The sequence below is a fragment of the Culex pipiens genome, chromosome 2 (assembly GCF_016801865.2).
Source record: "Culex pipiens pallens isolate TS chromosome 2, TS_CPP_V2, whole genome shotgun sequence".
Lineage (NCBI taxonomy): Eukaryota > Metazoa > Arthropoda > Insecta > Diptera > Culicidae > Culex > Culex pipiens.
The window spans coordinates 208,812,070-208,876,782 of record NC_068938.1 but is presented as its reverse complement, the minus strand read 5'-3'; the positions used below and the strand labels follow the sequence as shown (position 1 = coordinate 208,876,782).

Below are 64,713 nucleotides of genomic sequence, written 5' to 3'. Positions count from 1 at the left end.
TTTGATTGTCGAGTTTAAGCGTGACCCCTTAACTACACTAAAGTGGTTTAGAATTTTTAAAATCTAAGATGGCGGCCAATATGGCGGTGACGAAATATTGAAAAAATGATTTTTTTTATTTAATATGCAATCAACTATTCAAATTTGACTAAAATGGTGTCGCAGAACTCGAATTTGATGTTAAAAACAAGAAAAAGAAAAAAAAGTTTTTTTTGTGTTCGTGATTTGATTATCCGAAGTCCCATACAAACCTTCGGATAATCGAAACTTCGGATATTCGAGGCTTCGGATAATCGAGTCTGGACTGTATTTTCCAATCTGTGGTCCTGTGAGTTAAATGCTTTAAAGTGTCCCATTAGATTAATTTTTTTTAATAATTTTTTTCTGTGCATTCTCAACAGTAACTGTCAATCTAAAAAAAAAAATCTGCAAAAAAAATTATCTGTCTCCCATATATATTGTCAATACTTAGTTCAAGAAAAATTGCAATTGAAATTTGGATTATTTTCTTTATAAATATGTTTTTTTTTCATGCTAACAATCTCTGAACTATATTTTTCAAAAATTAAATTTGACTTTAATTTTTTTATTAAGTTTTTTAAAACTCTTTTCTTTATCTAAAATATTTGTTTAAAAAAAATTTGTTTTGAAAATTTGTTTTTTTGCCCTAAAATGAAAAATATGTGATCAGAAATCTGTGAATTTATTTCGTGAAAATATTGACGGCTCTGTTCTAGAATAGTTCATTGATGTTGTTTTACCAAAAAAGTTGAGAATTGGGTCCTAAAATGAAGCTTAGATTGCTGATATTATTGTTTACAGCGATAAAACTTATTTTTCTGAGTACAATGACCTTTTGTACGACCACAAAGAGTTTAAAATGGATTTTTAAATCAATTTTGAAAAATTAACCTCGCGGTTCTTCTTGACAGAAAAGCTCCTACTTGACAGCTCGTTCCAAGGGGACCATAGTTGATCCATCGAAAAAATGTTGTCTTGTGAAAAAAAAATTGCATTAAAATGAAAAAAAAAAAATGATCAGAAATGGTTTTAAATCGTGTTTTTTACCGTTGTACATAAAAATTGACATAGGGCTTTAGTACCCAATTTGTTTGGGAAGAATGTAACTCATAGAGATTTCCTTTTCTTTTTGGTACATTCAATTCCAAAAATCTTCAAATCGTCAGATCTTTAAATTCTAAATCCTCAAATCTTTAAATATTATAGAAAAGAAGGATGAAAATTATTGTAATTATAGCAATTATTGTAATAACTCAAATTATTGTTTTACTTTAAATGTTATTAAAGAAGGGTGAATGTCACAATTCCCCTCCAAATTTACCCTTCTTTTTGGAATCTTCAAATATCATAAACAAGAAGAGTGAATCTTTATGAGTTTTCTAAAATGTATTACAAAAAAAATCAGTTCACAAACAGAAAAACAACTCATAAAAAGGGAATTCGGATTCGTCAACCAGTAAAAACAACCACATTGTTTTTTCGTCTTTATATTTCAATAGTTTATACCTTCATTCTCCATTCTCCTTACTCTGCTGCGTTTAGACGTGTCCTATTCTTCTGTTTCTTCTTCTTCTTCTGTTTGCCCAATTTGGCTTTCATCTCCTTTCAACCGTCCTTCCTTTCTATATGCTACTTTACTTCTTTTGCTGTGTTGTTTATGCTGTCATTTCTTCTTTTCACTGTTACTGCTGTTTTTCTGCTGCTGTTTTTGTTGTTCGCCAGTACTCTTTCGCTCGTTTGCTAATTGATATCTTGTTGTAATTTTATTATTCTTATTAGTTTTTTTTTGTTCGTACGTAGGTTCTGTTTTCTTTTCCTTTTTTTTGTTGCTGCTGATTTGTTTTATCGTATATGATAAAATATATATATATGTTTTGCTTAGTTCTTATACCATACACACACGGACAATGTTACAATGATTTTTTTTGTGATGCTCTTTTTTCGGTTTTTACTTTAGTTTTCTTGGTTTTTTTTTATTTCCTATAGGTTTGCTTGATAGAGTTTTACTTTAAATTCTTCCACACTTGTAGGTGTGTGTTTTTTTTGTTTTCCTGTCTCCTTGATATATTTTTTTAGTGACGATATTACTTAATGGATCGCGTTCGATCGACGTTCATGTTTCAACGGGTTTCAATAAAAATATGTACAGCTTGTGTGCTTTTTTTTTTAAAAAAAAGGCTGAAACTCAAACGGAAATGTCTGCTAGTTTACTGGTTTCGCTACAATGATTTATCTGTAATTTCTTTCATTCGCTACAATATACTGTTTGAATTGGGTTTTTATTTATGGTTTGACGATAAAAGTTGTCGTTACCTTAGGTACACGCGCCGACGCTGCAATTTTGGGCGCTCAGAAAGAAGATGTGTTTACTTTGCTAATATATCTATTGTTTATATTTCTGTTCTCCTGTTTATTCGGCTCAATATACATGTATATAGATTGTGTGGGATTGTGAGGAAGGAGGGGGGAGCGAGTTTGGGAAAGTTTAGCATCCTATAATCAAAAGATTGTATTTGTAAAACACTTGTCGTCGATATTTGGTTCGCTAGACTAGGCTCTCGAAGGAGGGAAAATACATCAGAAGCACCGGGATAACACTTTTTTTTATTCTTGTCTGTCAAAGTTTTTCTTCTACCTTATGGAAAGCGATCTGTTTGGAGTGTTTGTGGCTTTTTTATGTTTCTATTGTTTTTCTTTCATGTTAAGGGTGATTTTCGCTAGTAGATGTGTTATATTTACATCAGAAAACAACGCAAATATTTTCTCGCGCAAGGTGACTACAAAAAGGTGGGAACACATTTTGACAGATCAGCCAAATTGACAACAATTTTGCTTCAGTATGGATAAAAAAAAGTGTTGTTGAGAGTATCTGAGAAGTTTGGCAACACTGGATGTTTGGTTAAAGTGGCAGTTTTGAAAATGTTATTTGAAATTAATTTCATATTTTTGAATTCCCACCTTTTTGTATTCCCACCAATATGTTTAAGCATCATCATTTTAAATGCAACGGCGTCAAAATAAAAACTTTTACTACCCTAGAATCGCCCGACGAGAACTGTCAAAGTGACAGCACGCCACTTCGAACGAGCTGTCAGTTTGACAGATTGCGTTGGTAAATCAGAAGAGGGGTAGGACAGTGCCGATTAAATTATCAAGCTTGGAAGTTTCCGACGAGCAGCTAGGTTAAGGTACCGATATGGGAGTTTTTTTCTTCGATGAACACTATTAGAGTTAATTTGTCAATATTTAATTGTTGTTATACTGATGAACGGAAGATTTCGGAGAAACGAAGGCTCAGTTTGTTGGTTTGTTTTGTTTGTTCTTCAGCTGATGTGAAACGCATTTTCCTATAAGATCGTGATATAGGTATTATTTTTTATAACTATTTAATCACTTGAAGCTATAAGGTGTAAAACCGAAAACTATATGGAAATTATTACGAACAATCGAAGCTGGTTTGATCCGATCGTGTAATTGGACTAGTTTTTTTTTTTTGTTAGTTTTTTCCTCAGTCCTACCTGCGGGAGTCTTGCTTGTTTAAAATCTAACTCGATATGTGACTAAAATTTCTCTTATTTGCTTTTTCTCGTTTTGTGGGACCATGTTTCGCTTGATATTACAATTCTTTTAGAGAGTTTTTTTTCGTCTATTTTTGGGGATATGTAGGAGAATTTTGAATATTTTTTCCGTTTCTTTTTATTTTCCTGGAGTGTGTATACTGATGCTGATCTAGTGTTTAAATAAAGTTACTTTTCAATCGTTTCTCCGATGCATAATTTTTTTCTCTGGATTGATAGTTATATTTATTCTAACATGAGTATTGTAATTGTTATCTGTTACTGTCAAGAGGGGGACAAAAGTTGTTCAGTTCAAAATTGATCCTTCTTGGTTGCCAATTTCGAGACACTTCAAAAAGACTCGTGTACTTGGAATATGTTTAGTTCTTTTTCAGTGTGTGCTCCTTATCCGTTTACTATTGTCACAGTAAATTGATGATGATGGTGTGTGCTTTGGAAATGAGTTTTTTTGTTTGTTTCATAGATGTGATCGCGCGTCCTTCTTGTGCGTCTTTGAGTGTGGATGAACGAGATTTATTCTTTCTATTTTTTTTATTCTCTTCAACTAGACCGACTTAATTGTTCGTTTTGGTTGCTCTTCCCGAAATGTGATGATTTTTGCTACGAATTTTGCAAGATTTTTTCAATTTATTTACAGCGATGACTTTTGATGGCGGTGAATTTCACATTACATTCAAGTTGGCAACACTGATTTGTTTTTCTTTTTGTGTGAGTTCTCTCCCGAACTGACAGAGAGCGCGGAATTCCTCTCGTCTGATTCCAAACGCTCCTTTTCGTCATTCTCTTTTGTGTCGTCGCTTCGCTCTCCGGTTTCGCCAAAAGAGAGCGAGAGCGCTCTCTGCAAGTTCGGAAAGCTGTTTAAAATAAACACGTCAAAACACGGTACATCGCGTTCGGTTACATTCTTTTCCACGTAATTTTGCTGGTAAGCGAATTCCACGTTACACGGTTAGCAGGTTTTTGCACAATCATACATGTAAACATGATTCCATTTCGGGTTTAAACTCTTAATGCATGTGATTTTCTCTACAATTATTCTGTCGTGCGATTTACTCTAGTTCTACGCGCTCGTGATAATTTGAATGATGTTGTAGCATTCGTTTGACCGATCTAATTAGCTAGTGTGAAGATTCCTTTCAACTACTGCTCAGCCTGAATTGAGTGTGTTAATTTGTCTGTGTGTGAGTGTGTGTGTTTCGGTGAATACATTATTGTTTCGTTTTCTTTACTATGTAAGCTTCAAGCGGATAACCGTAATAAAATTTCTACTATAATTTGCATTTCATTTTGTGTTTCAGTGTGTAAGTGTATTTTCATTTCGTCCTTTCTTGCTTCAATGTAGAGACAGATTTTTTTTCTGTTGTAAAAATTCTAAAAATTCAAAATGCTCAGCCTTTTTCTAATCAAGGGAATCATGGAAAAGCGAAAACGAAACGGTTCAACCTTCATCCACTGCACTCTTCTTCATTTTTTTTTCATCTGATAAGTACTTAGTAGATTAGTTTTCAGTATAAATTATCAGCAAAAAACATTATTTGTCCTATTTTTCTGAGATACTTGTTTTACGATAATGCTGACCATATTGTGAGAATGTGAGTTTTTTTCTTTCCTATTAAGTAGCGAAGTTTTACGTTTTTTTAACGTCTGTTTCAAAGCCTACACACGATGCCGGAAAGTGATTTTTTGTTTTGTTTTGTTTACTAGTGGTGATGGTGATGGGATGATTCGCGCATTTCATTGTTGCCGCACTTGTCAACGCTGTAGTCTGCGTGATTTTTGTTTACTCAGTTAATTTCGATTGTACTTTTCTGTGATCGCTGCTCTATTGATTGGTTTTTAGGGGGTACTTCCTTAGTTTTTTTTAGTTTGCTTATCGGTTGGTTAGTTTTCTTGTTTTTCTTTTCGTTTAATTTGGTTTGTTTCTTTGAACATCACACTGATTTTTGTTTTTTTTTTCTTAACTGGATTATCATTATGGGATATACTGCTTAAAGTTTGCGTGTTGTTTTGTGTGAGTGTACACCGTGAATTGCACCATGGTTTAGGTTATTTTTGGAGGCGCTGCCATTTTAGATGTCTTTGATATTTTTTTAAAACAATTTTCATTTCAACATTCTCATATTTTACTTTGCTTTTCATGCAAAAAATATGCAAAAAATTTCATTACAGAGTTGAACCTAAAAAGTAACAACATCCTTAGTTTTTGGTCTTGTAAACAACAAATTCTCATTAGAAAGTTGCCAGATTATCAATCTTTATGATTCATTGGAAAATTATTTTGAAAATATAGCCAACGTCATGATTTCGGAAAAATGTTCTAGCAAAATTTACAAATCTTGCATTGAAAAGTTGTGAATGGTCTTCTTTAGCCACGGTTTATAGAACAGTGTTGCCAAATCATGAATATTTATCACTCATTGAAAAGTTTTTTTTTCCAATTTGCTACGAATGGTGGTATTTTTCAACAAAATTTATAAAAAATGATGCATTTCAACACTGTGAATTTAATCTATGAGCGCATTACTTCTAACAGTGTTGCCAGAACATTGAATCCTATTATTTCATTAAAAGTTTGACAAAATTCTTTTTCAACAATTGAAAAAAATGTGTTTTATTTGTGAAATTCATCAAAATTTACAACATCTGCCCTTGAAATCTCAAAACCGTGTTGCCAAATTATCAAAAAATATTAATTATAATAAATATAGGAAAAGTTCTTCAAAGTCCCATAGAAAACTGGTCCTTTCCACCAAAAATTAAAATTTTTCGGTCATGAAAATTTCCTTTTTCCTTAACATAAAATACTTAACATAGAAATAAGTTTTACAGTGGTGCCAAATTATCAACTTTTTGACTTTTAAGGGGGTTTCAAAATATTCATAGAAAGGTGGTTATTTTTAACCCCATTTACAATTTTCGGCATGAAAATTTCCATAAGTTTAACTTTGAAAAAGTTAAACAATGTTGTCAGATATTAATAAATTATTATTCAACCAAGCAAAACAAATTGTTGCTGAAAGTTTTTTTCATCAAAATTCTCAACATTTGGCTTTGGTACTGTAATGTCCACATAGGTAACGATATCTTAAAGCAGTGTTGCCAAATTATCAAACGTTATGACTTATAGGAAAGTTTTTCAAATTCCCACGAAAACTAGACATTTAAAAAAAAATTACAGCATTCGGTCTTGAAATTTACTTCAAATTTATCATAAGTGCCCATTACTTTTATCAGTGGTGCCAAATAATCTACTTTTTGACTTGTTGAACCCCTCCTCTCCTTTCAAAACTCTCAGAGAGGTGTTCATTTTAATCAACAATCACAAATTTCAAGCTTGAAAAGTTCCATAAATTTCACTTAGGTACGCAAAACTTTAAACAGTGATGCCAGATCATTAAAATTGATTACTAATCGGAAAAGGTTTTCAAAGGCCTTTATGGCATTGAAGAGAAAACTGTATCAATAGGAATTATCATTTAATTTTCCAACATCCAACACTGAACAGTATTTAAATTTTTGCTTAAGTGCACATAACATTAGACAGTGTTGCCGGATCATTGAAATTTATGATTTATCGGGAAGGTGTTTCAAGTAAATGCAGAAAGGTATTCATTTCCCACCGAGTGTATAATTTCAGGTTATAAGTGATAAGTTTTTTAAATTTAACTTAAGTACGCATAACATTTAACAGTGCTGCCAGATTGTTTTTAATCATCAAGATTGAAAACGCTTATACAACCTGTGGTTCAGTAGGTTATTTTGATTGAAATTTAAAATATTGTAGTTTTTCAATTTTCTTGTTTTGAAGTGTTGGCAGAATTTTAATATAATAATTTGGAGAGCTTATTGATATTATTTTTTTAAACAAGCATTTCCAGAGTTATTTTAAGGCATTTCCCTCATAAAGACACAGCAACAAACTACAACTTTTCATTAAAGCCACCAGGTGGCAGTCTGGGCAAAATTCGCCGGAAAGTTTTCTATTTACGCCGAGAAACAAGTACTCAGAAGCCAACTTAATTTGATTGATTTTGCTCGCATGAGTAAATTTGCGAGATGAAAAGTATTTCAAAGTTTGCTGTTTAGCTGCTCCGAGGTACCTTCCCAGGAGGAAAATACACTTGCCTCTCTCTCTGTTTACATGTTTGCACGGAGGGAAAAAAACTTTTGCGAAACATTTCCTCGAATAAATGCGATATCTCACTGGGGGGAGGGGAAAATTGATACGAAACTTGGTCTACCACAGAGTAGCATCCATCAACCAACTATTTCCCAGGCCCGCATCTCATCTCGTGATCTGCACCCGTGATAACCACAATAATAACTGTGCCAAGCCCGTCGGGGCGCCGACAGGGGAGATAATTTCATTTCACAATATTGTTAAAGTTTTCAGCTTAAAATTTCCGCATTTATCCCTTTCTCGGGAAAAACTTACAGCTCTTCCATCATTATCGTTTCCAGTTTGCTTTTGCTGGTGCAGTTTTTCCATCAAATCATGTGGGAAATGTGCTGAGGTGTAATCAGAGTGACTTTTGCAACCTCTCTTCATGCTTAAACCCCTTTGAGAGTGGCATAAATTTTGGGCGGATAAACTTTTTAATGCCACTGTACAACTCAATCAGATCAATTGTGACGCCGGAAATCTCATAAGTTGCTCAACGGCTGATGAGAATAATATTTATTTTTGTCGCCATTTATTTTTGGTGAAACTGGCAACACTGATGGCTTTTCTGTTCAAAGTGTTTTGATGAAGAATTTGATTTGAAAAGTTTGTTTGTGTTATTCAAATACAAAAACGATAACTTTTCCATGAATTTTCGATTTTTTTCAAGGTTGGCAACACTGCTGAACAAGTTGTCATGAAACCAACTTTAGATGGTCACCACTGACCATATTCAACAAGTTCCTTTCTGTACTTATTTGCGGTTGCTCTAGACTGTAAATTTAATTAAAAGTGCCAACTGTAGAACCCTGAGGTCCAGTCCAGAATCTAAAGACAAATTTAGTAGATAGATGCAAAATCGGTACCTTACATGTAACGAGATCTCATTTCCAGCATCAATTCAAAGAGCCAAATGTGAAAAGGAAAAATTGTGCTTCTCTCAATAAGATTACCGAGCTTCATTCTCATGTAAATCAATGCGCTGCACTCGTTAGGAAAATCGAAAAGACTCTGTTAGTAGCTTTCCATTCGTGGAAATTTCTGCTACACTTCATTACGGATTTATGTTTCGTCCGCTCTCTCTTTAACTTGACCTAATTTTCATATCCATTCTCTCTATTGTGGCAGCACCTCCATTTGTGGACAGTTCCAAAAATAAACCATGTGCCAGCTGCATAATTTTCCAACCGTTATCTAACAAAACATCGATAAAACTGCGCCAATGTCCGATTGTTTAAGAAAAACTGATGCTTTTTTTGTTCCAAGGAAATTGTTAAACTCGTTCTACTCGTTCGCTCCGGATCGGCCTCTGTACACATTATAAACTCCTCAAACTTTCGATCGCTCTCGTGCACACCTTCATTCGCTACGTTAGATTAGCATTTTTAAAATTGTTTAGTTTTTTAGGTTTTTTTTTCTGCATTTTCCCGTCACAATTCACTTAACATTTGTTGTGTTTGTGTATGCTTACCAATAAATAGCTACTTAAATAAAAGCCCACTGTCTTCGCAAACCACTCCTCGTCTCGTACGCTCCTCCAATCATAAACCCATTCCCCGATCAAACAACTCGAAACTCAAACAATCTATCTCAACTAGTTTTTTTTTGTTATAGTTTACTTCTTCTCCCTTTGCTATGTCCACTATGTACAAGTATAATTGCTAGATGTTGGGTACACTGTTTAACTCCCTTTTGAATATACACCCTGCGCGGTTTTTGATGACCAACCAGACAGTCCTGTGAGGGAGAAGAAAAAAAGGGTTGTGTTAGTTGCAATCGCTTGAAAATTGTTTTAGAAAATTGATTCTAAAATTTGTCAAAATGTTTCGAATCAAATAAATTGTTCAAGAATATTTCCAAAATGAAATGAAAAAAAAATAAGAATTTGAAATATAATTTGGGTTTATGGAATCTTCTTGAAAAATCTATTTTTGCATAAGGTTTAATGTTAGCATAACAAAATTTGTTATTGGTCTGATATTGGTTGAAAGCCAAAACAACTTTGGAATAACATTTTTTGATATGGAAGAAAACCTCCAACTGTTATTAGGATGATCGGATTATTTGTAAAAAAAAACACATCATCATTATCATTATAACACATTAACATTATCGAGGTTCGATAACGAAAACGAATAATTACCGTTATTTCGATAATTCTATCAACGATAACGGAAGATAACTCATTTTTTAAAGTCTTTCTAAAATTGAAATTCAATTCTAAAATAATTATGGGATTTTGGCTATATGGGAGCGATTGGCTATAACCCTATGAAAATCTTCCAAACATTAAAAAATTATAATGTTTTAGAATCGGGATTATGTCAGTTATTCATTGCTGTTATAATTACATGATTTTTGTTTACAAAAATACGTATTTTTCCTGTATTTGAAAATGCTATGTTTCTCGAAAATATAGTCAAAATTATTGTTATTGCAATATGGGTATCAAATGATCGGGATTTTTTCATACATTTTGAAAGTAAAAACATTTTTTTTAAATACTTAAAAAATTTCCAAAATTACGTTTTTTTGAAAAAGTACTAAACATTTCAGTTATTTACAATATGGGTATCAAATGATCAGGATTTTTCCATACATTTCGAAAGTTATTACACAATTTAAAAAAAAATCAAAATTCTCATAAAACTACGTATTTTCGAAAAATACTCTAAATTTCAGTTTTTTACAATATGGGTATAAGATGATCGGGATTTTTTAATGTATTTCGAAAATAATAACACAAATTTATGAAAATACTCAAAATTTTCACAAAACTACGAATTTTTGAAAAAAAACTCAAAATTTCAGTATGGGTATCAAATAATCGGGATTTTTTCATATATTTTTTTCAAAATTAAAATTCTCATTTTTTTTCCGAAACCAAGTATTCTCGAAAAAAATACTCAAAATTTAAGTTTTTTTCATTAGGTACTTTTGAATATTTTCATAAATTTTTGTTATTACTTTCGAAATGTATGAAAAGATCCCGATTGTAAAAACTGAAATTGTGCTACTATTTTCGAAAATAAGTAGTTTTGGGAAAATTTTGAGTATTTTCAAGAATTTGTGTTATTATTTTCAAAATGTATGAAAAAATCCCGATCATTTGATACCCATATTGCAAAAACAATGAATTTTCTACAAATAAAACAGCATTTTGGAAATACAGGAAAAATACGTATTTTTGTGAAAATTTTCATGTAATTATAATTGAAATGGATAGCTAACATCATCCCGGTTATAAAACATTGTAATTTTTTAGAGTTTTGATGATTTTTCATATTATTAAAGCCAATGTTTCCCATATAGCCATAAACCCATAAGCTCTGTGCTTGAGTTATGCATGCCTCGGTTTTGCATCCCCACATGCGGTGCTAAACCGAGGCACGACTGTTTAGTGAGTTTCAAAGCATAAATAGTAAAAAAAATCACAAGGTACCGTATTTTTTTTTAAATCAAAATTTTCATAATTTGCAATATGGGTATCAAACGATTTGAATTTTTGGATGCAATTTCACTGTTTTAGAGTTTTTCAATAGCAATACTAAAATTTTCACAAAATAACGTATTTTTTGAAAATACTCAAATTTTCATAATTGGCTGTATGGTTTTCAATCGATTCAAAATTTTGCTTGCATTTTCACTGTTTTTTAAGGAATCGTTTAATACAGTCCTGACACGATGATCCGAATCCCATTGGCAAAATTTCACTTCGGACAATCGAATCACAAAAAAATATTTTCTTTGTCTTATTTTTGATTTTCAATCTTAACCCCTAAACTAAACTAAAGTGATTTAGAATTTTTAGATCCAAGATGGCGGCCAAAATGGCGGTGATGAAATATTGTAAATTGCATTTTAATTATTTAACTGGTTATCAACCATCCAAATTTGACTAAAATGAGGTCGCAGAATTTGATATGCTGTTAAAAATAAGAAAATGAAAAAATCGAAAAAAAATTATGTTCATGATTTGCTTATCCTAAGTCCCATAAGCGAACTTCGGATAATCGAAACTTCGGAAAATCCAGGCTTCGGATATTCGAGTTTGGATTGTACCTTTATTGCAAGCAATTAATAGTTTGAGATTGTGTTTTCGAAAAAAAAAACTTGTGTTCATTGGAAAATTAAATTCAAAAACCTCGAAAACATTTAAAATGCACACACAAATTTGACTATTTCTAAAAAAACAGTATTTTATGAAAATTCTAGATTTCATTGAAAAAAACTTTTAAACAGTTGAAATACATGAAAAATTTCGAATCGTTTGATATTGAAAATTATTAAAATTTGATTATTTTAAAAAATACAGTATTTTGTGTAAATACTAGTATGCATTTTAATCAAAATGCTCTAAAACAGTTGGAATGAATGCAAAATTTTTAACCGTTTTATACTCATTTTGCAAATTATGAAAATTTGAGTATTTTTAAAAAAATACGGACTGTTAAATTTCAGAAATGATATTTGGCTACAAATAGAATAAATAAAATCGAAAACAAAGTGAGTTCCTCTGATAAAAAGTTTTGAGACAACAAAAAAAAACAGACTTACTTCATATAGTGCCAAAAATAGTTCTCCAATTGTTGTGATTTTCATGTTCGTTCGGAATGGATGATTTTGCTTTGATTTCCTCGTTAGATTTTGTTTTGTTTGCTGGTAAAATTTTGCTGATCCTTCTTGCCTCCTTTCATCTTTCGTAGCTGTTTTTTTCTGCATCTTCTTCAACTTAATTCTTCTTTTGCGCCAATGTCAATGCCTTCCCCCCCGTTTCACGTTCCTTCCGGCGGCTTGTTCACTCGCTAATTTCGCCTTGGTTTTTTTCCTTCTTTTCGTCGATTGCGTTTTGAATTTCCGTGAAAAAGAAAGGTTGCATTGTTTTCGCGGTGGTGTTTTGCGTGTTGTTGTTGCTCTTTTGCTGTTAAAGAAGATTAATTTCACAAGCATTTCGCGTGATGGTCGTGATTTTTCGATTTGCTGTGCTTTTTTGTTGTTCTTTCTGCCATTTTTTTTCAGTTGGTTTTTGATGTTCAGCCGTGCTAGTTTTTTTTTTCCTTTAGATGTTGTTTCCGCCGCATGATCTTGTTGTTCATCTTTTCTGCTGTGGTTGCTGTTGTTGTTGCTTAGCTGCTAGCATTGTGTCTTCACTCTTCGTTGGTCTTTGTTAAGATGTTGTTGTTCTTTTTTTCTGCAAGATTTTGTTCCTTTTTTGTTGTTTTTAATTTTTGGTGATTCTCATTTCTGTTGCTCTATGTGTTTCCTGTCTAGCTCTAGACAAACCACTCGTCTTTCTGTGAGGTTTGCTGCGATAAATCCGGACCTAATTGTCTTAATTTGCCAGGCACCAAATGGGACGGACTTTGGCCATCAATTTGTGTGGAATGCGGAGGTACCCTGTGGAGAGCGAGTGGACGGAAATTGGGAGACTCATTAGGACATGATGTTATGTGGTCAGAAAGGTAAAACAACCATAGACAAACAGACCAAGTAACCATTGAAAATATTCTTAAAGCAAGTCTCTGCATTTTGTTAATTCTGTTTAAACATCTGTTTGTCTATGTCATTCGAGGGGTGAAAAGGTCCAACCGGAACCGGAACTGGGAACTTACCTAATGGTCCCGCAGGGTGATGCAAGTTTCCCGAAGCAGGTAGCGTTGTTGTTTCCCGCGGCAGTGTTGCATGCAGATGCTTCGATGAACCGTTCGATTCTATCATCTGATTCACTGATTGTCGGTTATTTGTGAAATTTCGATTGTGTGTGTTGAATTGTGGTGCGTGTGTGTCAGTGTGGGATGTTGTAAAAGAGTATCAAAAGAAGCACATGTTGCATTGTTGGTTTGATTATTGTCAATTTTGGGGACGGCAGGGATGACAAATATGTTGGCAGTATTGTTTTCGAGTGTTTATATGTGTGTGTGAGAGTTTTTTTTCGCATTGAATCATAATAGATGATGGATGGGTTGAATCGAAACAAAACCGCGAACCAAAAAAAGAAACGAGAAAAAGAAAAAAATGTTTAAGTAAAATCAAGTTGTTACATGATTGATCGCTTATCGGTAATATATTGGTGGTGGTGGTGGGGAAGAGAAGAAAAAAGCGCTGTGGGTTTTCTCTTGCTATTATCAGGTCTGAGTGAGAGGCTACGTTTACTCTAGCGGAAGCGATTGGAGGGAGAGGTCCAGATACGAGAAGAAGGATTTTTTTTTTTAATTTTATTCGATAATGTTTTAATTGTCAATTTTAATCTTTTAACTTTCGTCTTACAAGCTTCTTAAAGTTTTTTTTTTGAAGTTTTATTAAATTTGACAAACGGAATGTAACAAATCATTTGTTGAAAACGATATGATTTTTTTTACCAATAATGGCTTAATTTAAATTTTCAGCAGGTTTTTGGCTTCACGAAATTTTCCTAAAATTCAGGACATTTCCGCTTACTCAAAAATCAAAAATTGTTATTTTCAGTAAAGTTAAATGAAATGCAGTGAATTGCATTTGTTGTATAGATAAGTGCTCACAGCGCCACCAAGAGCAGTTTTCTATAAACTTTTAAGATAACCATCGACAAGTCGACAAGTCTGATTATCAATGCAGTCCAGACTCGATTATCCGAAATTTCATTTATCTGAAGTTCGATTATCCGAAGGTATGTATTGGACTTCGGATTATCGAATATTTTTTTTCGTTAAAAAAAATAATTCTCTTACTTTTAACATCAAATTTGAGTTCTACGACACAATTTTAGTCAAATTTGAATGGTTGATTGCCTTATAAATAAAAAAAATATGCTTTTTGGTAAATCACTTAAGAGTAGTTTAGAGGCCTTACATTCAAAAATAAGACAGTGAAAAAAAAATGTGATTCGATTATCCGAAATAAAACTATGCAAAGGCCTTCGGATAATCGAGTCTGGACTGTATGTGTTTCAAGAATAACAAATTTTTAACATTCAATATTACGCACTTTTGAAATGTTCGCTTTGATTTAAAAAAAAAATGAAAATATTGTTTTCGAAAAGATTGAAAATTTTCCGAATTTTTCATATTTTACCATTGAAAATCGGACCATTAGTTGCTGAGATATCGACATTAGAAAATGGTGGTATGTTTGGGTGAGAATTAGAAAACAAAATTTTCATGTTTTTAATCCTTTGCATGATTCTTTGAATCTCAGCAACATCGAAAAACCGATCAATATTTCGATTTAAAAAAAAAACAGTATTGATTAAAAAATTCATAACTCAGTCAAAGATTTTTTGCTCGTTCTGGAAATTTCTGAAAAGTTGGCATTTCATGTCCCCTTAAACATATCAGAAAATAAAAAAAATAGTGTTTTTTTGAAAATCAAGTTTTGGTGACAAAAAGTGAAATTTAAAATCACCAACCTTTTTTTTACCATGTATATTTTTTTTCAGTGTAGTCCTTATCCATACCTACAACTTTGCCAAAGACATCAAATCGATCAAAAAATTCCTTCAAAAGAGACAGATTTTTTAATTTTTATATATAATTTTTGTATGGACAGCTGCCAAATTTGTATGGAAAACTATATGGACAAACTTATGATGCAAAATGGCTTCTTTGGGCATACCGAAAGCACCAAAAAAGTTTCAGCCGGATTAAAAAATACAAAAAAGACCAATTTCGTAGAGAATTGCACAATAATCGAGTTTTCTCTAAACTTCTAAAACAGAAAATTTCAAAAGTTGAATTTTTCAGCATTGTAATTTGAGGTGGGCAAACAAAGATCGGCTGCTCAAAAGAGCTGGTTCACAATAATCTACGGTTTTTTTTAAACTCCGTCTTTTTGGAAGAACGGTTCCAAGATGGAAAGATTTTTAAGCTTGTGTCATTTTTAAGTTTAAAAATATAATAATTAAATTTCCAACAAATTGTAGTTCTTTTTTTTCAAACTCACATATAACATTTTCTAGTTTGATTCTCGAAACAAAATAAAAAAACTTTTAATTGTACAACTGATCGTAAAGATACATCAAAGGATTACCCGAATACTAATTTTAGCATTTCAAAATGCCTAACTTGAAAAATTTTACCAAAAAACTATCAAATAGCCGGTTGAACTTAGGAAATTATAGAATTTATCGATAAAATCCGAATGTACACACTTAGATTTTTGTTACCGAATTCGGTAAAGTTTACCGAATTTTCAACTGCTGAACAGTTCGGTAAACGGAAAATTACTGAACTCGGCAAAATATTATTGTTCATCGTAAAACCGATGTTCGGTAATATTTTATCGATTTTTCAACTACCGAATTCGGTAAATAAACCTAAGAGTGTTCTACACATGTTCGCAGAATATTTCTCAAATTAAAATATCCGCATTTGCTTAATCTTCGCAAAAATATTTTGTAAAATTAACAGCAACTTTCTCCAAAACCCTATAAGGTTCTCTCCCAACCCAAGCACGTTTACAAACTAAGATTGTTTTTGCCGAATTCGGTAGTTGTAAAATCGGTAAAGTATAGATCGGTAAACCATCTGTCTAAATGAACAAAATTTTAACGGTTGTACGATGAATAATAATGAACTGCATTACCGAATTTTGGTAAGTTTTTACTGAAATCGGTTATTTTCAGTTTACCGAACTGTTCAGCAGTTCTAAATTTGGTAAACTTTACCGAATTCGGTAAAACAAATCTAAGTATGAAGGTTCGAGTAGAAATCATTTTTGGGACGTTTTTCCACATAATTTATAAAAATCCAATACAAAAAAACTTAAAAAATCACATCATGCTTTAAAATAGTTTTTTCATTACAATTTTGAAAAAGAGCGAAAAAGCTGTTCAAAAGAGCCACTCATTTTATGGGGCGAGCGACTTCTAAAAAAGAGCGGTTTCAACCCAAATTCAAATGAATAGACAAATCCAGCGAAAGCTCAACGCTGCTTTTTGATGGTGAGAGATTTGACAGCTCCCATACTAAATGTCTCGATTTTCATACTTTTTGTTAATTTTCTTCTAAAATAAAATACTTAACATATGAAAACTATATATTTTTGGTGCCCAAAATTCCTGCTGAATCGAATGGTGTACTTATCTCAATTGCAAATTTTTCGAACATTTTTTATTTTAATAATATTCTAGACACATTTTGTGCACCTAATCATTCAATACTTTTATCATAAATAATCATTTTATTGCTTAAAAATTGAGTTTTCCTGAGCTCCCATATTCAAATACATGGAAGCTGTCATTTCTAACACCATTGGCCACCTAGCGGCTATTTCAAACTGGATACGTCTATACTGAGGAGTACTTTTCAGTGTTGATCATTTGTGGTGATGAGAATTAGGCCGTTTCGCCATTCGAGGATGAGAGGAAAAGTTACTCATTCCACAACATAATTACAAAAATTAATTATTGAAACAAAAAAACTGTTTCAATTCTTTTTTCTTTCAATTTTAATTGTAATTTTCTTGCATTTATTTTTGAAGATAAATAAAATAAAATATTGATGTGTTGTTTTTAAGTCTGGTTCATTATTTCCCGCTAACTAGACCTCTCCGCTAACCCTTGCTGTATTTTGTGCATCTAAATTTACACTATTCTAATAAAAAGCTATTTTGAACCTCTGAACAACTGGAATAAATGTTAAAATTCTCCAGCGACAAAAACTTCACGTTTTGGCGCTGATCAGGGATGGAATAATCGCAAAAAAATCAATTTCGCTAGCGAACTTTCTTCACCCGCGAAAGAGAGAGGAAGCAAATCACGCAAAAGAAAATCGCTCCCGAACTTCTCCAAGAAAATCAATCTGATGATGTTTTTTTTTTAATTTCCTTGTCCGATCTTTCGTGCGCGAGAGAGAAGAGCCTTGCTCCCTTCGGATTTTTTCTCTTGATGAACGTCCAATGATTTTCTTTTGATGATGATTATTCCATCACTGACGCTGATAGGTCGATTCTAATCCGAATCTGTTGTTACATTTAAGTTTTGGAATGGTTTTGGTATCATATAAGACATAGGTATTACGAAAAAAGTGAAAAATTTCTTGACGACGCCAGAATGTGTCTTTTGAAATTTAAAAGCGCACCTAACGCGAATTATTTTACATTAATTTTTTTTTCTTCAGAGATTGATGACTAAATTTAAAAAAGGACAATTTTAGATTTTTTTAATTCATAGATGTTCAGCAGTCCAAAGCTATATTGCTATGTCTAAACTATTTAACGCTTATCTAGTAATGCAGGTCAGTGATAAAAACCGAACTGAAAATAAGCCAAACTCAAAAATCAAACAGGGAAAGCCGTGCGTGCCGTGCCGTGTCCGTTCTCTTCGCAAACTTACATTGTATCGACGAGTTGGGCCCGCCGCCGCCGCCGCCGATGCCACCTGGCCCACCGGGGCGCGAATTCCGCAGATAGACGCAGATGGTCACGCCGACGATGCAGACGCACGCGATCAGACTGACCACGCCGCTCAGGATGACCCACGTCAGGTCGATGCCGAAGATGGTCTTGATGTACTCGTTCGGCGCCGGACACAGCGAACCGACGGCCTCGTCCGACCCGTCCGCGCAGTGGTTCACCCCGTCACAGAGGAGATCCGTGTGGATGCAAAACTCCGGCTGGTTACACCGGAAGTCGGCGCAGTTGATCTCTGGAAGGTGGGGAGTAAATGTACTATAAATCTACAAACCAATAAGATCAAGGGAAAAGTCCCACTTACTCGAGTCCTTGACGGAGGTGATGACCATTTTGAAACCGTTCGTTTCCGTGCCCCAGTTGTCGGTCACGTACTTGAATGTGAGAAAGTTCGTCTTGGTGAACAATGCCGCCACTGATTGTTTTGTGTCCTTACAGGTTAAATCCGCCTGGAAAAATAAGACAGAGAGAGAGAAGGAAAAATCAACAATCCGATTTATACAGCCAAGAAGAAAAAGAAGGGAAGGAAATTGGATTATGTGTAGGAGGTGGCTAATCGCTTTTCTCCGTGGATGGATCTGGCCAGGGCAGCACCTGGTGCAGTTTCCAGACCCGAGGGGTGTTGTTTTGAAAAGTTCGATTTCGCTGGAAAAACACTGGCACAGCCGGGTGACAGTCGTCGAGTGACGGATCGGTTACTAATTAGCGCTTTTGAGAAAGTACCCGGAAGGCAATTAGAAATTGAAAAGTCTTACTGGTTGGTTAGATTGTTTTGCTGTTCTAGAAAGCAGTAATATCATGGAAAAAGTTAGCAAAATGGGATTCATTATTCAACATTTCAAATTGAAACTGAAACCGATATTTCGTTCAAATTTAATTCATTTAATAATGTGTTTCACTAAATCAGCAAATACCGAAATTATTACAAGCTATATTTCAAGTTTTTTCCCTTGAGAATAAAAAATAAATCAAATTTCAAGCTTTATTTTCACAAAAAAAAGTTAAGTATAACGTCATGATTCGAATTCCCGGACGCTTCGAAACCCGGACACCTCATCTTGTTTTATCAATTATTTGGATATAAGTTCGCATTATGAATGTCAAAACTGTGTTATTTGATGAATTCTAACATCAACTTTCATTTAAAGTTTGTTTGAACGCTGTAGTTAATGCCAAAACAATTATATAAAATAAAATTATAAGTTTACCAAAAATGTGAAACATTTCACTGAAATATTTCATAGGCGTCCGATGCACCGGGAAGGCAAAGCAGAAATTTATGGTTTTGATTTCCTTAAATTCTAGCGAATTCTTATATAAAATATCAATTGTTTTGATGTTAACAGCTTATTGCCATTCACTAACATTTCAATCCAAATTTGTGCGGTTCATAAGCAAAATTAAGTGTCCGGAATTCGAATTAGCTTTTATCATTGTCCGGGATTCGAAGCACAACAAGTCATTTTAATTTTAAAATTCTGTTGAAAATTTGTTAGAAAAGACATATTTTGCATGCTTTTTCTTAAATCTGACTGTTTATACTACATCCTGATGATATCTCTACATTTCCAACTTACATGATTTTTTGCCAGCTATAACAAAAATGATATGCTACTAAGTGTCCGGATTTCGAATCATGACGTTATATCACAAAATACCTTTTTATCTATTACAGTTGCAGCTGTTCCATTAGAAAAGAGAACAAACCAAAAAGTGCTCGGAGCGGGCTCACATTTGGACTGCGGTTCCCTGGCCGAAATAATCAAACTAGTGTTTTTTTTTTGTTTAGCCAATACTTAGTCACGAAATATTCTAGTAGAGCTGATTCTGCCAAAATCCTGCTAGAACGGTGGAACATTTCTGCTAGAATGCTGTAAGAATATCCAGCTCTGTAAAAACTATGCTAGAATCCTGCTAGAACAGTGTTTCTCAACCGGTGAGGAATTCCCCCCTGGGGGGGAATTTGGCCATTCTAGGGGGGGAATGAGGGTTCAATAGAAATTCAAATTCTTTATCTGACACATTCTTTGCAACTTTCAGTTTCTTTGATAAGTAAAAACAACATTAGTTTTTTCCCAAAAAAAATAATTATTAAAGTTTCAATATCTGTTAATTTTGACATTTCTTGAAACAATAAAATGATTTTTTAAATATATCTCAGACATTTGTTTTTTTTTGGACACAAGAAAATTATGTGACAGATTTTTTTGCTGGTTTCTTGAGATTTTTGTACACTTTTTAACAAGAACAATTTTTTAAAAAATAATTGGAAATTGTAACAAAGTTTTTCATATGTTATTTAAGATTGTTTGAATTCTTCACTTTTTTTTTAGAGTAATCTGCCTTCTGCCGCAAATATTTTTTTTTGTATTTGTACAATTATTTATTGTAATTTAAACGATAAGAAGCCTAGAATAGTGGCTTTTCTTCTTCAAGAAAAAATGATCAAATAAACAAACAATCAATCAAATTGAAACCTGCGAAATTGTCAAATTGTCTGTAAGTTTATTTTAAATAAAAATAAAACATTTTCAAATACCTACTAAAGTTTATTGCGTATTTTACACTTCAATTTGTTATGAAAATTGTTATCTATTTGCAAACCTAAAAGAATATAATTATATTTGTGCATTGATACCAATAAATTTAAAATAAGGGAGTGTTGGTGGGGGGGGGGGGGGAATGAAGTTCTGGCAAATCAGTCAAGGGGGGAATGGATCGCAAAAGGTTGGGAAACACTGTGCTACGTCATGTTAGGGTGATCAACAAAAAATGCGATTTTCGTCGATTTTTCAATTTTATTTTTATAAAATCATAACATTGCGCCGCTTCAACCGATTTTAGTTTTGTTGGACGCAAATGAATAAAAAACTTTCATTTGGGCTTTAAAGGAAAAATATATTAGAGTTCAGAAACATTTAAAAAAAAGTCGTATCAACAAATAAAATGCCGTTTGGCGGTGTCTGGACCAAAAATTTTATGTCTAAAAATATTTTTATCGGATTCCTCAGGAAATTTTACATAAGAAAGTGAAATATCAAAAATGTCGATCCATATACGGTCCTGAGATAGGTTTTTTTTGAAAAAAAAAACCTTTTTATTCGACGCGCTACGCGCAATAACCAGAAAAATGACGAAAACGGGAAAAATCCAGTTTTTTGTTTAAACTGAAACTACGATAACTCGAAAATTTAAGCGATATACTGTACTTTTATGGGTAGGTCCTACAATTTTTGTAATCAAAAGACTGAACTTCAAAACTTTATGCATTTAATGTTAAATTTCGCAAATCGACTTTTCATAGTTTTTATTTAATTTATATGAAACTTTGTCCATCAATTACTAATATCCATATATGCTATTTTTATCATTAGTTCTTCAAACAAGTTTCCATACAAATGTTTGGGCTGTCCATAGAAAAGTGCCATGAAAATGAAAATAAAAAAAAAAACTTGTTGATTGATTGTAATGCGATTAATAAACTAACTAGTTATAACATCTATTTTCGATATTTTATTTATTCGTGGACTTGTATGGGAATATAAGAGAATTATTGAAAAAAGTTTAACTAGTTTTAATTTAAGGTTTAGCAATGAATAAATTGTAAGAAAATTATATTAAAGGGTAGTGCCAACCAACTTTATTTATTTAACATAAATATTTGCTATGACATCTTGTTTTTGTAGACATTTTACTGCCGCTCTAATCTAGTCCGTCCCATATGTAAAAAGTGAGTGCTGAGATAACGCTGTGAGAAGCCCAAAAAAAGTTTCACCATTTTTCTCAATCTAAACCAACAATTTCTATATAATTTTTTATACAGTTATTTCAATATCAGTCTAAAAAACACCACTGTCATAAATTTGATTTCAAAAACTACCAATTATAAGGCAAATTTGTGGAATTTTCAACAAGAGACCGACTTGACTTTACTTGTCCATAAATAAAGGCAGGTCAGTCATGGTATCAAGGTAGGCTTGAACATTTACACCAGAGGTTCAACCTGGTTCAACTGTCATTTCCAGGTTTGTTTTGGTAGTTTTCCAAGTAATTAGAGGTCAGCAAATGATACAAATTTGTTTATTTCAGATTTTTATAGAATTCCAAGATACAAAAATATGACCAGCAACGACACCAGAAATTTATAAAATAATACAGAGGCAAATGACATATGAATGCAAATCTCAACTTAACTCAACCCTAGAAAGTAATTGAAAAAAATCCGCTTTTCGGAGGTGGAATCTTTTCCAGGACCAGGATCAAGGCTATTAATTCAAGACAATATAGAACCAATTGTATTGTGTAGATATTAGGCATAACGGTGTGCACTTTATTTTTTTTATATCCGTGGTTTTCCCTTGAAAAAGAAATAAAAGGAAAAAGGTATGGATTATTGCGTTTTAAATACACAGAAAAAAAAATGATGGTAATATTCATCAGGAAATGGTGACAGATTTTGTGGCCAAAAAAATGATTAATTTTACCCCAGAAAATGATGAATTTTCATCAGTTTTTGATGATTATTCATCAGGTTCACATTTTTACACATTTTTTATGTAATATTACTCAAAAATAGAGGTATTATTCAACCTACCAAATTTTCAACATTCTTAAATTCAACTTTTTTTTTCTGTGATATTCAAATATTTCTTCAGAAATGAAAAGATAATGATATTTCCCAGGTTTACGTATTCATAAAGACATACTCTGTAACATTTAAACAATACTGCATCCACTCAAACGTTTTGCGAGACATTTCTATATGGGGAACTGACTTGCCTTTATTTTGCATATGGGACAGCACGAAAGTCATATTTATTTTGGAATTTTTAGAACAAACATTACTTGTTTATTCAATAGGTTTAAATATCATGAAAAAACAAGACTTTTGTGAGGTTTATCTCATTTTTGCCCAAAATACATATGGGACGGACTAGATTGGAGCGGCTGTTTAGTTGTTGTAGGTAATGAAAAAAAGTTCCTTATCAGAAAGATGGAGCACAGGTGCACCACTCCAAATTTTTAAATTTTGCATGGATTTAATGTTTGTGGACCAAATTAAAGCTTAAAGCTATTCCAGAGATATTCGACCAAAATTTACACATTTACTATTTTTAAAACCGGTGGAAAGCTCTGGGCGTTAGAGGGTTAAAGTTTGTGGAGAAATTGCAAATTGTACAGAATTTTCTCTGCTATTCGAATTTGTTTTTTGTTTTCGTAGATAGACAAGGATGTACACTAAATTTGATTTTTTTTTGTGTGCATTTTCGATATATTCCAATAAATCACTTTTTTTCAAAAAAAACACAACTTGGCCAAACACAAAACGTCCTATAGCTCAAAAGTTGGTACGTAGTGTTTACTAAACAGAGGGTAGAGTTTGTCAAAATCGAGTTTTTGTGATAAAAAATATTTAAGTTTGAATAAAGTATTACTATTTTTTTTAATGGTCCTTAAAATAATCTACAACTCTACCGAAGATATCAAATCGATCCAAATTTCTCTTCTCGAGATTCAGATTTTCGAATGTTTTCATAGCCTTTTTCGAAGACAGCCTCCAAATTTTTATGAAGATTTCTATGAGGAAACAATGTTGCAAAATATTTAAAGTTTCACTCGAATAAAAAAATCCAATAATAAAATCAGGATTCTTTTGCTAAATTTTCGAGAACTGCTCTTATGCAATCAAGTGATTGAAAAGAGTGATGATCGATGTATTTTGACAGATTCTCAAGAAGACGATTACCATCATTGCCACAGTTAACCCTCTACTGCCCAATTTTTTTTCGAAAATATTTATTTTTCCCGTGTTCAGGAGGTCATTTTGAGCAACTTTTGTTCTACGAAAAACTTTACTTCTCTTGTTTTATTTTTAGTATTTTAATTTGCATTTATCTTGTTTAGTTTATGTTTGTTTTTGGTAGTATTCGGTCTATTCTACCACCTTATATAATTACATTTTGCCTATCTAATTTTTTTACGTTTTTACAGTCACTTTTTCAATTTTTTGCATGTTTTTCATATTTTCTGCTATATAATGGCACCATCATCATTTAAATTGCAAAAAAATGCGTAGAACCATAGTTTGGGATACTACAAAAATTACTGCATACTTCTTTTTATTGGATATATAGGAAATGTTAGTAAAAAACACAGCCAATGTTGACCCGTTAAAAAATGACATTTTTAAAAACATTGGCAAAGTCACATAAAACAAGTCAAACTTCCAACCCTGAAATTTTCTAAAAGTTTAAGAGTTCTTCTTTCCAATGCTTTTTAAAGATCAAAAAATCGGTTGGAAAATTGTTTTTTGGCGATTTTTTTAGATCGAAGCCCGTTTTAAGGCGAGGTTAGGTTGTAGAGGGTTTAAACGAGGTGCACTGGATATAAAATTTCGCCTTGGTTTACAATATTTTCACCAATAAATGTTTACTACTATGGGGTTGATTGTTTTTTCTTTGTTTGGGGGAAACGATTTTTCCTCTTCCTTTGTACACATACAAGATTTGTCTTATTCAACGAGGGGTTTTTTTTTATATAAACAATAAATGATCTATAACAATTAAATCCTACGAATAAGAAGAGCTCTATAAAGAAACACAAAAAAAGCTAATTAAGATTCATCAAAAATAGTAAAAACGCTTGGTTCTTAACTTCAGTAAAGATTCTTACAAGAAACAGTATAATTAAAACAATATTTAAAATGCATTATTATCACTAAATCATAATCAAAACTTACATATAATCACAAACAACTCTATAATCATACCATCAAATAAAACCTTATCCTTACAAAAAAACCATCCAAGATACGATTTTATAAATTTTAAAACTTGCCAACATCCAACTCAATCGAGCTCAAAAGATCCATGCCCTCTAAGATGTATTCAGCAATATTAAAAAACACACATTTAAGAATAACTATTCCTGTTTCTCTTTCAGACTCGATATCTTTTAGAATCATTCAGAAAATCAAAAACCTTATGGAAACATCCATGACATTTAAACACTGATAACTTCACGCAATGCAATGCAACAGAACCCACAACCCACATAAAACCGAAAACCCATTTCAGTGAAGAAATTTTCCTCCTATAGCCATCATCGTCCCACCAATTCCACCCAACGCGTTCTGAGCGGTTGAAACAATACTTCCCAACGTCTCTTTATTGTGTAACAAATCGGCGGCAGCAGTTTGGTCGTCGTTTGACTTTCTGACGGATTATTTATCTTCATCGAGTTGAGCGTTGTAAACAAGAACTTGGGGAAACCGGTGGGGGCGGGGGTTAATCTTTTCGAAAACGAGCGATTTGTATTACACCAAATGGATGACCCCGGGGCATTCTAGTTCCGAGAAGGGCTAATCTTCCCACTTGAATTTTCATTTTGCGAAAGTTATACTGGGTTTTGATGGTGAAGTCTGGTTGTGGGAGTTTTTTTTTTTTTGATTGTGGGAGTTCGGATTGTTTTAACAAGCTGCCAACACCATTTGACATTTCAAATTTCCACCTACATTATTAACCAGGAAAAATTCCACAAATTTAATTGCAGTTTCGCGGGAAATTTTCCGCCATTCTTAATTCACATGCATTAAGCCAGCACAATTTTAATGGAAACTGTTCACATTCCGCGCCAAAAGCCCTTTACCCTTCGCCAATTTTAAATTACTTTTAAAACTTTACCCGGCGAGTTATCGCTGCTCATTAGTGGAATTGATTGATTTTATGTGGCAACCCATCGCCGTTAATTTATTCTCGTCTGCTGCCCGGGCAGCAGCACCACCTCTCCTACTATATATACTAAGCCAGCCAACTTTCAAGTGCACATCGCGAAAGCTCGCTGCTGCTGAGTGACATTAAATTTTTAATAGCATTTTAAACTTCACAGTGCTGCTCGAGCGCGCGCTGTTTTTCCCAGGTCGTGCACTAACTAACCTAGTCACACCCACCAAACACACACACACATATTCCCACTCCAATTTCCTCTTTGGAAAATTTGCTCGCAATGGCGCCGATTTGTGGTGGGGTTGGGGCGGAGGGTGGGTTGCAACCCTTTTTCTCTAGCTTCATCTTTTTTGCAAACACCGAGAGTGTCGACTTTTGCCCGGCTTGATGAAAAGTTAATCGCATTTACTTTATTGGCAGCAAAACTTGGTACCTGTCATATTACGTTCAGGGACGCCAATTTTAGTCTGCTGAGAGTTATAGTTCATCTACTCCTGAGCTTCGGGAGGGTTTGGATGGAAGAGCTGACGGATAGTTTCGATCGTGGCTGGTTAAAAGCTTATTAGTGTAGTGCTTTCAACGAAGCTTTCAATCAATTAAAGTCGGGTTATTTCAAATTACAGCTCAGACTTCGGTAAATCATCATGCTCAAATTAATGAAATATTTTTTTTTTGAAAAACATATTTGCAACGGAATTATACAAATTAAATCAACTTTAGAAAATCGATGAAAAAATCCTCAAGAAGTAGAAAAAAGTAAATAATTGAACTGGAATATGTTTTTGGAATATCAATATCAAAATTACCAAGGTTTTTCATTCCATTCTAAAGTATTATTTTAAACAAACTCCAATCCTACACGTGCACAATTTTATTGTGATCCTCCCGTTACCGATGCCGGTGTAGCATTTTGCATGCAGAGAGATACATTTGCCACAACTTTATCGGGAAATCGCTCCAATAACACAGCAACAGCACACACTCTCATCCACATATGATTATAATACGAAAACAATAAGTGGAACAACATAATCTGACATGCTGCCTCTGGGATATGTGCTTTGGGCGAGGTTTTGCAAACTTCTGCATACATATCATATTCCAAACCCCACCTCCTCCCCTTCGCACGTGTAGAGCTTTTTTTTGCGTCAGGTTCTCGCATCTTCCGGAAAAGCGTTGTTCGTGTCCAACCCGGAAGGCAACTCACCATCAGGCATCAACCGACCGTGGCATCGAGGTTCGTTGCTGTGTGTCTGTGGCACAGACTTTATCTCATCATCATCAGCAGCAGCAGCAGAAACAGAGGAAGCAGGAGCATTATCCTCCTCAACTGCTGCTGGTTTCAGACTGGTTGTTCTGGGATTTCAAAGGTGACACAGTGAAAATATTTGCATTTTTTTTCTTTAAGGGGGTCGATAGTCAATTTTTACCAACTTTTGTCAAATAAGATTAACTTGTAATTTATTTTTAAATATCTAGTGTTCCCGAGCATGGGTAAATAACAAGGGAAATGCGTAATAATACCTTTCTCTGGTATCAATACCAAATTTTGGTATTCCTGGACACTTTAAAATTTGTCTTAAGGATTATGCAAGAGCAAAATGTGGTATCATACCAATTTAAGGTATTGTTTTGATATTGCAAAATTGCAGAATTTGTCAATGGTCGAACACCACATATTGGTATTCTTTTGGTATTACAGTGTTTTATCAAATTCCTCTGAAACTATGGGAAAATTTTGACCAATTTTGACAAAATAATTAATTTTGCACTAAAATGATGTCTCAAAGCGAATGCTTTCATTGAAAACCGGAAATTTCAAACTTGATTTTAAACATTTTTGATACACCCCCTACAGAAATGACTTGAAATTGTGGAAAATTTTCTAAGTCAGGATGGCACATTTTGGTATTATTTTGTTCTTGAAAGGTTTCATCAATTTTCTCTGAAACTATGGGATTTTTTTTTACCAATTTGGACAAGATAATAAATTTTGCGCTAAAATGACTTGAAAAAAAAACAAATACTTTGAAAAACGAGTCAATCGAAAGATTATTGAATTTTGGTGAATTTCAATCCAGTTTTATTTTAATAACACTTATTTTTCAATCTTGTTATTTTTCAGAATCTTCAAGAACTTCATGCACAGGCCGTTCATCAATGACAAATGCATTCGGTGTGGTCAAGAATATCACTAAGAACAACATGGAATCATCAGGTGAGTAGATTTGGCTGTTGCATAGGGATCATTTCCGTTTTTTCACTAACTGCAACTGCTGCACTAAAAATGGTATGAAAATACCAAATTTTGGTATTACTTGTGCAAATATCAGCGACCAAAATGTGATCTTGGTTGCCCAGTAATAGATGGTAAAATACCATCAAATCATACCAAAATCATGTATTTGGAAGACCACAGGAATACCAAAATATGATTTTCCAAGGGCGCGGGAATACCTAAAATTAAAACCATGGCAATACCAAGTTTTGGTATTCAAGCAATGTTCAAAAATCCAGAAGACCTCAACTTGGTATTGAAATGGTTCTATTTTGAGGTATTATTTTACCCTTGGAATAACATGGTTTGGTATTGTTGTGCCCTTCCACATACAAGACTTTGGTATGATTTCATGGTATTTTACCATCTATTACTGGGCAACCAAGGGCACATTTTGGTCGCTGTTATTTGCTCAAGTAATACCAAAATTTGGTATTCCCGTGTTATTTACCCCTGCTCGGGTTGGTTATAACTTTTTTGATACTTTTTTCTCAGGTCTTTTTCCTGTAAAAAAATATTAAGCAGTTTATTTGTGATAAATTTCAGTTGGTCAAACGAGTAAAGAAAACCTACATTGTTTTGATTTTTTTGTTACATTATATGAATTTTGCTTCGTTTACAATATTTTCATAAAATTATTTCTACAAGTTGTTGAGAATTGTATTGTTCGTGTGGAATGTTGAAATCGTGTCGATACTTTTTTGTAACGATTTTCCTCTTCCTAGTAATGTTATAAAAATCATCATCATTCAATGATTGTCTTCCAGGAAGTCAATGATTGCTTCTAAAAATTATATAACTTTTGAGACAAATTTAGTTTAGATCAAAAATTCTTTCAGGGTCATCAAGAAGGGTACAAGTGGCATATAATGATTCATTTTGGTGCAAAAAATCGTTAAATCTAACTAAATTCAGAATATTTTAGAGTAATGATAGATTTTCTCTGAAGGAAAATCACTTTATCTCAAAACAAAAATGATTTTTCACACAGTAAAAACAATCACAGAAATATTTCATCTGAGAATGATTCAATTTTTTATGCCAGAAAAAAATTTGCAATTTTCCATTTAAAATTTATAAATTCATCACTTTTCTTTTTATTTCTTTTTTCGGTCTAAATTGAGCTAATATTACTAATATAGAGCAATTCCAGCTCAAATCAAGAATTTTTCTGATACTTTTGTACCCGACCCTCTCCTATTTCAATGAAACTTTTTAGACATGTTATCCTAGGCCTTTATAAGCAATTTTTGTGTATATGGAGCCAGTTGCAATCGATAATAACATTTGAGAAGGGCGTAAGTTTTTTTTTTAAATATTTTTGTATTTCGTAATTTAAATATTGCTGTATCTCGAAGCCGTTGCATCGTATCAAAAAGTGGTCAAAGACAAACTTGTAGGAAATTGGACGGGCTCTCTGTTAAAAATACACTGAAAGAAAAATACACGCCACTTCTTTGAGAATTTTCATTTGTTATGTTTAAAAGTTAAATTTAAAGATGATGTCACGGTTTTTTTCGTTCAAAATTTTTGAGGAAATAGTCCAAGATGTATCAAAAAGACTGACGAAAAATGCAGGATGGTATGTCTCTCCTAAAAAAATACAAAAATCATTTACTAAAACTGTTTTTTAGAAAAGTGGTCTAAACGTCAAAATTCCCAAAAACCGATAGTGGGAATCGATTCCCCAGACAATTTTACATAAAAGTCTCCATATTGACCATTGTTTTATGTCCAATCCTTGTGAAGATACAGCGGTTTTAAAAATAAAAATGTTGAAAAAATAGTTTTTTTGTTGTTTTTTGGCAATTTCTATATGACAGACTTGATTTTTCAGTCTCGTAAATATTTTTACCGGAAAGCTCGTCCAATTTCCCATAAGTTTACCTTTGACAGCATTTGAATTGAATGTATGGGCTTACAGATATAAGCTTAATTACTTTGCTCATAACTGAAAAGAGTATATTTTTTTCAGTGTGGTGGAAACCGGGATAGTAAATATTAAAACGAGTCAAATTGGAAAGCTGTCAAAGGCAAATTTTTGGGAAATTGGACGAGCTTTCCGTTAAAAATATTTACGAGACTGAAAAATCAAGTCTGTCATATAGAAATTGCCAAAAACCACCAAAAAACCTATTTTTCAACATTTTTATTTTTAAAACCGCTGTATCTTCACAAGGATTGGACATAGGACAATGGTCAATATGGAGACTTTTATGTAAAATTGTCTGGGGAATCGATTTCCACTATCGGTTTTTGGGAATTTCGGCGTTTAGACCACTTTTCAAAAAATCAGTTTTAGTAAATGATTTTTGTATTTTTTTAGGAGAGACATACCATCCTGCATTTTTCGTCAGTCTTTTTGATATATCTTAGGCTATTTCCTCAAAAATTTTGAACGCAAAAAAAAATCGTGACATCACCTTTAAATTTAACTTTTAAACATAAAAAATGAAAATTCTCATAGAAGTGGCGTGTATTTTTCTTTCAGTGTATTTTTAACAGAAAGCCCGTCCAATTACCTACAAGTTTGTCTTTGACTACTTTTTGATACGATGCAACAGCTTCGAGATGCAGCAATATTTAAATTACGAAATACAAAAATATTTAAATAACTTACGCCCTTCTCAAATGTCATTATCGAGTGCAACTGGCTCCATATACACAAAAATGGCTTATATAGGCCTAGGATAACATGTCTAAAAAGTTTCATTGAAATCGGAGAGGGTCGGGTTCCAAAGTACAAGAAAAAATCCTGATTTGAGCTGGAATTGCTCTATAATCTAATCTGACACAGACGAAGCCAGTCGACATAAACTTTTAAAAATATTAGCAACGGCTTTATTTTATAGTGTCATCTTATTGTTTTTTTGTTAATATTATTATTCAATTCACCATTTGTTATTTTCAAATGTTTTTCACATTGTAGGCAGTAGAATTTTATTATTTCATAGCTTTGATTAGCTTTGTCGTTAAATGGGATGATACTGATAGCCGTGGTGACATTGATATGCTTATGATGTTTTTTGCGAAATCAAAAATATGAATTAAATACAAACGGAATCGTATGGAACCATACTAACCTTGGTAGAGAACTGTTCAAATTCCTCAAGAAGATGTTTAAAACAAATTTTGAAAAGTTTTTAAAGTTAGTTTGCTCTAATTAAGAAATCATTGTTTAATATTATTATTATATTTTCTCAAAGTGTCACATTTATCTAATTGAAAATGAGTAAGAATCGGAAAACGGACTGCATTATCGGATTCTTTGGACAATTTTAGGTAAATCAGTTGAAAAGTTACAAGAATTTAAAAATATTTCTAGATTTAGAGGCATTTTTCAGTAGAACAAGTTTTATATAAAATTTGGATTTTTTTTTTATTCGCGCTACAAAACTGGTTTTGGTATACAGTTGACTCTCTCGTTGTCGATATTGAAGGAACCGTCTAGAGCGGGAGTTATTAAATTATAGAACGAAAAATCAAAGCAATCTATATGAAGGGACTGAAAAATTAATTGACAGCTGGAGCAATATTGATATCGAGAAGATCGACAGTGAGAGAGTCCACTGTAAGTTTGAACAAATCTAATTCTAATGAATTCTGGTAAAATTTGGAACTTTTTACTAACGTTACCTAAAATTTAAATACATTTTCTAAAAAGTTATTGAACCATGTTAAACAAGTACTTTATTTTGATTTTTTGAATGAATCATTCAAATTAACCTTAAAGAGGTATTAGACCGTGCTAAGCAAACAAAAAAAAAATTGCACTTTTTTGACAGTTTGCCTGCTTTGTTTGTTTGGCAAATTGTTAAATCACGATTAAATTTTCAAAAGGTCCTATCTGCATAGGAAACCCATGAGGGATAGGTTGTTTTGAAAATTTAATCTAGAAATAAGAAAAATTGCGAGTTTGTGTGTTTGTCATAGTCTTATACCTCCTTTACCAATGGTTTATTTGACGTAATGGATTGAACAGTACACCTATCCTAGTACATGATTTTAAAATATAAATCTAGAGAATTACAGTATAGCTGTCGATTGTAAAATTTAAAATTAGTTACTATTGGCAGTTTTGAAAACAAAACTTTAATTTTAATAAGAGTATTTAATTTGAAAATCTTTTTTCACAGTGTATTGTACCAAGAGCAACTCCAAGCGCGCTTCGGGGGGATGAGGTTTTCACAAATAACAGCATTCGGCTCGGTTTGGCTCGGATTATATGAGTAAGCCGTCTAGCTTCCCTCCCCCAGCTGCTGCTGCTGCTGGCTGGTTCACCTTATCCAGTGGGGTTGAAAGGGTAGGAAAAATGCCGGTGAGCTGAGGCACGCCAGCGATGATCCCCCGAGATGGGAAAAAGATTCAAATTTCCATCGCTGGAATATGGCGAGAGAGTGGAGCAAATCTCCGAGGTTGAAATCAAGCCTTGGAAATGGTTCTGACAACGAAGGGTGGTGGCCACAGAAGGTCAGCTCGAGTTCATTTTGGGACGCTTCTGAGGAATTATCGGAAAAAAATATGTAGCCAGATTTTTTTAAGATTTGATATCTCTATTTGACAAAAATCTCACCTCAGAAAAACAAATTTTGAAAAAAAAGGTTTTCCATGATCTTGTCCATGCTCGGTTCCCAAGATAACATTTTCACCTTGAGGCTACACTATGCAAGTTTCCTCAAGCTGATTAAATTTCCCAAAGTCAAGTAACCAACATGCTATGCTTCAAGTACTGGAACAATTCCAGAGCATTGTTTATTCTGTAAGTCTTCATCTCGAACTCGGCAAAATACACACACACACACTCACCCAACCCTGGTGTGTGTGATTGTGTGTGTCTGCATTATTTGTGATAAATCTAATGCTACTTGAGTGGCAAGGAGTCGGTCGTCGTCGTTCTGCTCGCACCCACAATTGCAAACGAGCTCACTATTATCAAGCGTTTTCCCCTCGCAATACACTAACAATGCCATTGCTGGAACCGCTTGAACTTGCTGGAAGTCTATCCTTTCTGTGCCACGCTGAACCTCACATAATCAAACCGGAAGAAGATGGAACGTTGGCATTAATGCCAAAGGAAACTGGTCGTTGTGACACACACACACAATCACGATGCAAATTGTGCACAACCAATCTATACCTCCGAAGAAGACCAAACCGGCCAGGAGGCACCTTAAGAATCTGGCAGAAACGGAATAATTATGTGGAATTGAGAGAAAATGTTCCAGATTATTAGATTTTCACACATTCCATGTCCGTGTCCCGGGGACAAAGTGCTGAAAGGCTTCTTCTTCTTCCTCTTGCTCGGATCAAGCAAGGACTTGATTGAAAGTGGGTTCGACCATTCCAACACTCACACATAGTCACACACACACACACACGTTCAGATTGGAGGAACAATGCATGGCGTCAACAAGATAAACTTTGAATGACTCATTAGGCCCGGGCTTTGATGTTTGCATATGCCGATTGACCGATTACCGGGCCCGGGTATTTGCGGACGAGATTTGTGGGTTTCTTGGTTCTGCGTGGAGTCCGGTTTTATCGATGGGTTGCAGTTGCTCGTTTCAAAGTGATACAGTTTGTAGAGCTTGAAATGTATCGTTGAATTAAATCGGGTCATGGTTGCAAGTCTTGAAATTTTGTGATTTGGTTGAAATCCGCAAACAATTTTACTCTTAATGTGCCCAGATTAAAAATACTATTTGAAATCGTTTATTAAAATTTTAGAAATAATTAAATCTTATATGCAAAGAAATCATAAATCATGAAACTGAAATGCTTTAGGATGTTTCTGATACCAAAGGATAAACTTTGTAAAATGAATACAGTCCAGATTTGACTATCCGATGTTTCGTTTTTCCGAAGTTCGACTATCCATTTTTTTTAGGAACTTCGAACAATCGAGTTACAGAAAAAAAAAGGATTTTCTCGCTTGTAACATCAAATTCCAGTTATATGACCACATTTTAGTCAAATTTGAGTGGTTGATTATCTGATGAAACGCATTTTCTCAATGCTTCATCAAGGCCATTTTTGCCGCCATCTTGGATTAAAAATTTCCAAATCACTTTAACGGAGCACCAGAGCTTTTGCACCAAGATTTTTGTTACAGACATTTTAGTGCCTTCAAAACTACAGGAACTATCGATATTATTTTTTATTCATCCCTTAAAATACAGTCTACAAAATAGTTTACAACAAAGTTTAATTTCAAGAGCAATAAGGAGTTTCATTTGAGGACAGCTTGTCTAAAAGTCATATGTTTTCAATAACCATAAGATTTATCGAAAAAAGAATGGGGGGGGGGGGGGGGGCCTTCTCGGGGCTACCCCCTGAAATCAAAATTGACCCACCACTACACAGAAAAAAAAGTTGAATTTTGGAATGTTGAAAATTTTGTAGGTTGAATATTACTTCTTTTTTTTGGAGTAATATTACATAAAAAATGTGTAAAAATGTGAACCTGAGCAATTCTCTACCAAAACCGGAAATGGATTTTATTTGTATTTTTTGATTTGGCTCAAATTTTGTAGGGGCCTTCCCTATGACCAAAGAAGCCATTTTGCATCATTAGTTTGTCCATATAAATTTCCATACAAATTTGGCAGCTGTTCATACAAAAATGGTACGTAAATATTCGAAAATCTGTAACTTTTGAAGGAATTTTTTGATCAATTTGGTGTCTTCGGCAAAGTTGCAGGTATTGTTAAGGACTATTTAGAAAAAAATAAGTACACGGAAAAAAAATTTCCCGATTTTTTTATTAACTTTTTTTTTTACAAAAACTCAAATTCCCAAAATACGTATTTTTTGATTTTCGAGGTTTTTTTATATGTTTTAGGGGACAAAAATCCGCAACTTTTGAGCTATAGAAAAACATGGTAAAAAAATCTGCCGCCGAGTTATGATTTTTTGAAAAACTGGTGATTTTTGGAAAAAATCGAAATTTCATACATAAAATTTTTTTGACCTCATTTTTTTATGCAAAATTGAATTTGCAATCGAAAATTACTTTACAGATTTTTTGATAAAGGGCCCCGTTTTCAAGATATAGCCACCGAAAGTTTGATTTCAGCGAAATATTTGCAGTTTTTCGATTTTTAAAAATAGTGACCATGAGTGATCATTTCTAAAAATATTTTTTTTGAAAAGTTCAGAAAATTTGCTATCAAATTGTCTAAGAGACATCGAAGATTGGACCTCTGGTTGCTGAGATACAGCGGCTTAAAGAAAAAGAAACACGAAAATTGAAGTTTTCTAAGTCTCACCCAAACAGCCCACCATTTTCTAATGACGATATCTCAGCAATTAATGGTTCAATTTTCAATGTTAATACATGAAACATTCGTGAAATTTTCCGATCTTTTCGAAAAAAATATTTTGAAAAAAATTAAATCAAGACTAACATTTTAAAAGGGCCAAACATTGAATATTATGCCCATTTAAAATGCTAGTATTGATTTAAAAATTTTCAAAATATTTTTTTCGAAAAGATCGGAAAATTTCACGAATGTTTCATGTACTAACATTGAAAATCGGACCATTAGTTGCTGAGATATTGACATTAGAAAATGGAGGGTTGTTTGGGTGAGAATTAGAAAATTTCAATTTTCTTGTTTCTTTTTCTTTAAGCCGCTGTATCTCAGCAACCAGAGGTCCAATCTTCGATGTCTCTTAGACAATTTTATAGCAAATTTTCTGAACTTTTCAAAAAAAATATTTTTAGAAATGATCACTCATGGTCACTATTTTTAAAAATCGAAAAACTGCAAATATTTCGCTGAAATCAAACTTTCGGTGGCTATATCTTGAAAACGGGGCCCTTTATCTAAAAATCTGTAAAGTAGTTTTCGATTGCAAATTCAATTTTGCATAAAAAATGAGGTCAAAAAAATTTATGTATGTATGAAATTTCGATTTTTTTCCAAAAATCATCAGTTTTTCAAAAAATCATAACTCGGCGGCAGATTTTTTGACCATGTTTTTCTATAGCTCAAAAGTTGCGGATTTTGCCGAAGACACCAAATTGATCAAAAAATTCCTTCAAAAGTTACAGATTTTCGAATATTTACGTACCATTTTTGTATGAACAGCTGCCAAATTTGTATGGAAATTTATATGGACAAACTAATGATGCAAAATGGCTTATTTGGTCATAGGTAGAGGGTGACGATTCTCGAGATTTTCAATTTCCCGGGAATCGAGAGTTGAATTTGGCCATTTCCCGGGAATTCCCGGGACCCGGGAGATTTTTTTTGACTATGCCAATAGTGCAAAAATTAAAAATGAAAAGTAATAAATTTGTTTCTTTTTAGTGAATTCAGTTACAATTAATTCATACTAATTCTACAAACGTTAATTTAATCAGCCTCATTATTTTGAGGAACTATCCAGCTTTTTAAGCGAAAATGGCGTTCGAATGGTGAACGCCCGAAACATTGCGAAAAAAGTGTGCCATGGCATGACAGCCACATTTTTTGTCTAATGTTGGTGCTACTGCGCGATTTTGACATATCGGACGTTCAACATTCGAACGCCATCTTCGCTTAAAAACCTGGATATAAAACCATTTGATTTTTTTTTCTGAATCTGCACATACAAAATCGTTTCTTGAGCTTTTTAAGACTCAAAATTGTAGTTTAAAATGTTTACAAATCTTAATTCGCACTGAATTATTTTTCAAAGGTTGCACAAACTTGTTATTAGATTTTTGTTAAAAAAATAACTTATATAGGGGTAATTCTCTACCAACTCACACGAAATCGGGAAAAGTTGCCCCGACCCCTCTTCGATTTGCGTGAAACTTTGTCCTTAGGGGTAACTTTTGTCCCTGATCACGAATCCGAGGTCCGTTTTTTGATATCTCGTGACGGAGGGGCGGTACGACCCCTTCCATTTTTGAACATGCGAAAAAAGAGGTGTTTTTCAATAATTTGCAGCCTGAAACGGTGATGAGATAGAAATTTGGTGTCAAAGGGACTTTTATGTAAAATTAGACGCCCGATTTGATGGCGTACTCAGAATTCCGAAAAAACGTATTTTTCATCGAAAAAAACACTAAAAAAGTTTTAAAAATTCTCCCATTTTTCGTTACTCGACTGTAAAAAATTTTGGAACATGTCATTTTATGGGAAATTTAATGTACTTTTCGAATCTACATTGTCCCAGAAGGGTCATTTTTTCATTTAGAACAAAATTTTTCATTTTAAAATTTCGTGTTTTTTCTAACTTTGCAGGGTTATTTTTTAGAGTGTAACAATGTTCTACAAAGTTGTAGAGCAGACAATTACAAAAATTTTGATATATAGACATAAGGGGTTTGCTTATAAACATCACGAGTTATCGCGATTTTACGAAAAAAAGTTTTGAAAAAGTTACTTTTTGCGTTTCTCTTTGTTTCGTCGTCCGTGTCTGTCGCGGGTGACCATGAATGGCCATGATCGATGACGACCAACTTTTTCAAAACTTTTTTTCGTAAAATCGCGATAACTCGTGATGTTTATAAGCAAACCCCTTATGTCTATATATCAAAATTTTTGTAATTGTCTGCTCTACAACTTTGTAGAACATTGTTACACTCTTAAAAATAACCCTGCAAAGTTAGAAAAAACACGAAATTTTAAAATGAAAAATTTTGTTCTAAATGAAAAAATGACCCTTCTGGGACAATGTAGATTCGAAAAGTACATTAAATTTCCCATAAAATGACATGTTCCAAAAATTTTTACAGTCGAGTAACGAAAAATGGGAGAATTTTTAAAACTTTTTTAGTGTTTTTTTCGATGAAAAATACGTTTTTTCGGAATTCTGAGTACGCCATCAAATCGGGCGTCTAATTTTACACAAAAGTCCCTTTGACACCAAATTTCTATCTCATCACCGTTTCAGGCTGCAAATTATTGAAAAACACCTCTTTTTTCACATGTTCAAAAATGGAAGGGGTCGTACCGCCCCTCCGTCACGAGATATCAAAAAACGGACCTCGGATTCGTGATCAGGGACAAAAGTTACCCCTTAGAACAAAGTTTCACGCAAATCGAAGAGGGGTCGGGGCAACTGCTGTGTGAGTTGGCGGAGAATTACCCATAGCTAATATATAATTTCCCAGTATCGGGAATTTTGCAACATGATAAACAACGACTCAAAACAACAAATTAAACTGTTATTTTGTTGTAATTTTTAAGGTCAACTGTAAATATTCATTGAAGAAATATTTACAGTTATCAGGAAAATCCATATGTTCACAAAAAAACTAGATTATGAGGATTGCTATGCTCGAGAGAAGATATGAGAATTATACTTAACTTGAAAAATCATTTCCCTCTTAGAAATATAAAATAAAAAAAAAAATATTTGAAAATAGAACATTTGATTTAATTTCTGGGGTGTAACTGCTAAATATTTTTAAGGTAAATTTTGGGGTCCAAATTTTGTTGGTTCCTCTCAACTATAATTTTTGTAAATTAAAATTTACACTTTCTGAATAAGAAGATTAGAGAAGCATTAGTTTATTTGAACTTGATTAAACATTCAATGTTCAAAACAATTTTGAATTTTTCTAATGTTTTTCTGATTAGTTTTTATAATTTTGCTTCGATATTTATAAGTTAAAAATTTCCCGGGAGTCTCGACCGAATTTCCCGGGAATCGAGAGGTCCAAAAATCGTCGATTTCCCGGGAAATTTTTCCCGGGAATTCCCGCTCGTCACCCTCTAGTCATAGAGAAGGCCCCCACAAAGTTTGAGCCAAATCAAAAAATACAAAAATTAAAAATGGTCGAAATCGGCCGGTTTTGTAGAGAATTGCTCACCTGATGAATATTCATCAAAAACTGATGAAAATTCATCATTTTCTGGGGTATAATTAATCATTTTTTTGACACAAAATCTGGCACCATTTCCTGATGAATATTACCACCATTTTTTTTCTGTGTAGGCTAAATTCCAAATTTGAGCTCATTCTGACCACGGGAACCCCTCCCTCTAATCACTTGAAGTTTGTATGGGAAAAATCGTCAAAATGATTCGAGAAAAGCAACAGTCTCAGTTTTTTAACTTGTGAAGGGCGCAATAGTCGTCCAATTTTTATCAATTATCAGATGTAGGACCTTCATTTAATTTGGAACATCTTTCCCGAAGACACCCTATTTTAAAGATTTTTTTCTGAAAAGTTATTTGCTTCCGAAAAGGACCATTTTAACGTGGCTGGCTAAACTCAAAATCAGTATCGAAAAATTATGTTTTCAACGCCGTTTGTTCATTTGAAAATGACGGGGAAATTAAGTAGTATCACATAAAAATTGCAAAACTGTTATTTCAATTATTTTCAGAAATTTTCTAGTTTCTAGTTTCGAAAATTTGATTGTTTCATGTTTTAGGGGCTAAAAATTATTAAGTACCGTAAACCAGGGTGGCATTAATAGGATTTTAAGTTATTGTCCATATACTTGTTCCCAAAAAAAATCACTGTGTATCTTTCAAATTTCAGCCTAAAAGATGGCAAAATTAATTGAGTATCCAAAATTGGCCATTAGTAAGTATAGTTTTAATGGTGCACATCAACCAGAGCGTAGAGCACCCAGATATTCGTTACATACATTTTAGTATCCTTGAAACTACGGAAACCATCGATGAAATTTTGTATTCATCTCTCAAGTTACTATTTCCAAAAAGATTTACATCAAAATTTGTCATTTTTTATAATCAAATTAAGTATAATCAAGGTAAGTTTCCATAATTTTGGAATAAGAAGACAACAACTTCCCTGGTTGCTGTTACACTTAATTTTAAATTTAAAAATCTCCCAAATGAATGGTTGTTTATTTACTTTTAATAAATAAAACTTATTGAAAAATATGAGGTCATTTAAAAAAATAATCAATTTTGTGGCAGGAATAAAAAAAATCCAAAATTACTAACACATTTGTTTTACTGTAAATGTTTATCAAATTGATGATATTTTTAATCATGTTCCAATAATTCACTTAAAACTTAAACTTAAGTGTCCAAAAAATCAAAAGATGCAGTCCGGTTTTCGATTTGAACTCATTTTTATTGAGTAAAATATGGTAATTTGAAAGTATTTAAATAACCTTTTTATCAATGTTCCCTGAATTATAGTTAAAACAATATTTAAAACATATCATAATTTGTTGAAAACTACTTCTTGAGTTATTTTGAACAATTCTCTACCAAGCTCTTCGTATCTTTCATTTTGCAAAAACAAAATAAAACGTCTTCAACTTATCAATGCAACCCCGGTTTATAATGCTCAATTGTACATTAGCTATTGATCCCAAAAAGTAATTAAAAGCTGTATATTGATCGAACATATTTTTAAATGAGTTCATAAACCATTTCGGACCTTTTGTCCACTTCTAAAAATTCCAGAAAGCACGTTCATTCATGTAGTATAGTAACTCTATCTACTGAACATATTTAAAACAGTTTTTCAAACTAAAACTCAACAATCAGTTATTCAGTTTTCAATCAATTTCCCAGTCCAAACTTTCCCGTCCGAACTTGTGGCACACTGCAAACATGCCGGGTGAATTATATCTCATCATTCCGGGAAATTGTCTTTTCCCCCGGCCTCGGCCATAATGATGAGACTGGGCCAGCTGCCGGTGCAAGTGCTGCTGTTGCCGTTTGCCAAGTCCAGGCTATTGGGATAAAATTCATTATGAATCAACCAGGGATGCATTTCGCATTTTATGCTAATTGGGCAGAGCAGAGCACAGCAGAGTCAAAGTGAGTGAGTCCGGGGGGCGAGAGAATTATCATCCGACGATGCATCGATGTGATTTGAGTGAGGTAGGTGGGGGAGTGTGGGGGATGGGGTTCGCTTTAGTTAGATTCAATTATAAGAGCACTCTGGTGGATCGTGATTGAATAATTGTCTTAATTGCTGGGAAAACGTTATGAGAAAGCAAGTTTCGATAAATTGGAAGAAATCTTGATTTTTAGAATGAAATTAAAACAAAATTGCAAATAGGACAAACTTGCGCCTTATCTAAAATTCCACTGGGAAAATTCCCAACCCAGAACCCATCCCGACCAGCAGGAAAACGGCATCCAAGTGGAAGGAAAATAATTACACTGTATTATACGAGTGCATCCGGTGGACTTACCTTGTGCGAACCGACGGCATGGGCCCCGTCGTACACAAACAGATGATCATTACAGTCTAGTTGTAGCATATCGAAACGTAACATAAATCTCTGCAGTATCGAATGTGTTTGAAATGTGATAACACAGTTTAGGTTTCTCTCGTTCTTGGAGGAGAGGGTAGCACCATCTATTTTCCTATACAGCTGTTGTAAAAAGTGGTTTTTACAGATTGAATCCATGTGATCTGAAAGCAGAACGGAGAAGAGGGAGGAAATAATGAATTAGTAGAGCGAATGGGTTTTGTGTGTCACTGGAAATGGGAATTTGAACGGTCATTTGTCTCTGTCATAAGCTTGCTCAATGGAGAAGCAATGCAATGCTTAGCCATCCATTAAATTTTCCGGGATTTCAGTTTGTTCTTTTTGCAGCAAATTGAGACATGGTCAATATTGGATGTAATTCAAGATTGGTTACTTTTGATAATTGTTTTACTACTTTTTATTTTTTTCAATCAAACTCCACCTCTAGTACTCAAGTTAAAGATTCGAAAATCAACATAATAGTGGTTTATGCAGCAAGTTGCAAAAAGAGATTTTGTCCATGCATTGGTTCAATGAATCGTTCACCCAAAATTCAGAATCGAGATAATCGTTCTCTCAAAATTTATTGAGGGCTCAGTGCCAAAATCGATAGAATAATGATACCAACTCACATCATCATAACAAATGAGTTCATTCGTTAGTTGAATCAATAAATCTCCAACAAGTGTCATACATCGACTTCTGACATCTCTTTGGTCACCAAGCTGTGGTGGCCGAGGCAGCTAAGTCATTGGATTGGTTTGTCAAAGGTCTCTGGTTCGATTCCCGTTGTCGACACTTTTGGTTTTTTGTTTGACGGATGAACTTTTTTTGCAAATGAACCTCGAGAGAATAGTTCTATCGCCCATCTCGAGCTGTGTTCTCTGCGTCCGTGAATGGTTCCACTATTCTCTCGACTCGAGACCATCATTCTCTCGGACTAGCGCTGCCAGTTTTGGGTGTTTGATTAAAAATAATGTTGAAAAGTATAACTTTTCCAAACAAGTGCTGAAAAGTAGAACTTTTCACTTGAACTTGAATTTTAAAAATATGATTTTTCATTTAAAACTCAAGTCTGAGTAAAATATCTACTCTTTCAAAAAAGAGGTGCAGGGTTTTGTCTTTTAAAAGATTTCAAAATAAAAAAAAAATATTCGAGAGCAAGGATTTTCAGGAAATAATTTATTAAGAAAAAAATATTTAAAAAAAAAACCAACAAAAAATTCTTTGAAACTTTTTCTGAAAAGTCCTCATCGATGCCAACAACTTTGCCGAAGACTCCAAATCGATAAGAAAATTCCCCCAATAGATACAGATTTCCGAATATTTACGCACAATTTTTGTATGAACTGTTGCTAAAGTTGTATGGGCCAACACAGAATGGCCTTTAGCCAAATAAAAAAATACAGGAATAAAAAAACACAAAATTGGTCAATTTCTTAAATGATAAGGGGTTATTTCTGAATTTTCAAATTGAATTGGGTTGAAAAATTCACAAGGAGAGCAGAGGCTGGCGGTGTGCGGTCCGCGGAATTTGAATTGTTTAGTCCGTAGTTTTTATAGTAAATCGCGTGAAAAGTAGTGAAAAGATTATACAATGTGTAGATTTCATGTGGAAAGTTAAGATTTCCTGCAGTTTTGGGAATTTGTACAGTTTTTTTCGCGATTTTTGTTTTTTACGCCGCTTGGTCAAGGGTTTGACAGTTCATCGCGGCGGCTTCGCTCCTGCAGTAGAATTAGTGTGATGTGGGCTAGCTCGTTCTAAGGGTGGTATTCAACTCGTTAGAAAAATCAAATAGTGCGAAAGAAATAAAAGTAGTTTGCCAAGGAATATTTTTGGAAGTGTCATCAAGTAGCGCTCAAACCATTTCATCTGATACTGGAAAAGGTGTTGCAGATGGAGAAAAAGTACAACTGACCAAGAATTGCCAGATATCTGTACGCCAGGATGTGAATCGTGTCGGCAAGAATAAGATCAAGCTGCTCGTGATAGAGGCTCGTGAGCGCAGCTGGAATTCCGGACGCATACGACCAAAATAGGGGACAACTCCCGGGTGCTTAGGACTACCAGGAACCAGAAACTTGGTGAGATCTATCCAAACTGAAATTTCACATTTTGCCTACTTTTCAACAATTATTAAATACGCGCTGATCCCTGTTTTGCCTGCTGGGATTGGAAGTTTAAAGATAGGTCGAGGACCCGTCTGGTTCTTGTACTATGTTTAGGCGGGCCAGACAATGCCCAATGACCTTGGAATTGGGCCGCTAGGATCTCTGCCATTCTGAAATGGGTCATTGGAAGCAGCGCGAGGGCTGTCCCCACCTAATACCCGGGACTGAGATAAGCTGTATCAGCTCAACCCAAGTCTGATACAAACTATACTTTCCCATAATTTCGCTGCCGGCCAGCGGGTATTGGATTGGACCATACACACATACACACATACACATTTCTGAATTTTCAAATTTCAATTAGAGTGGCCTTAAAATATTTAATTTATAAAAAAAATCTTATCAAAATTAAATACACAAAGAGGTTTTTTTTTGTAAAGCAGAAGTTTTCCAAACATAAACAATGAGAAAGTTCAAGGAATCATGAACCTGCTTACAATATTTCTTGTAGACAAATAGTTGACAAAAGATTGAATAACAAAAAGTCAAAAGACATAACGTCAAATTGACGTGTGGAATAAAATTGTTATCAAAGAGATACGAATCGAATTTACAAAAGGTTGAAATCTACATTAGCAAGTAGAGAAATAATGCTTAACTTGATAAAACTTGTTTTTTTTTAATTTGCTGCATTTTTTTTTTTTTCAAAATACTTTTTACCTCTGAACTTTCGGTCTCAAAAAATCAGAAATGAATATCCGAATTATTTTTGCCTTCCTCACCTTACTGAGGAAAGGCTATAAAATCACTCAGAAAACGAACTTCTTAGTTTTACCTCCTAGACCCACCTTCATGTATACATATCGACTCAGAATCAAATTCTGAGCAAATGTCTGTGTGTGTGTGTGTGTGTGTGTAGGGATGTGGGTCTGTGCACCAAAAAATATGCACTCGATTATCTCAGCACTGGCTTAACCGATTTGGACCGTTTTGGTCTCATTCGATTTGTCTTAGGGTCCCATAAGTCCCTATTGAAAATTATGAAGTTTAGTAAAGTACTTCAAAAGTTATGCTAAAAAAACGATTTTAACAAAAGTCCGGAAGATTGTAAAAAGGGTGGTTTTTGTAGGAAAACCCGTCATGCTATACATTTTTAGAAAGGTAATAAAAAGACCTTTCCAATGCGTCAAAAACATTTAAGATCTGACAACCCTATCAAAAGTTATAAGCACTTAAGTGTTATTTATGCACTTTTTGGAGGCCGGATCTCGAATATTTCGATGAAAACGTTGTCCGGATTTATCATGCGACCTGTCGTTGGATAGGTAATTAAAAGTCCTTTGCAACGAGTTCAAAAGATTGCAGATCTGACAACACTATTAAAAGTTATACGCACTTAAGTGTTATTTATGAACTTTTTTCAGGCCGGATCTCATATATATTGTTGAAAACGTTGTCCGGATCTATCATGCGACAGGTCGTTGGATAGGTAATCAAAAGACCTTTCCAACGAGTTTTATAGATTGCAGATCTGACAACCCTATCAAAAGTTATAAGCACATAAGAGCCCTGAATTATGAAGATCTGACTATACCCAATCTGACGGTATGAATAATGAATCAAGTTGATAGAACACTGAAAGGTCCGCCCTTTTGTATCTATTTTGGATAGCATTACCCTCTAAATGTGAGGAAGGCACCAACCACCTAAGGGTGGATTAAGTAACGTTTTTTATTTGAAATTGAAATTATTTCAAAGTTACTTTAATGAGCATTGTTTCCAGTTTTCCATAAATTGCGCTAATTATAAAATATTCAAAATATTTTATATTAGAAATGCACAATACAATTTTTATTGATATATTAATAATTTTCAAAATGTCCTGTGCATAGCAAACCAATAGCGTGTGAATTCAATACTTTTTTACTATTTAATGTTTGCAACAACAAATTAAAAAAAATAAGTTTTTCTGCTTCTTTTTTTTTAATATGACACATTGTATAACCTTCGAAATACAAATGTTAAGATTAATTCTCAAAAGCCGCCTTCGGCCCGGGCCGAATTTTGAAACATGATATCTTTTAAATTTTATTACAAAAATATAACTAGAGATATTTAATTGTTTTTAATGCTTTCGCAATCAAAAACATTTAACGTATCATTTGAATTTTGCTTTTGACTTTTTTTGTTAATTTGAATATTTTTGTTTTTTTTTTTGATTTTGTTTGAAGTTAAGTTTTTTTTATTCTAAACGGTTTTCCAAACGAATTAATTGATTGAAAAAACGAGCAAGAGCAGTGTATTTTCTTAAAGGCATTTTTTCATAACAAGGCATGTGAATCCAATACTTTTTTCTTTTCTTTTTTTTCAAATATCAAATTTTACATTTTTATGATTTTTATTAAAAAAAAGTTTTTTCCATATTTTTTTTCAAAAACTCAAAAATAATAGATTATCTTTTAATTCAAATTTGAATAGTTGTTGTCTATTTGATTTTTTTATTTGGGTTTAATTGCTCAAATTGGATTTGAGAGGCAGGCATAACGAAAGAGTTTTTCTGTTGTTGGATTTTTTTAAAAATAAAATGTTATTCGTTAGACTTTTGAGAAATACTTTTATATGAATAACTTTGTCTAACATTAAAACATAGTTTTTTTTAAAGCATTGACTCCTACAGAAATTTTTCGCAACTGCTCCAATAATTTAAAAACTTGAATAGGTGTTTCACGCCACGCTAAAAAATGGTCCAACACTCAACATTTTGTTTATTAGGCTGATGCAAATATTTTTCAAAGTTTTTGTCCCTCGTCTCTGGGGTCGAGAGAGGGGCCAAAAAAAATATATATTTAAAAATTGAAATAACAAGCCATAGTCTCAACATTTGAATGAAAAAAGTGTTTTAAAATACATTTTACACTAGTTCAGTTGTTTTGGAATCAATAGTCATCAAAAAAAAATTCTGTAAGTTTTTTGAAAACTTTTTCTTACTCTTGCCTTCTATTTAATATTTATAAGTAATAATACTTTCGATTGAATTACGATGTAACCCACAGCTGAAAGGAACTCCAAAACTCTAATGAACTCATTGTTACTTGATTATTCATAAATAAACCGAATTGAAATAAAAAAAAATTGTCTTCAAAAAATGTAAGATTTGACGAAAACAAAAATGTCAACTAAACAAAACTTGTTGTGATACTAAACATCGAAAATTTTCAAAAATTCAAAAGATGTTTAAATCAACCCAAACATGCTAAAATTGATTCTAAACGCAAGGGAATGCATTTTAAATTGATTTCAGCTGATCGCAGTTCAATTTCCATTGAAATTTAGAAGTTTTTTGAAAAAATGTTTTTTTTGCCCCCTGATTTTTCGGGCCAACTCAAAGTGAGGGGAGACACAAACTTTAAATAAAATTTTACCAGCCTTAAAAAATCAAAACTATTTCTTTACAAAAATTGATACGATTAATTTAGTCAATTTGAATTCAATTTAAGCCAAAAACTTAGCTATTAAATCTCTTATAAATAAAAGCAACTTTCCAAAGCAGCAAAAGCTTATCAACATCACAACAATGGCCGAAGCTCTCTGCCCTGGCCCTTCGAAAAGAAGTCGGCCCGGAAAACGGCAATCGACCAAAACTTTCCTGGCGCATTATCCTCCCCCGGCGGAATTGTTCGAGATTCCCTCCCTCCCCCGTCCACCCACTGCCCTTCTGATGCAACTCGAGTAATTTTCCCAACTCAATCTATGATAAATATTTTATAAATAATTTAAGCAGATTGTTGCACACTTTCCCACAGGGACTGCTGCACAACAATACGGATTCCGTTCCGGGGCCTAGGCTGGAAGAAAATTCTGCCGCTGCTGTTGTGTGTGTCGAAGAAACAAGTTTTCCCGACACGGCTTTGCTGCCGGAAAGAGGAAAATCCACGAATCTTTGCAAAGTTCGCCTTGTAGCGAGACGGTTTTTCGATTTGAGAAAAAGTGGAAGTTTAGTTTTCTTTTTTTATGAAAACTTCCTTTTAATTGTGGACTTAAACATGGATTTACTAAATTTTCTAGCTTTGAAATTTGATTTGAGCAAAATTGTTTATTTTTTTAGTTTTATTTATGCCAATAAGGAAAAACAAGTACCATTCTGAGCACTTCTGTACCACTTCTCACCCCACCAAACACTGCAACTTTTGCGAGAAGTTGTCTCTGTGTAAGTGTTAAAAAAGAACCATCTCCCGGAAGGGCCCGAGTTCGCCTGGACGCGGTTCAACTACCCTCTGTGCAGGGCCACACTTCCGGATAAAACTTTGCGGTGAAATGATCTATATTTCAGAGTGCTCACCTCCCCTGTGCTTACACGGTGTGCAAAGTTAAAAAAATGCGAAATAAAACAAGCCCTCCTTCTCTATTGTGCTTGGCGGAAGTTCTAGCACCCGGAAGTGGAACAAGTTTTGCCATTCGTGGCCATTTGCACTAGTTGGGAGTGCTCTGCAACTTGGAGTTACATCAAGTTAATTGAAGATTATTGAGTTGGCGGTGGGGTGATTTAAGAACAGAATTTAGTTGAATCCGCTGTTACGGAGCACTGATTCCTCAAGGGTAACCTTAATCGGCCACCCAAAAGGTGGCTTCCGAAGATGATTGATCCGGTCCTAAGTGGGTGCTTAAAATTCTCGATTGCCCTTCCGAGAAATGTTGTCCTCCGAGCTAACAATGTAAAATCTGTTGTCCGGGAAGAAATTTCCTCACTTTCTCGTCCCAAGCCCCAAATTCTAGGAAACAGGTACCTTTTGGAAAAGGAGAATTATTGGGTACAAGCAACGATATGTTTCATATCGATCTAGAAACACTCTAGCGGTGAAAAAGAACCCAGAATAATTGTTTCGAATGGCGTCCTCAGGGCACAACATGTTGATCATTGCTGAGTAGTAGTGCATCCCAATACAGTTTTTTTAGTTGTAAAACCCGGAAACCCCCATAGACAAACATACAGGATGTAAACTCAAGGTTGGATCCATGAGAATCCACCAACCATGTTGTTCAAGTTTGCTGTCCTTGTTCCGATGGTGTAACCGCTTGGCTAAACACAAACACACACACCGTTGGTGTCATAGTTTGCCTACGTAAACATTGCCGGAAGCGTTAGGGAAGCAATTTTTGTGCACCCGCGTTGATAGAGTCCCCCCCAGACTTTTCTTGTGGCTGCAGTTAGTGGTGTGGCCAAGCTACCATTTGCAACACCCAGGATGACACATTTGTGCTGACGTACACTGCATAAGGTTTGAGGGTTTGAGATGGGTACGGACGTTCTTGGTCCGATTACAATACTTTTATTTCTACTTATTTTTTTATTTTTAATATGTCCATTTCGGTGCTGGGACCTGGTTAGGACCGAGTCGGTTTTTGCAAATATTTTTTTCTTAAAACTAAGCGTAATTACAGAGGATCTTGCGTGTAAATGTGGGAGGGGAGCCGAATTCCGCGGCCTACACGGGGACTGAGAAAAGCTCATATATATTAAAAGGTAATCAACAGATAAAGCAGAACAAATTGATTTTTATGATATTTGTAATAAAAAAAACTTTTTTGATTCAAAGAGGATTAACAAATATAAAGATTTAAATTCCAAGTATGTCCCCCCCCACGCCAACAAAATCTGCTTAAAAAATCAGGGAGAAATTTTTTTTCGAAAAACTTTACAATTTCAATTGGTAAAAACTGAATTTTCCTGCGAAAAAAAAAATGTTGTTTTTGTGTGTAAAAAATAATGTTGCCCCCCTCCACCCCTCACGACTGTGGTTGGACTCGAGGAACATAAAATTCAATAAATATTTGCAACGGCCTAAGTTTCAAAGTATAAAGCAGGGCTGTGGAGTCGGAGTCGGAGTCGGAGCCGGAGTCGGTGGAGTCGGGTCTTTTTGGGGACCTGGAGTCGGAGTCGGAGCCGGAGTCGTCAAAACTCGAATAGCTGGAGTCGGAGTCGGAGTCGGAGTCGTCTAAATTTTATGAGCTGGAGTCGGAGTCGGAGCCGGAGTCGTAAATTTCTGATAGACCCGGAGTCGGAGCTGGAGTCGGAGTTGTCAAAAAAATTAATATAATTTAATCTATTTATTGTTCAAAATTTGTTATAATTCACGTTAAGTATCATTTTTTTTATATTTTAAATTTATTTATTGAATTGCGTGCACTGCGTTGACATTTTTATATTAAATTTATTGTTTGGTTCAAGATATTTATCAGATATCATTATGTTTTCGAAGCATTTTTATTGTGATTGGAAAGCTCTTATTGTGTTATTTCACTAAAATCACTGAATGATAATCTGTTAATCCTCTCTTGTCAATGTTTGGAATAAATCATAAAATAGTAAACAATTGTCGCTGTGTAGTCATAAAATTAAAACATATTAAAATGATTCTTTACTGCCTCTTTTTGCATGTATTTATGTATTCTTTCAATTAAAATTAGCAAACGTCTTGGAATTTTAAAGCAGATCACTTTTTTGAACAGGAAAAATAAAGGTTCACTATCAGTATCTAACAAAATTAATTATGTTTTTAAAACATTACCAACTATTATACCAATATTCTACTAGGAACGCAACATGCTCATTTTTTATGAACATAAAAATAGATCAAAGTGTCTTGCTGAAAAAAATTCAAACTGACAAAAAATATCGAAAATAAGTTGCAACAAATTTTGAAATAATCATTAAATTTATTAGATAGATAGACCTCAATGTTTACAATTTCTCTACAAAACTCTTAAAGTTTTGATCCTTAAATAATATCGTTGAACAAGTTTGTTTATTTATATGCCTTAAATCGGGGAGATATAATTGAAATAATTTTATTTATTTTCCAAATATTAGAATTTTCTCATGATCACACAATGTCCATGTACGTCTTCTCAAATAAATTCAAAAAAGCTTTAAAAAATAGTTACTTTGAAAATTGTTTATTTCAAAACCAGGGTATCTTTGATGTGTAGTCTTTAAAATTTCAGCCTAAAAGTATGCAAATTTATTTGATATGTCAAATTGATCATGAAGGCTACTTTCTTTTAATATTTCATTAAAAAAAGTACAAATGAAAATTAGTAAATTAACTTAAGAAAAATGAATGTTAACTAAAAGTAGTCAAATGAAAAGTTAAAATTTTTCAAACAACAAAATTCAAATTTACTTTGAAAATTGGTGTGCTGAAAGTGCGTTGAAATCTGAAGATATTTTTGATTTTTGTTTCATTAACGCTGAAAACATTTAACTTAGAACAACGAACACTTATCTACCAAGCTTAATGTGGTTCCATACCATTCTGTTTGTACCGTAAACCGGGGTGACTTTGATAGGATTTCAATTTTTTTTAGAATATTTTCCAACAGGTAAGGTTTTTCTCATGATTATTATTTTTAAAACATGTACTGGGGTAGGCCACACAAAGTCCATGCACTATTTTGGAAAAAAAAGTATTTTCAATAGTGTTTAGAAAAATAGTTACGTTTAAAATTCTTAGTTTAAACTCCGGGGTGACTTTGATAGTCATAGTTTTTCTTGTTAAAATCATATTTAAGACGTTCAAACTTTATTTGTACGTGAAATGTACCATCACTAAAGTAGCTGATATAGTTTTTAAGAAAAAAATCAATGTTTATATTTAGTTAACTAATTTTATCAGCTTTTTAACAAAATACATATAAAATTAAGGTAAAATTGTAAAAAAGTCGGAATTTTGCCTGAAATTTTTTAAAACTAGTTTTGGCAGGCCAAGGGTGAAATGATACCTTTTCGGTTGACACCCGGTGAGGAACATCCTGGAAGGAGCGGAACTACACCCGTAGTGCTGTTAGCTGACCTAGACCTTGGTCAAAACAGCTGCTCTGGTTCCTTGCAAGTTACCCATTTTCTTACCTCCACGTTGGCTTGGTTTCGTCATCATGATGACAACACGTGACCTTGCTGGTGGCCTGTGGAAACGAACTCGTAAACCTTTGACCAGCGAGGGTCAGAGTCGAGACGGCCAAAAGAAAGGGATGCGCAATGTGGGAAGGGAAGATTGTAGACGGTATTGTTTTGATTCACAGCATGTTGAGTTAACTGTTGTGGATGTACCTGATACATCGCAATACGGGGTTTCTCTTCTTTCCACTTTCAGCTACTATCTATCTTCTATTTCTTTATTATGTATAACTGATTTTCTAATTCTGCTTCTGTTTACTATCCACCATTTTATTTTGATTGCATGATCTTTCGTTTCTCTTATTTTCTTATACTAATGCATCTTTTTGTTTTGTTTTGTTTTTGTTTGTTTCCATTTTCATGTCGTGTCTGGGCCTGCGGTTGGAGAACGATTGCACCACGACAACCACTTTGGAGTGATATTATCACACTGGAGACAACAGCAACAACATTAGAAACCCTGATGTCACTCAGGTTCACGAAAGTAACTGTATCGATATTTTATAGTGTTTATATTTTACTAACATCCCTTTCTTTGCAGAGCATGGACTACATCATAAAGCGGCAATGTGGGAAAGGGAAGTAATTTGTGATTGTAGAAGGTATTGTTTTGATCCACAGCATGTTGAACGAACTGTTGTGGATGTACCTAGAACATCGCAACTCGGAGTATCTCTTCTTCTTATCTCCAACTACTTTAGTCCTGTTTCACTTATCTGTCAAGTCTCCTCTACTTTATTTGCCAGTTTTAACTGCTATGTGTTTTCCCTAACAACCCCAATCGGCTCCTGAAGTTGTCATTAATGCTATCTAAGCTTATATGATATTATTTATCCTTTATCAGATAGCTTTTTTCATAAATTTTTGCCTATATTTTTAATCTACTTCATACAGCTTTTACTCTTCTTTCCTTCAACATACAATTATTCTTTCAGTATCGAACTTTATGTAGTTTGCTTTCCTTTATTGTCTATTGTTTTAATCTACGCCCTTTTCTTCAAACAAGTAAGGTTTGAGTCCTTACTCAATATATTGAATGATCAAAGTCACACACAACGTTATTGTACTTTTGGTAAACTTTTTAATAACATGCTTAGGTTCAAAACATTGTAACAAAACACCGCGACAGAAGAAATAGCAACAGATAAACACGACTCAACACTAGGAAAGATTTCAGGAGAAAACAATACACAGTAAAATAACAATAAGTTTTTGAATTCAAACTAAAAATATAACAGTTTTTGCTTTAATGAACGTTGGTAGGCACACTATAAATGGTTAGGCGCTTATACTTACATCAAACCCTACGTAATGTACCACCCCCGGCCGAGTTAAAATGCGTAACCGGAAAAGAAGGTGTGCATGCCTGGCACGAACACTCAAAGCGTGTTCTAGCGTGCTGCTCGTACTGACTCAGAGCAAGGGTGAGATGTAGGTGTAAGGGCAGTGCGTGTTCGTCGGGAACCTGGTGCATAAGATCGGTCAAGGCCCGTTCTTACACTGAAAATTGCGAAATTGCGAATTGCGAAATTTTTTAAAACTAGTTTTGCTTATAAAATTATCGATTTAAATCGCATTTTATATTGTATTCGAGGCACGAATCACAAGTTTTAACATTTTACATGAAATTTGTTAAACTGAAATTGCCTATAAATTTGGAGATATTTTTTAATTGTGTTTCAAAAATACATATTATTTATTATTTTCAAACTTATTAAACCTTCTTCTAGTGGAAAATTGCCCAAAGAATCCGAAAATGCATTCCGTTTTCCGATTAAAAATCATGTTCATTGAGAAAATCATGACACTTTGAGAAGTTTAAAATAATGACTTTCATCAACATTTTCTTAACTATATTTAACTAACTTTTTAAACTTTTCAAAATTTTATGAAAAGTTCTTCTTGAGGTACTTTGAACACTTCTCTACCACGGTCAGTATGTTTCTAAACCATTCCTTACGTATTTCAATTGTACTCTTCATTTTCCGGAAAAATCGCAAACTTATCAAAGTCACCCCGGCTATCAAAGTCACCCCGTTTTACGGTATATATAATTCGTATTTATCAATTGCAAAATGCAAAACACCCCGAACATAAATTTCACCCCGGTTTACAGTATTCGCGCAGGTATGAACTGAAAAGTGAGTGATGTGATTAATTCAATTGTTTTAAATATTTAAAATACATATTAGGTGTAGGAGTCGGAGTTGGAGTCGGAGTCAACAATTTGTAGAAAGCTGGAGTCGGAGTCGGAGTCGGAGTCGGCTAGAGTTGGTAGGCCGGAGTCGGAGTCGGAGCCGGAGTCAACAATTTGTGGATGCCGGAGCCGGAGTCGGAGTCGGAGTCGGCTTAACTCAGAAAGCCGGAGTCGGAGTCGGAGTCGGAGTCGCTTGAAATATGACCCGACTCCGCAGCCCTGATAAAGACTCAATTTTTTCACTAAATACCGTATGTTTTGAATACACCAAAATAAGCCATAACAAACGAAGCAATATAATTCACTTTTATCACAGATTTGTTTTTTAAATGCTTCTTTTTTCACAAAGTACCTTTTTTGCGGATTTTTTATTTCATTTTCAGAATTTGCAATACGAGTTTCAAAAGAATCAAAATTTATATGCATTTTAACTGTGTATAATACACAATTTTTCAAGAAAAAATTATATATATTTTTTATATAATGCATGTTTGATTAAAATTCAAGTATTTTTGAAAAAAATAGTTTGTCGTAAAAAAAAATAGTATTTTATTAACAAAACTTTCATAATTTGAAGTTCTGTTTGAGTATTAATACACGGAATCCTGATTACAAGGACTATTGTGAAGTTCAACTTTATTAGAGTTTTGTTTTAAATACTTAAATTTTCACAATATAGAATTGGTTTTAAAACCGCATTTTTCATTAAAACTAAAGTATTTTTGAAAATATAGTTTTCTGCGAAAAAATGTGTATTTTACAAACAAAAATTCTCATAAAGTGAAAATTCTTCTTTTGATAACCATATTGCAAATTATGAAAATTCGAGTAAATATTCGAAAACGGTATTTTGTGAAATTTTTGTTTTTTACAAATTTAATATATATTTAAAAAAAATAAGAAAAACCAGAAATACTAGAAATTCTAGAAATTTTAGAGATTTAAGAAATTCTAAAATTAACAAAAATTCAAGAAACATGGAAATGAGAATAAAATCAATATTTTTAAGAGATTTAAAAAATACAAAAAAACAAGTAATTCAAAAAATTCTAGAAATTCAAGAAATTCAAGAAATTCAAGAAATTCAAGAAATTCAAGAAATTCAAGAAATTCAAGAAATTCAAGAAATTCAAGAAATTCAAGAAATTCAAGAAATTCCAAAAAATCAAGAAATTCAAGAAATTCAAAAATTTTAAGAAATTCAATGAAATTCAAGAAATTTAAGAAATTCAAGATATTCAAGAAATTCAAGAAATTCAAGAAATTCAAGAAATTCAAGAAATTCAAGAAATTCAAGAAATTCAAGAAATTCAAGAAATTCAAGAAATTCAAGAAATTCAAGAAATTCAAGAAATTCAAGCAATTCAAGAAATTCAAGAAATTCAAGAAATTCAAGAAATTTAAGAAATTCAAGAATTAAAAAATTCAAGAAATTCAAGAAATTCAAGAAATTCAAGAAATTCAAGAAATTCAAGAAATTCAAGAAATTCAAGAAATTCAAGAAATTCAAGAAATTCAAGAAATTCAAGAAATTCAAGAAATTCAAGAAATTCAAGAAATTCAAGAAATTCAAGAAATTCAAGAAATTCAAGAAATTCAAGAAATTCAAGAAATTCAAGAAATTCAAGAAATTCAAGAAATTCAAGAAATTCAAGAAATTCAAGAAATTTAAGAAATTCAAGAAATTCAAGAAATTCAAGAAATTCAAGAAATTCAAGAAATTCAAGAAATTCAAGAAATTCAAGAAATTCAAGAAATTCAAGAAATTCAAGATATTCAAGAAATTCAAGAAATTCAAGAAATTCAAGAAATTCAAGAAATTCAAGAAATTCAAGAAATTCAAGAAATTCAAGAAATTCAAGAAATTCAAGAAATTCAAGAAATTCAAGAAATTCAAGAAATTCAAGAAATTTAAGAAATTCAAAAATTTCAAGAAATTCATATTAGAACTGCATAGGTACAACATTTGCTTCATTTATCAAAATTTGAGTACTTTAAAAAAATACGATATTTTGTGAAAATTAGGGTATTTAACAATAAAAAAAATCCCTAATTAAGTGAAAATGCATATAAATTATTCGTTGTTTGATACCCGTATTGCGAATTCTGACAATTATGGTAATTTCGAAAAAATACAGTATTTTGTTTTGGAGTATTTATATTAACAGCAAATATATTCTTCGTAAAAGCTTTGAAAATTTTACATGGTTTGGTTAGATGTTATTTTTTGGTTTTCTTATGCCCAAATTTATATCACATATCGAAAATTTCCTAATCAATTCGGTGTCTCTGGCAAACTGTAATCAGGACTTAAAAAAATATTATTAAAAAAATCTAAAAGAAATTACTGTGACAAACTTAACCAATATTTTTTGGTAAATTTTATGAAAGGTTTTAAGGTTAACAAAAAATGCATTTTTTTTGTTGCTTTGACGTTTTTTGCTTAATTTAATCTTAATTTTTTTAAAGCTCATAGTGAATTTAATATTGATTTTGAAAGGCTGAAATTAATTTTTAAACAATTCTTTTTTTCAAAAATTGCAGCATATTTTATAATTAGTTCAAGTATTTTTATTTGATGATTAAATGTCATGGATTTTTTGTAAATATTTGAGTGTAGGTATTTGTTCCATACAAAAAAATCAGAAAAAAACGCAAGTTGTTCAATTAACACATGGGAAAACAGCTTTTTTTATCTCGACTTTATATTTGACTCGAAATATATAAAATTTGTTTTTTTTTGTTGTTTTGATGAAAGGTTGTCCCTTAACTTATTTTTTGGCATAGCGATTATAATTTACTTATAATTTAAATACAACACTTTTTTCAATTATCAACAAAATCAAGTACACAGCTATTTCTTTGAAATTTATTTTTGAGGTGTTACTGCAAAATTATGAAGCTGCAAAAAATAAAAATAAAAATGTGTGTTTGAAAGAGAGAGGAGTGGAGGAGCGGAGACAAAACTTCAAATTAAATTTGTATTGAAGCTATAAATAACATGCTTGTTGATAAAATCAAATCAAATTTATTCATGTTGGAATATCGGCACTTTGAAGTTTCGTTACAGCTTCTAGAAGGCATGTCCGAGTAAAAATATCTCAGTACGAAGTGGAAAGAAAATTCTATAAAATGTTTTGCAAAACAATTAGTGTTAATAGCGAAGAACACCAATCTGGATCGAACCGAATCCTTAACCTGCCAAAGATATGAGAGTTTCCTTGCGAGATAAAACGCAAAATTTAAACACAGCTACTTCAGAAGTTGAAAAAACCTGCCAGTTCCGAAAGATGCCGACGACGGCAACAACATAAAGCTAGTTAAGGTTGCGTTCCGCAAACCTCGTACAAAACGGCTGCCAGAAGCAACAAGAAGGCATAAAAGGCAGTTCAGCAACACACACACACGCTGACACGCCATAAAAACGTGGCTGTGGAAAAACGGCCAGCAAAAGCTTAAAAAGAAAATTGCTCACATTGTTGTTGTAGCAACTTGTTTATGGTTTTGACCTAACCTACTCTAGCACACCCACTACAACAACAACTTACAGCAACGACAGCGATAGTTACACCAGCACACGGTGGGGGCGATATCGCGCGCCCGTCGATGCAACAGAGGTCCTGCTGTGGGCATGATTCTTGAGAAAAAAACAACCTTAGAATGAAAACATTGACAGTGGGTGATGGGGTGTGGGTGCATTACACTGTGTTGGTGGGTGCCTGTGACCTATTCCTCGACATTATCGCTACACGACATCGGCTCCTGCTGGTGGGGGCAGCTCTCGGTGCTACTTATTCTGGGAAGTCACAGTGGGTTTAAAGCTTCAACAAAAAGATCAGTTTGATTTTTATTTGTAGATTTTTTTCATTCAAATTCTACATTTTCATAATTTTGCTGATGTTTCAAATGCTTAAACAGTTATTATTTTTATGTTTATTCAAGATGAATTTTTCATTAAATTTAAATAAGTTTCTCCAAATTCCCAACAAAATCCCACCGCAAATTCGCTTCATCCCGCACATGTACGGCTGAAAAGTGCCAGGGCGGAACAAAAACATCAACGCATCCTCCCACACCCCCCAAAATCTGGAAGGGGCAACGTTCCCCCCTTAGGGAAGCGGCAGGTCATAGTAACGACGAGTCGCTTGACTTGCGTTGGCGGAGTAGGTGCTGGAGGAGGCGACACGAGAGCCAGTGAAAATGTGAATAAACATTATATGCAGATTGTAAGTGGGTGGCAGAGGTTCTTGGAAGCTCTCGAAACAATTTTCAAGTCAAATCTGGTCTCTCTGGTGAGTATCAGCACCACCAACCACCTACTCACCACCATCATCGTCATCGTGGTTCTGGATCTGGCTCCTCGGGGGCAATATTCTGCGAGTAGCACAAAAGAAAAGCAAAATGCGTTTCGGCTTCATCCAGAGAGGACGTGGATATCGCTGGCACGATTCTGCCTTGAGGAGTGTTTTCCAAAGCTGCTGTTTTCCTTAGCTTTTCCCTCGGCAACCAAGCAACGATGCATGGTGGAGTTTAAGCTTTTCTTAAGCTGACACTGGGCTGGTGTTTGTGCAAAACGGTGTTGTTTTGTTGCTTGTAAGAGTGATTTTTTTTTAAACTTTGAGGCTTGTCACAAAAATGTAAACAACATTTTTTTAAGAAATGTTTCCTAAATACCTTCTTAATGTTAGTTTAATTTCTAAAGCTTTCTTGAACGTATTATAATTTCTATCAAAATGCTGACGAGATACCGGCTCTCCTCTACACAGAAAAAAATCAATTCCCGTAATCATGAATTGTGTTGATGAATTTGAGAACCACGAAGGAAATTATTCATGAGTATGGTGCATTTGCACTATAAACTTGAATATATTCCTTAGTGGTCCTCAAATTCATGAACACAATTTACGATTCCGAGGAAGTCCAAGAAAATGAAAACCACGAACAAAGTGTTCAAAATTCCATTGTACGTAAAAAATACACTTTGTTCGTGGTTCCTAATCTGAACACTTGTTCACGATTTTTTGAACACTTTTTTCTTCATGTAAGCAAGGTAGAATTCGATTTCCAAGGTCCGTCTACCGCCTCTTAAACCGCACCTCGATGGGATTGGTGCTCCTCAGCACCAAATCCGCCACAAAGTTAATCTCCTCAAGTCGCGTAACCGGCAGAACCCGAAACCGAAGCAGCGTATGCACAACGACTACCTTCAGCTCCATCATTGCGTACTTTTGCCCAATGCAGTTCCGCGGTCCAGCGCTGAACGGAACGTAAGCGTACGGATTCCGCTTGTCCACGCTTTCCGGCTTAAATCTATCCGGGTCGAATCGCTCGGGATCGGGAAATTGTTCCGGATCTCGGTGGAGGTCGAAGATGTGCACGTTTGCTACGCAACCCGCTGGCAACAAGGCTCCGTCTGCCAGTACGATATCATCCGTGATGGCCCGAGAAATGAACGTAACCGGTGGCCACAACCGGAGGCACTCCTTCAGCGCACGATCCATAAACTTTAGCTCGGCGTAGTCCTGCGGCCGGAACGACTTGTCCGCTTGCGGTTTCCGATCGTACAGGGCGTGGATCTCGTTGAAGATGCGTTCTTGAACGGCGCGTTCGCGGGCAAGCTGGAAGAAGATGAACACCAGCGCCGACGCCGTAGTGTCGTGCCCTTCGAAGGTAAACGTGTCGACCTCTTCGCGAACTCCGTCGGCGTCGATCAGCTGGTCTTGTTCGGCTCGAAGCAGCGAATCCAGCATGGCGTAACGCTTCTTGGTGTTGGTGTAGCTGGAAGGAACTGGCTGTTGTAAGGCTTGTAAGTACTCTGTATGGTACTTACAGATTCTCTTCAGCTGTCAGATCATCGAAGGTTTCCGGATTCCGTTGAAACAGCTCTCGTCGCTGGTTGATGATTCCAGTCGTGAAGGCATGCACCGGAAGCAACAGCTTCCGCAAGATGGCTTGGTAACCGGTGATCTTGCAGACAAAGTCACTGATCAGCCAGGGTCGCATCAACCGATGAACAAGTATTTCGCCAATTTCGTACAACTTCTTGCGGTACTCATCAGCCCCTGCCATCGAAGCCATCTTAACGCCCATGGAAGTTTCTGCAGACAGCAAAAGCTTCATCAAATTCAACTCCTTAAAGCTACTTCCGATCAACCTTACCGCAAATCGTACTCAGCGTGAAGCGCGACATCACCGGCTGAAGTGTGGTGGCCCGCCCCGAAACAGCGTGCTCATCGAGCGTGCCCACCAGCAGCTCACACTCCTCGACGAACGTCCGGTGGAAGCCGTTGAGAATGTTAAAGTGGAACGTTGGCGTCAAAATGCGTCTTCGGTGCAACCACTTTGACCCGCCGCTGTTCAGCAGTCCCAGCCCCAGCAGAGGGTGCAGAAACTGGTAGAATCGGCTCTTGTTGATGTTCTTCGTGCTGGACAGAAGCGGCTCTGCTTCGCGAACGCGGATTACGTTCAGCACGAAGATTGAGCTGTTCAGCCAGAATCGGTACGAGGCTTGATAGCGCTTTGCCCAGCGGCGTGCCCACTCGAAGGTTGTTGCTAAAAGTATCCTCGATATCAATCAAAAAGTAATCTCACGGGGTAGTCGATTTACCTTGATTCAAGAACATAATCTCGTCCAAACTTCCAATGATTGGACGCACCGGAGGACCGGGAAACTTTCTCATAGCACGAAACAGTCGGCCTTGCTTGTCGATTAGATCAACCAAGAACAACACGATCAATATGAACCCAAGAATCAATCCAAAATTAACCCAGAAACCCATTTTGACTTCCGTTAAACTGATTTGTCTGCGAGCTAAAGTACAACTGAGAGCGGACTATGCGCTGAAACCATTATCGCCGAAGGATTACTGTGATAACAGACGCCCCGAGACTAAGCAATGGGAGTTATCTACTCGGTATTCATAAACAACGCTAATCGGTTGTAACCCACAATCAACAGACCGTCTGGCGAATCAATCCCATGAGATGCGTAGCAAAGTCAGCTTGGTCCTGAGTTGTAATCTTTGCAGGGTGCGGATGCTCGACGGATCAGCGAGTTTCTAACTAAAATAGCATATTTCATCGTCATCGTGCTATCTTACCGCACGTCGATTTTGAGCCAAATTGAGTTAAAGATGCATTTTGTACAGCTTTCAATACCTCACCTTTTGACCTTCACATATCCCCAAAATTCCATTTTAATCCTAAGGTCAACCCCGTATACTCCCGGATAATCGAGGCTCTTCTTTATTTTCATCAAAATCCAAAAAAATGTTGTGGATCAAATGCTCAAATGATTTTTTTCCGCTTTTTTTTAATATACTGTATTTTCCAAAAAAAAGAACACATTTTGTACTAAAAATCCAAAGCATTTGATATGAAGAACATTTGAGTGAATTTGGACTTTGATCAGAAATACCATTCTAATTTTATCGTTTCTGAGTTTTTTTTTAAGTTTTTGATCAGTTATATATCTGAGGCCTTGGAGAGAAATGCATGAGAGATGTCTGTGTGTGGTTTTTAGTGTTTACTGTTTCGTGTTAAAGTTTTTTTTAAACCACTCGTTCAAAAAGCGTTCTTTTGGTCACTTATGTTAGTTTCCACCGTTGCCACTCTCCAACGTTTATTCAACATTTCCAAAATCAAAAGACCTACTGAGAAAAGCCTTATTAACAACAATTTTTCGGTGTAAATAAGCTTGAGATTTTTGAGGGAAAAAATAAAATGATAAAAGAATTACAATATTTGAAATGGAAAAATTTAAAAACTCTGAAATTAAAAAGTAAAAAGAAATCAATAAATTAAAATTAAAAAAAATAAGTTAAAAATAAACCTTAAAATGTTTGTTTATTATTGGACATTTTTGATACTTATAAATTTCTAATTGAATTCAATTAATTTTTGATCATTTTTATGTATTCAAATTTAAAAAAAAATATTTTTATTTTTTTACTACTTTTTTGTTTTAAACTTTTAAGTATTTAAGTATGCATGCATTTCCAGCTTTTTAAACTGGAACATTGTTTTTAAATTTAAAAAAAATATAAATTTTCATTTTTAAAATTTCTAATTTCTCCCTTCCATTTAAATTGCTAGAAAAATTCAGTGATGTCAACCATCGCGACGCTCATTTTTGGTTCGCGGCACATTTTTCGTTTGTAGTGCTTTTCACTTACGGAATTTGACAAAGTTGTGTATGAAGGACTTGTAGAACACACCAAATCGTACAACTTTGCTGAACATAGTATTGATTTTTGATGAATACAAAAAAAGTTACAACCAAAAATGCGTTAGACAAACGAAAGCATCGCGAACCATTGGTCCTGAGGTCTGAAATCTTCTTGTAACTTTTTGCGTATGAATTTTACAGCTATACAATTTTCTGAAGAAATGTTGCTGTTGATGAGTCCTACAAGTGCCTCGAACACCATTTTGTCGAATTCCGTAACTGAAAAGCAATACAAACGAAAAATGTGCCGCGAACCAAAAATGAGCGTCGCGATGGTTGACATCACTGGAAAAAATAGATGGCAAATAAAATATTTGTTTCAAAAAACTTCACACTACTAATGGAAATAGAGGTCTATTCAACTTGAAGTTCATTTCCTAGCGTTAATAAAACCGTATGATTTGACTCTTTTAAAAAATATTTTGAATTTTTGTAAAATTCCGGAGTACAGTACCACAAAAAGTTTAATTTAGAAATTTTCACAATTTTAGATTTATGTTTTTTTATTTCAGGGTGTTTAAAATTTAAAATGTTTGTATTTTTGGAATATTTAAATTCAGAAACTAATTTCAGAATTTTGATATGTTCAATTCTTTTTGAATCCTCTGAATTTTGAAATATTTATTTTTTAAAATTTTTAGATTCCTAAATATTTTTAAAATTTAGAACTTTCCAATTTTCGAAGTTTTGAAATCTTAAATTTTGTATGTATTTGTTGTCCATTCTTTAAATGTTCGGCGTTTGAGGCAATTCTGGTTTTTCAATATTATTTTTTTTGGCGATTACAAAATTTTTAAAACGTTTATAATATGCAGTCTTGAATGCGACTAAACAATCCAAATTATTTGTTTTTTTTTCATCAAAACATATTAATTTAAAAAAAATTATTCAATTGTTAAAAAAACAGCGTCAATTCGTTTTGATCATATCATCGAAAATGAGTTAATAATGACGTTTTTATATACTTAATAAACACTACAAGATGCTCTTATCCGATTTTGCAAATTCGCTTCCGTTTCCCGGATATCGCAAAACACACTTGTGACATAGACCATTTCATCATCAAAATGATCGTGCACACTTGTGACACGTCATACATGTTGTTGGAAAATGTGGAAAAATTTCTCATTTCTTTCTCATTTTTCACAAATTTGTGTTAATACTTATTTTTTAAGAGCAATTTCTTCATTTGTTTTTGAAAATATACTGATTAAGTCGATTAAACCATTGATTTGAGCTTATTTTAGTTTGTATGGTAGTACAATTTTACTTTCAAATCACACTTGTGACACGTGCTTTTCAGATTTTTGTTTACATAATTTACTGTATCTTTTAACTGGTGTAACCAAATTAGTTGAAACTTGGAGCGTTTGTTTAGCGATAGTATACGAACCGATTGCTTCAAAAAGTTTGACTCCATCATTCATAGTTTTGAAATTATTTACCATCAAACTTTAAAAATCGATTTTCTCGAAAAGTACTAAATGGTTTTTGTCACAAGATAGCACACAACTGACGATATTGAGTTAGAGTAATCAGTTCAGTTTTCGAGTGAAATATTATACGTTCAGATTTCTTTTTGATTTTTTAAGAGGTCGTCCTTTAAAAGTTAAATTCAAGAATATCTGAAACGTTTTCATATTCTTTTGAAATGTCAGCAAATATTTCTCACTATTTTTTAAAAAAAAATTTTCATGTACTATACTTTGATATGCCTTCAAAATCAACTAAATGTTATTTTTATCAATTCATAAAATATTATGATTTGTTAATGCCCAAATTACACCCCCAAAAAAGTCACCCTCCTGCTCCTGCCACCATTCCAACGAGTTGAAAATTTATGTGATTTTAAAACAGTTCCTTCCCTCCAGAAGAACGTAAACTTTCGCCCTCCCCACCTTACCGCCAAACCCATGTCTGTGGCCTTGTACACACCAAAACCTAACAGTTCCGGTGGACGACTCCAAGGTGGAGTCGTCGTCGTCGTCCTGGCGGAACAGTCACTGTTTCTTTTCTGGTTCTGGAGGTTCGTTTGCGGGGGGTGGTAGGTTGACTACAACACAGTTCCTCCTACTTCTGCGCCACACCACAACATTATTTTCGCATTGTCTTAGGCCACCGAACCGGGACCTCGTGGAACACGGTGTTCCCGGCCGCACCTTGAGTTAAGGTGACGTGGGTTGAAAAAGGGTAATTTTGGTTTTTGCTTGATCTTGTTATATTTTTTCTTTAAAATTTCCTAATTTTGATTTTGAATGAATATTTTATTATCACGAAATTTCGAGAATCACCCTAAAACGGTTACGCTCCCCCCGCGAGGTACGAACTAACCCGGAAGCAGGGAAAGTGACTTACGGACTTCTCGGTTCTACGCGAGAGCAGAAGGAAGAACTTTGGCTACCGGAGTTCCGTCCGCGTGGAGTTCGCGCGGAAAAAAAAGTTGCCTGACTGATGTTGTAGTGGTGAAAATGTGCCAACATTCTTTTTCCCTGCCCACAAAAATGCTTTCCCGGCGCTGATCCTGATTTGCGAGGGTGGTTAAGGGGGGACGCCATTGTTGTTTTATGCCAGATTTCCTCGGTTTGTCTTCTTCCTCTTCTTCCTGGCAAGTAGGACTTTCCGCCGTCGTTTTTACCTTTATAGCCTCCCATTTCCACTCCTAAGCTGGATGAAATAATTCTTTCGTTTACCGGGTTTTTATTTGTTGTTGTTGTGGGGATCCTTAACAGAGTGGTTGGGTTGAGAGGGTGAGGAGGGCAGTGAGGGCGAAATAAGAGGTCCTTTTCGTCCTTTTATTTGTCTTGACAAACAATGGTGACGGCGAGGCACAAAACTGCGGAGATAAATGCGCGTTGCAAAACAATAATGGGAGGACGAACTCTCCT

At 34.0% G+C, this 64,713-nt stretch overlaps 2 protein-coding genes across 2 annotated transcripts; both read right to left on the bottom strand.

Moving 5' to 3' along the window:
- Positions 1-4,453: 4,453 nt before the first annotated feature.
- On the bottom strand, positions 4,454-41,524 carry LOC120421569 (uncharacterized). The gene is made up of 6 exons (XM_039584801.2): positions 41,279-41,524; positions 18,452-18,596; positions 18,071-18,382; positions 13,374-13,487; positions 12,319-13,158; positions 4,454-9,498 (listed from the first exon to the last, which is right to left on the bottom strand). The coding sequence occupies exons 1-5, from the start codon at positions 41,495-41,497 to the stop codon at positions 13,094-13,096; spliced, it is 855 nt and encodes a 284-aa protein (XP_039440735.1). The 5' UTR covers positions 41,498-41,524; the 3' UTR covers positions 4,454-9,498; positions 12,319-13,093.
- Positions 41,525-58,081: 16,557 nt separating this feature from the next.
- LOC120421564 (cytochrome P450 4C1-like) lies at positions 58,082-60,396 on the bottom strand. The gene is made up of 4 exons (XM_039584791.2): positions 60,209-60,396; positions 59,761-60,153; positions 59,432-59,699; positions 58,082-59,379 (listed from the first exon to the last, which is right to left on the bottom strand). Exons 1-4 carry the CDS (start codon positions 60,378-60,380, stop codon positions 58,677-58,679), a joined length of 1,536 nt encoding a protein of 511 aa, XP_039440725.1. The 5' UTR covers positions 60,381-60,396; the 3' UTR covers positions 58,082-58,676.
- Positions 60,397-64,713: the final 4,317 nt, after the last annotated feature.

Coding starts and splice junctions, on each gene's coding strand:
- LOC120421569 (XM_039584801.2), bottom strand. CDS start 41,497: ATGGATTCAATCTGTAAAAACCACTTTTTACAACAGCTGTATAGGAAA. Junction 13,488..18,070: donor GCCCAACTCGTCGATACAAT/GTAAGTTTGCGA, acceptor ACCGACAATCAG/TGAATCAGATGATAGAATCG. Junction 13,159..13,373: donor TCACCCTGCGGGACCATTAG/GTAAGTTCCCAG, acceptor CGCTCTCCACAG/GGTACCTCCGCATTCCACAC.
- LOC120421564 (XM_039584791.2), bottom strand. CDS start 60,380: ATGGGTTTCTGGGTTAATTTTGGATTGATTCTTGGGTTCATATTGATC. Junction 59,700..59,760: donor CACGCTGAGTACGATTTGCG/GTAAGGTTGATC, acceptor TGCTGTCTGCAG/AAACTTCCATGGGCGTTAAG. Junction 59,380..59,431: donor CTGACAGCTGAAGAGAATCT/GTAAGTACCATA, acceptor AGTTCCTTCCAG/CTACACCAACACCAAGAAGC.